Source organism: Fulmarus glacialis, unplaced genomic scaffold, assembly GCF_000690835.1.
Source record: "Fulmarus glacialis isolate BGI_N327 unplaced genomic scaffold, ASM69083v1 scaffold18176, whole genome shotgun sequence".
NCBI classification, from domain to species: domain Eukaryota; kingdom Metazoa; phylum Chordata; class Aves; order Procellariiformes; family Procellariidae; genus Fulmarus; species Fulmarus glacialis.
Genome location: NW_009220235.1, coordinates 1 through 55,517, shown reverse-complemented (window position 1 = coordinate 55,517; position 55,517 = coordinate 1). Strand labels below are relative to the sequence as shown.

The following is a 55,517-nucleotide window of genomic DNA, read 5'->3' as shown; positions in this document are numbered from 1 at the left end:
AAATATGTGTAGATGTGGTGCTGAGGGACGTGGTTTGGTGGTGGACTGGGCAGTGTTAGGTTAACGGTTGGACTTGATGATCTTAAAGGTCTTTTCCAACCCAAATGATTCTTTGATTCTATGAAATCTTCATTGCAGGGATGAGGCAGTGGTGCCGCAGGTTAGCAGAACTGCCTGGCAGTCTGGACTGCTTTGGTTCCAGTAGGTAGTCACAAGTGTTTGAAAAGAAAACGCAATTATGAATCGAAATTTTTTAAAGAAATTCTAATAAACTTGGAAGTAAAATCCTTTACATTATTAAGACATACTTAAGAACAGAAGATCCTCAGAAGCCTCTAGTGTCTGTGTGATGTGATGCAGACAGCTAATGCTCAGCAGGCACCCATACTGGGTAGCACATGATATTTTGAGGCAAAAAGGACATACAAACTCCAGAAGGTACACTGTCTGCTTTATGCAGCAGTACCACGGGTTTTCAGCTTACCAGTATGAAAAAGGGACTGGTCCCTCATTATTTGCACATTTCATATGAATGAAATACCAGGCTTAATTTTGTCATTGCCCTGAACTTTAGTTTATGATATATAAAATGCACTTTGAGGGATGCCACAGGTCACTGGATTAGATCACCTGCAATCCTTTAAAATCTAGGCTTGAAGAGGGAATCAGATGAGATTTCTGGATATTTATCTTGCACCCCAGTAAATCTGAAAAAAGACAAGTAAAAATCCAAATATTTGACAGTCTCCATAGGAAGTAATCCTTTAAGTACTGATCATGTCAGTTTGAATAAGTTTTTCTTTCCCTTTTCGCAGAAAAAAACTGCTACTGTGTACAGACCAGAGGAGGGACTTGGTACAGGAATACACCCTGAACTTCAGCGAAGTAACTGTAATTTAAATGCAGAAATCAGATCAAAAGGGAGAAAGGAGCAACTGTAACTACTTTCACCTGCTTAAGCAATGAGCCTACAGATGCCAGTCTCACCTCCTTAACTTAAAACTTCTGAGCAGAAGCACTCCTTAAGCCCGCACTGGAAGGTTTCCTGATTTATGCTTTTTACTGTATCAAAAGTGCAAAATACCTCCCCTCCAAAGATTAACTATACCCACATGCAGCACGGAGCAGGAGTTGATTCTCATGAGGACTGTACAGGGGAAACTCGAAGGTATACAAAGCTGTGCAGATTTCGTGATGGGTGTAAAGCATCATCTGTACAGGCACCAAGGGAAGACGACACGGGGAAGTTTTCTGCCTTTGCGCATACCTCCCACAGCAAAAGCCTCAGCACAAGGTCAGAGAAATGCCTTGACAATGCTGCAGCAGTGAGAGAGCACTGTATCCCTCTGTGCCATTTAAGGAGGCATGCAGTAAGAGGAGAACTGACTCTCAACCTCTTAGAAGTTGAAGAAAATTGCCAAGTGAACAAAAACCTAATGCATGTAGATCCGTAAGAAAAGGTGATAACGTGGTGTGGAACTGGACACCAGAGGAAAATGACTTCTACCCGAGCATGCCAGTCAGTAGGAAATCCTAACTGCAAGGCAATATGAGCTGGCTTGATACAGTTTTCTTTAAGTATAAACTGGTTTTTTTTTGGTTTTTCATTTCTCTATCTGATTACTTGGATTTCAATTAACTTAGATGCCTCAAAAAATCAAATTACATTCTAGGAGTCTAAAAAACATACCAGGGAGATTTGTGCTTCACCTGCTGTAAGTTCCTGTTGTTCATGTCTTTTGCACAAGTAAGTGAGGGGAAGAAATGACAGGTCTAGGAGACTGGAGAATCACTTCCCAGAAACAGATCTTCTGGGAATGGGTGCAAGGATGTACACAGTCACATGAAACCCACAGCAGTTCTTGGTGCTTGGTTTCTCAGGACCCTAACTTGAAGCAGCAGAACACACCCACAGCAGAAGGACATCATTGTCTACAACAACAATTCTATACAAGACTTTGCCTTAAGCTATGAAAAATCAAACTTCTGTTTTAATATTTTGTCTGAAAAATAACTGAAGTAACTCAGTGGGGAAAGAAGCAACCATAGTTATAAATGGCACTTCTTAACAGTTAAATAATATTTACAAAAGCCAAGAAATTCAAAACTCCTGTTCCAAATGTTCTGTAACACAGCTAAATATTGACTTACAGCAATTTGAACTAGAAACTCTCAAGTGTGGCTACTGAGGATTTTATGCAGGGATAATATGCAAAATGCATTATTATTCAGATGCATGTTTTCTGATGCATGGGAGTAACTGCTGTGGTCACGTGCCGAAAAAGCAAACGAAAACTCTTTGAGAACTGATGTTCTAAACCACTTGGAGGACCTAAAAGCTAATGACTACTTACAGAAAAGACAGAGTTTCTGTGGGAAACGCAGCTTTGCATTTCATGACTTGCCCGAATGTAAAATATATTAACTGAATTATGTCAATGAGCCATCTGATAGCACAGGGAGGTAACTATATAGGAAAACCAGAATCAAAATAGACAGAAATAAGAGTTCTGAAGAAGTACTGAAAAACTTACATAAACCTCTAAGAGGACATTTGCTTGAAAAATGCCATAATTATAGCTAATTGATTTCATGACTTCAATTTCCAAGATCTTCTCTCAGAAATTAGTCAAAAGGAGCAATGTAGGCTATGCAAACTATTCCTACCTCTCAGTGGTACTGTCTACAGCGTGAAAGAATAGCTCCGTTTTGCTTCACTAGCTGCTATTTTCAGGGTGGTATGGACAGTCTTTAGCAAAAGCCTTTCGTGAAATTGAGTCCAAAAAAAGAAACAGCAGGATATTAAGGAGAAAGTAAACTTTCAGTAGAATAGTTGTTAAGAGTTTGACCAAAACAGTTCCAGTTCCAAGAAAAAAATAAAGACCTTTAGCCTTATCCTAATCTTCTTCCTTCCTTGAAACATCTGTTAGAGATTTGCCTCATGCCACAATAGTTTTAAGAAAAAATAACCCAAAACCTAACTGAGAGCAATGTCTGGCTGAAGAAGAGAGGCAAAGAAGTATTTAGTTATACCCATATTTTCAATACTACAGTTTTCAATACAGCATAATGTCAATGTTAACACAGAACTAGTCCATCTTCAATACCGAACAGGGACTCTGGAAGCTTTATTTTTTATACAGATTGTTTTAAGGGCTTCTTGCCCTCTTATTCATTTATTGCTCAGATCATCTCCTCCCACAAGCAATTGTGCAATCTCTCTGTGGCAACAAAGCCAATTGCTTAGTGTCCCAATATTACTTTCCCATGTGCTTATGGCTGCCTGAATATAATTCACTAGCTGGAGATAAAAAGGAATTACTATCATGAAGTTGTGCTCTCTAGGTCACATTTTGACAGTCTGTGCTGTAGAAAAATAATTAAGTGAAGATACATCTACCTCTTGGTTCTGAGCTGCTCATATTAAAGTTTAAAAATGCTCTGCAGTCAAGCATTGCCACCTGTTCTTTCATTTTAATTTAAAAATTCTGAATCATGTTAATGTAAGCCTGAAAATGCTTGTATTCTGGAAATATGTGCATTCACCAACCACAACAATTATTATCATATTAAATTTATGAAGATTTATGAAAGAATGGTACAAAGATTAAAGGGTATTATAAAGCCCAAAATATATATGCATGTATATTATATACTACAAATATATGTTTTCAAACCACTGACTCCGCTATGTCTAGAGAAGGCACACATTTCAATTAATAATACATTCAGGCTTTATTTTCAGTTGTAACTTTCAGGAGACATTACCCTTTCAGGCATGATATTGTAACAGTCCTACTGAACTTCAACTTTCATTAGAAGACATCAATCAACTTACTTTTCAGTAAAAACACATGTTCACTGTAGACCACAAAAATTTTTTAAACAACAAAAGAAAGCTCTATCACATATATACTTATGACCATAGACAAAAGATTAATCAAATCTTGTCATGTATTTATCAATTGAATAAAAAAAAGGTTTTTTTACATCCAACTCAGTCCAAAACAATTTCCCTTTTCTCCCAACATCCTGAATTCACACTTCATTTCAGGGCTCCAGATTTTCTAAGCTCTAATACCAATACAACCCCTTACTCTCTAAACTCTGAAAAAATACCTAAATAGTCCTGCCTCTGAAATGCTTCTCCATTTTCAGGCAAGTACTCATTGTCCCTTGCTATCTCGGTAAAGGCAACTGTTTGACATGAAGTTTTTATAAACAGGGTGCTTTGAACTTAAAGTAACAGATGTGCTTAATTTTAAAATGTTGTATTTCCTTAAACCCATGTATACTTATCATGTTGCAAGTTTTCATTTTTCTTTCAAATGGTTCTTATTAATTTTTACCCTCAACTTTTTGACTGATTAAGTTTGCTGTGGTGAAGCTTATAGAGACAAGACCTTCTGGTTAAAACTGACAGACAGTTGTTTCCATTTGCAAATCCTCTAGATTTTTATTGGCTCATTAAATATGTATACTTTGAATGAGATTTAAATTATCCTGGTATATAAATAATCTTTTTTTTTGTTCCTCTCAAAGAAAATTGACTACTGCCATCTCGTGGTCAAACATTTTCATCTGACACACAGTATTACAGTATTATGACCTTGTATTACAGTAGAGGTAAGGGGTTTTTTTAAAGATAAATATTCCAGAAAACAAGAGATTTAATAAAAAATATTCTACTCCATTTCCAGCCCTCTCTAACACCCTACTCAGTGTTACAGGCTGGAAGTGCTGTCGTTTTAACACTTTGAGACAAAGTTGAGGTGTAAAAGCATGAAGTACAGTGTTAGGAAGACTATCCCCCCTTTCCTCCTTCTCTCTGATGCTTAATAGCAAGTGTTGGGAAGAAGAAGAAACGGAAGATTCCTATAACCGCTATGAAGGAAAACTGCTTTTAAAGTTGGGAGCGGGTCAATCCCACAAGGCAGACCTGCCACATAATTTCCTTTTTAACGATTTAGAGGTCATGCTCAACTTACTGGAAATTCACTTTCCTTAGGCAATTTGGATTTTCTGAACACCAGAGGAAAAATACAGTTCTTCCTGTTAGAAAAAGTCATTGCAATATTTTCCACCAATGCTAATAATAATAATGGTAATAAATTAAGTCTTTATTTACCCACTTTAAAAATGTGTGTTGATAAATGTCCCTACAACAAAACATATACATGCACTACGGTGTGCCACTTCAGTTCTGTAAGCTTTTCCACTAATCGTCTATAGAAGCTAAGTTTTACATTATTCATAACTTTCTTCATATGTAAACCATGATTTTGAAGTTAGGTTCCAAGTCCCATGACCAATAACACTGGCCTAGGGCTTTTCTTACCACTTATAAATATTTGAAGCAAAATAATTCCATCAGAATTATAATTCGATTAGATGTTTTAAAAAAATTAAGTGGAAGAAGTTCAAAGAACTATTTTAAAAACGGCTTGAAGGAAGAATTTGTCTATAATAGGGTGGAGCACTTATAATTGCATATATTGTAGATATGCAGGTTTTTAGATTCCTGTTCTTAGCACGTAAGATTAAAACTGCTACATATCTCACTCTACCACCTCTAGAAACTTATTATCTGCTAAAACAATTACATATGGCAGTAATATGCACAGTTTATGTTATTACAACACTGGCTTGAACTACAATAAACAAAATATATTCTCCCCCTCTCATGCAACATCCTTAACGCTTTTAACAAACGCTGTTAAGTAATCTCCAAAAATAGCATGGTTATGCATAGATAATACGTAGCGTCCTTCACAAAAGAAAAGCACTATCTGTTACACACTAGCTTGAAGTCCATCTCAAACCAGGCCATTTTTTTTTCACATTTGCATGATCTTAACTTTGTATTATCTTTCAGTTCTCCTCTTGTACCCCTGCATTTTTTTATGCATATGAACCACTGCCATCTATCACAACATCATGAATATTTTGTTTGCTGAACAGCATTCTGTAAAGCAATTAAGATTCAGCTGACTACATAATATGTACATTGTAATGCTCTTGGCAAATAAAAATTTAAATAAATACTTAATTGCAAGGATTCTGACGACTTACATACAGATATATTTCCAATCCTTTCAGTGCAATATCGTAACTATGTACACAGATTTATACACACTATATTTGGAAATTTTGGGAATTTGGTAATGAAAACCAAATTTTTAAAAATCAGAACTTTAATATACATCAGTTTACAACAACATTTAAAAGTGATGTGCTTAACTGAAAGAACTATGTTTGCTTACTGATACTGATTTACCTTCTTGTTGCATCTCTTCAGACTTCCTTCTCACATGAATAACTCGGGGTCTCACAGTCTCAAATTGTGCAGCTCCTCGGCTTTCCTCCTATGTATCATACATTAAAATCATATTACAAATTATGACTTTTGATGTAAAAGCACAGTGAAATTATGTGGAGCTTCAAGAAACATCCAAAGAGTTTTTTAAAGACTCATTAAAGGATATGCATTTGTTCTCCTTCCTTTCGACTTCAAAAGAATTCAGATCTGAATTAGCCTATTGCAATGCTAGTTCCTCTAGACGAACATCCTGGGAGCAGTAGGTGGCAAAGTGCCATTTAGACCTGAAGACACAGGAAGGCCTCAGTTTCTACTCAAAGCATGTGGCGGAAAGAGCCTAAGATTTCTCTGGCTTTTTTCAATACCCAGGACTTCTCCCTAGGTATTACCACCCTGAGTAAAAAGAGGAAGTTGAAAGGGAAAAGAAAAATAAAAATTTCAGCACACAGGTTGGAAAACCCAGGCCAAGTATAAAATTTATTTCCTTGACCATGTTTTTAAAACCTTTTTCTGCTCTTGCTGAAATGCTCTCCAAGATCTAGGTCTGCAACAATGCCTATAGGAAAACAGTTTCTTAGAAGCAACAAACGCTCTGTGTGTTAAAATGGGAGACATCATATTTGTCAAGTACGCTTGTTATCTTATGTGTTAACTGGAACAGGAATTGTGGCCCAAGGACATTCCACTACATGTAGACAGGAAACATGAGAAGTGCAAAAGTCATGGAGTCCTAGAAGACTTAAGCATTCTCTAAGACAGACGAATTTGATTTCATCATTATTCTGTTGATTCCATAGGTGAATATAAGGTTTTTTTAACAAAGATTCTAAAAGAAGGAGGAACACAAGAAATATCATAAATGTTTGCATATCACACAGCATTTGGAGCCTAAAGACAGAATTGCTGTATGACTTCTGGGAAAACTATATGCCCTGAGAAGCAATGGCACAGGTATTCTCTTGAAGACATGATGACAAACTACCAATGGTATTTTGCTCCCCAAAAGCTAAAAAGGAAAAAAAGGAAAGTATGCGTCAGTTCTGTAAGAGAAACCCTCCACTACTGTAGAGGCCACAAGTGAAACAAAGAGCCAAAAATATAGACAAAAAGAAAATTGTTATGTCTGGCAAACAATGAGCATGGTGCCAACTACGCAATCAGGGCTTCCCATTTCTTTCGGCTAACAACTGCCTCCTACAATAACAGGAATCTCAATAGTAAACATACTGCTTCTCATGTACTTAACATGTACTGGCATCACTTAAGCCAGTGTTGCAAAAATCAGGAGGAGCAAAAAGATAAGCCATTCAGTCACTGTCTTTTCCTCAATGGCTGCATGGACTTGTTTACACTCCCCAGTAAACAAAGCGTAGAGGGGGCTACACCACTGGATAGCATGTCACCTCTAACAAGCACCAACACAACTTCACCAGCACAGTGATAAGCATAAGCTTACAAAAGTGAATATACATGCACCTGAGATAAAGCTAGCATCTCCACAAGGCACTATGTGCATGGAGAGACCAGTTAGGACACCTCTACACACCACGATGTTGACCAACTCTGTCCATCATTTAAAGCTGACAAGATAAGAAAGAGTTGAGATGATTTTCTGAAAGCAGGAAGGTCTCATGGAAATGTGATCGAAGGCCACCAATGTTAAAGAACATTAAATGTAAGCAGCGTAACAGTATACTCATGAGTCCATTTGAAGTGTTCTTTTATTTTGTTTTGGATTTTTAATACGACAAACCAAAAACCAGTTTAAACTGAACTGAGGTGCAAACAGAAGTTGAGAGATAACACATAGATTAATAACCTACAATTATGCATTCCTGAAGGTTAAAAAAACATGTCTTTTGAAATACTAAAAATGAAAGCTAATGAGAATACCAAAGTGACAATCCCACTTAAAAAATGTTGATTGTATAAAAACATTCTACTTATATAAGAACATTAGGAAAATATTTTGCAACTAACTGATTTTCTAAGATTTTAACAATGCATTTGAGACTTCAAATGATTTAGATTTACCATCTTTGAAATGTTTAGCCACACAAATATGACTTCAATGTTCATGTCCCTCCCAAGATCAAAATGATTCATCTAGAATAGGAAGAGCTCAGCTTCTGCCTAGTCATTCTCTTGCTTCTCAGAACTAAGAGCACAGGGGCAAAGCGGCCACAAATAACAGTCAATTCCTGTACCATTGCACAAGAATGGACAGAAGGGGTCAAACCAAGGATGCATTTAGCCTGGCATTCTGCCTAACAGTGGCTGAAAGCATATATAAATCTCAAAAAAATCCAATGCCAGAAATGGAGGAGCAGCCAAGAAATTTGGGTAGATAAGAAAATTCCTGTATGGCTTAAGCCATTTGCTTTGGAGTGAGTGACCATACAGACTTCACTTTTCATGACTAAAAGGCATTTGCTCCTGCCCTACATGAAAAGACAATGCTCTTTCTGTTGGTCAAAATCTGATCTACACACCGGTGCCAGGGAGCAAACAAGTGGTAAGTATATGGCAGCTCCACAGCACTGCCCACAACCTCCCTGAAATGAGGATCCTGTTCAGACAGATTATAGAAACCACCCAAGCTCTGCCATAACAAACCCTAACATCCAGGAGGATCGTTCCCAGTTAAATCAGGACAAAGCTCTACCAAACCCAAGGCCCAGCTGGACACCATCTGAAATACATTGTATTTTCTCAGGTTTCTCAGTAAACATCATGAAAAGCCTAGTTTTGCTGCTTGCTTCGTATGTAGCTGATACAGTTTCATTTCAATGAAGACAAACACTGCCTGAAGATGAAAAACAAGATGTGAAACAACTGATGTGAGAGTCAGTGACTAACTTGGGAGGAAATCTTTTAAGAAGTTTAAAGTGACTATCGCCTTAAACATTGCATAGAATGAATCATTTCTGAAAGCCTGAATATCTCTTGCTCTCTTAGCTGGTATTATGTTACCGGAAAATCTGTCTCCTACAGGCAGGTGACAAAGCAGATCCTGCTGTAGATCTGAATACAGATGCCATCCCTAATTGAAACTAGGGGAAAGGTTCATCATTGCTACATGGTAGATAGATGCTGTCAAAACAAGCTTTCAAATCATCTGGTACAGGGATTTTTTTTTTTTTCAGAGAAGGATGTACAGATCTAGTAGAGGATCTTATGGAGCATGGCTTTGGCACATCCTGGACAGATATTTACAAGGTACAAGGATATCACTTATAGGCATGGTCACGTCATAGAAAAGCAAAAAATTTAGCCCGTGAGAAACAGTGATTTAGAGCCTTATGTCGGGAACACCCATATACAGGAAGAGATCATTTTGTTTGGGGGGAAAAAACCAAACCAAACAAAACCACACACATAAAGTTTGGGGGTTTGTTGGTTTGGTTTGGAGGGAGGGTGAGTTTTATATGTCAGCAGGCAAAAAAACCCACACTAAGTGTTCAGATGCAAGAAAAAGTTTCTAAAGATAACATAATATGTAACTATCTGTGTATTTTCTATGAAAGACACTATGTCAGATCACCTTACATTTCTTGCATAGGTAAGACTATGTACATGGGTAATCTTACACATGGTACATTATCATTTGTTTGTACCCAGGCAAACAAAAATCAATCCTAATCCCATCAGCTAATTCTCCAGAGCATGAGATGCAGGTATCACCGGGTTCTTTATCACAGCTAATGGTGCTAAAAGAAGGAAACATATTTTACCCTCTCTGCCCCTTTTACTTTTGGCTGGTGAAACGATAACAAGGATATGAGATTCACCCCAACAGACACAGCGGTTTAGCAGAATCCAGTCTTGCCTGTGAACAATCATTCCAAGAAATAATATGTTCCGGTGATCTCAAAGTGAAAAAGGTGTAACATTTGAAATCCTCTTTGAAGATGCAACACATCGCATTAAGAACTGTTCAGACACCAATGGCATGATACACATCAAGGCTCAAAAACATAAAACCAAAGACAGGTCAATGTAAGATACTTCACGTTATTTTTAATATAGAACATCAGGGAAGGACAGAATGTATCCAGGAACATAGCAACCATGGCAAGTATATTATTACTTTCAAACACACTGTGAAGCTTAACATATTAAAGAGCAATCTGCCACCTCATTTTTAGCTTTTGCCACTCGCTATTTGAATTTATCTTCAGTTAGTGAGTAAATCATCATCTCTAGGTAACAGCACATACTAATAAAGTAGCAATGGATTAACTCTATAGGTTTCAAGCAGAGATCAATAGGATCTTCCTCTACCTTCAAGTGTTCTGTGGTACATCAACCTTACCGCCTTTCCAATCCTGCCCCTATAAGGACAACTGAAGCTCCTGAAATGCTGAATCAGTGAGTTACAATTGGTGAGGCCAAACCTCTGTTGTTGCTTCCTCTCCCATATATCCATCATGTTATTCTTCTGTATTTGAAGCACTGTGCCCCTAAAATATTGGAAGGCCCCCTCTGAGCTGAGTATGTATAGTATTGGACCCTGTGACACCAGTGAAGTTGAGAGGAAGTGCAGAAAAGGTAGAAGAGAAGGTCTGAGCCTAACAGAAAGCATATTGCAAGGATTCCGTAACAGTAAACACAATCATTTTTATTACACACGTGTATTTTTTACTTCAGTTTCTCAGCTGAACGTGTCACTTTAAATGCACCAGTTCTGTGATGTCAGTGACCACAGCGAAACAGGAAAATTTATTTTCCTAGTTTCAGTTTGCACTTTCTGACTAGTCATAGAAAAGATCCTTTGAGTTTACCTGGGACAGATCCTCTGAGAGAGATGTCACTCTGCAGCTTGGTTGGGCTGCTTGCAGAACAGGATTTGAAACTGGTTGCAATTCCAGTTCAGCCATAAGCATTGGACCACGACTTGTATCTACATCTCCAAGAATTTCTGCTGAGAGAGAAAAATAAAGAGAAAAAAATTCCTTGATGAGCTGGAGCAATAATCTCCTGGTCAACTCATGTGGCAGGATGTGGAGCCTTTCAAGATTCAACAATGGCACATGCAATGTTAAAGAGAATTATTTCCTCCTTACATGGCTCACTGTATATCCCTTAAATTGTTCTGGTGGGGAAAAAAGAAATAAGAAATACATGTCTGTGGAAATTGAAAAAAATAAATCAGTTTTATCATCTGTAGATTTCTAACATGGTAAGCATTTATGATAGCTTCAAAGCTGTATAGTTCATCATACCATTATATGCTTAATGAGTTTTATCAGACGTAATGGAAAGAGATTGGAAAGGCTTTTTCATCAAAATGTTTCACTGTTGTGTGAATGAAAAGAAAGCTGTATATAGCCTTTTTTAAAGGGATAATTTGCTATATAATCCAGCATTTATCGTGCTTTTGCAGCCTGCAAGTGTGTAAAGCATCTTTATGAAAAATGTACTGACAGCTCATGAACTAACTTTAGCCTTCTGCTACCATACAGAGCCAAAGAATGAATTTTAAGCCTAATTAACTACAATTATTGCTTAATTAACTGTAATTATCATTCACTTTAAGACTACATGTGCCACATTTCATTTGCATGTTGGTTTTTATATCCATGACTTTAAGCACTGAAAACAAGGATTTATAAATGAAAGACTGATCATCAAGGTGCTGTTATATACCTACATAAGCAATACCTTCTCCATCCTACAAACACATCATGTTTCCATAATACAAATAAAAACTGGTGACAAAACTGAAGATACCCGTAGACACACAATCCCCAGAATTCTTACAGATATATCTGTGAGTGACTCATTCTGACAGAGAAACTGAGTATCCACTGCAAGGTTATATGGACAGAGATATACACCCTGAAATACATCAACTTTTACACCCCTTAGTGTAACAATTATTTAATTGTACCCCTAAAAATAATTCTGAAATAAAATGATGGACCTGCATTGTAATTGTTGTGGCTGTCAGGAAATAGCACTTCGTCCTGACTTGCAATAGACTGAAGGACATGCAATCTCACATACCAGTGGAGGGATACAAAAGATTTGGAAGAAAAATGGAAACAATCACAGATCATTCCTTCCCTCCTTCCACCTCCCCCCAAGAACAGATTGCTTGCTATTCAGCGTTGACTTCGCTATCAAAAGAACTTGGAAAAAAGATTTTGTGTTCCTCCCTGATATGAATACACTCTTGAAAGTAGATCCTAGCTGTTATATAATGTTGCTTCCTTAGCAATGTCAATGAATACCGTGCCGTGTGTTCAGAGGTGGGGAAGGAGGGAAACTAAATTAAAAATCATCAGAATGCAACAAAACTCAGTCTGGGATTATTACAGATTATGTAAAAGCACAGGGCATTCCCCTTCGGTAGTATGTTCAGGTCCCTTGCCTCCTCTAAGAAAATACTACAACAGAAACAATACTACAAGATTTAGAGAGATGAATATAAAAATTTACTAGAGAAACACACTGCTTCTAGATTACCATCACATGCAGAAGCTGGTTTTGAAAAGTGTTAGATATTTACAGGACAGACAAAGGGCATCCTAAATGAAATTAAATAGATTTTAAAAATATATAGAGAGGAGATACAAACATGTTATGCCAGATACAGCTATGGACTATCTGGGTAAGAAAGAAATATCACTAGTAGACAGGTCCTCCCATTAACTTGCATCTTCTAACTCTCTATATGGTCCTGAGCACTATCAGAGACTTAAAGCAGATTGATCTAGATCACTAATTTATTCCCACATCACAGTGTTCTTAATGCTGACTGTACTCTAACAACACAGTGTTAAACAGGTGACTTGGAGAAAGGGATAACAGCATTACCTAGTCCTTTGCCAGGAAGCCTAATGTAACAAACCTCCAAACAACATTCAACAAACTACTTCCAAGTAAAAGTTTGATAATATATAATGTACCAAAATGTATTTTCAAGGCTGACACTGGTGTAGCTGGTCCAAAACATTAGGTAACAACTAACTTAAAAAGCTTACTCTCTGTATAACCAGTTCAAATGTGAATCAGTTCAAAATTAACAAATACTCTTATTTCTCTGAGATAATTTTTGCCACATGTTGAACACATTCAGTTTCAATCCACTTCCTACTGGTCAAGAGCTGATAATGTGAGATATGCTTCTCTTGTCAAATTCAAAAATGTGAAAATTCAAAGGACAGGAAAAACAGCTGTTTGATCACTTTAGTTTACACAACTTTTGATGAATCAGTGCAACCACATTAGTGTTGTAACAGCTTAATAATTATTTCAGTTCAGTGTACTCATATTTAAAACTACACTCAACAAAAGTAAGAGTTTCTACAAGCTTGCAGCAGTTTAATTAAGCAAGTACAGAAGTACATTTTCAGATAACAATAGAGAAACTGGGATAAAAAGATAAGGAAGAGGAAGGATGGGCCAGTGGTTACAGCACTAGTTTCAACTGAAAAGAAAGAAATTAATTACCCTGCCTTACCACAGCAACATATTCCTGCACTACTTTGTACAAGCCATTATGTGTGCGCCTCAGCTACCCATTTGGGAAAAAAAGAATTTCCATATTGTTACAGGAATATATGAAGCTAAAATATATTACCAATTATGAGACACTGCAGTATCACCTTGACGGAGTGATAAAAACAATGAGGAGTGCTGTGTAAGGGGACAGAGAGAAGTAGCTTGAACTGCTGGTGTTAATACCTGTCCTGTGGAAACTGACTTCAAGAATGGTCAAACTAAGTGTTTTTGAGAACTGAATTTGACTTAAAAGAATAAAATACGTACTTTACAACCAACTTTTCTACAGGCAAGTGGGTACTTGGCACGATTTTTGTTCAAATTGTAGAATATTACAAAGAAAAGTGAAGACATAGCTTGAATTAAATCCAGTTCTCAGAATAGGAATGCTAATCATTTCATTGCAGCAATTGCCTGTAAATTTTTAATACTGGATTTTCAACATACTGTCTGAAATTATTTTAGATACTGTTACAGAAAAAACTCAGAATTCACATAAATATCACAGAGAAGAAGTAACAGTCTAATTGTACCTCCAATTTGGGCAAGTTGCCCTGGCGACGGAGAACGGAAACCCTGGTGTGATCCGTTCTCAGAAATCCGAGCAGTTGGATGGTCCATATAAACTGAATGTCCCATTAAGATTCTCTCTGCTGCTCTGGTCAGCCTCGGTCTTTGACCTTCACTGAGCTCCCCAACACTATCATCGGAATCCTACATAGAACAGCAACATTAGAAGAGCAAAAAACCCCAATGTATTTCTTCCAAAACCAGGCATTTTTATCTAATTACATTAACCCTTACAGCATACATAAACTTAAGTCTATACTATTAGCATTGAATAAATAAAACTGAAACTGAAGAGGTATCATCTAACTGGATTTGAAAGCAAGACCTACATTTATCAGTACTGGACAGAAAAGAATTACTTACAGCCAAAGAACATCACTTATTTTGTTAGTGGTATCCCAACATGATCAGAACCTAAGTTATATTTTTAGCACATGAAGTCTTTAATGTTACACATATGGCCATTGTTGACTGCCTGACCTTGTAACATTGGAAGCATCTAAAAGCTATTGACTCTCTGTTGTATAGCATGTCAGATAAAAAGTTCAATTTTTAAATAGGTTTGGATGGCACTCTGTGGTTCTCTGGATTCTGACTTTCAAAGCTGCAGAGAAAAAAACAACTCGCTTCTATGCAGGAGAACAGGTTGAATACACATGCGCACATGTGCACAGTGTCATACTAAGGCAATACTAGTAACATCTAGGAGAATATTCTTTCCCTTATAAATGAGAAGGTATGCTGGCACACACCTTGCCAGAATCTGGGCGGGGGGGGAGGGGAAAGTTTCTTAGTGTCTTGTATGGACAGACTGAGCAGTCCGTGACTATGGGAAAGGAAAAAAGCAAATTAGAGATGCATTTGTAATTGGCAGTGCTGATGAGAAAATGTCACTACAATTACAGTCAGACTCAGAGCTGACACTGTAGAAAGCTTTTCACTAAGTCCATCCACCTGAGCTCATTAAGTAAAATAAAGACAGACAAAGGAACAGTTAAGGAGGTGAGTGAAGTTAGTAATTATTTAGACTAAACTGACCAAGACAGAAGGAAGAAACTGCATATGCATCAATAAAATCACAAAAAGCAAGACCTGCTGTAAATAAAGGTGTTCATGAACCATATTGCAGTATTCACAGTTCACTTTCTTTAAACATTCCTCCAGCTATGTCAGTTAGAAGAGATGCCCAGTCCAAACACCTATTTTCTACATAGAAAATACTTAGATGTGTGACAAAAAACTACTCTTGTCCTTTGTGATGCAGATAGTTATATTTTTCTGTTAGTCTGCTTTTTCTGCCAACGGAATACAAGTATCTTGAGGTTTTGTTCCAAGATCAGTATCAACAGCATGTGCAAAAGTGCATGTAAACATTTGCTGAGTTATTCTTCGTATCTCCCTAAAACACTTATATGGCTGTTAAGTGCAGTGAACTTGTACTGCTAAACATACCACCTATATTGCTGAAGTGACAGAAAACTTCCCTGGTGTTTAAAATGACAGGACAAATCTGGTACACTGGAACAGTCACATACACACCTTGAAAAGTAGGTACGTGTGATACTACGTACAGCTAACTTGTTTATAACAACACTTAACCTTCAGTGTTTTTAAAAAGTTTTACACGAGAACATAGCCAACAGAAGTGGGATCACTTCCAGCAGGGAATGAAGTGTATGAACCAACAGGAAGGATAAGCTTGAAATATCTTATCTACTTTTGAGTAAAAAAGTATCACTTCAAAAGTACTGTACTGGAAGGAAAAGGACTGTAAGTTACCTCCAAATGGTACATTCCTTCTTGTGCAGCAACAGGTCCTTGATTTAACTTGGCTAAAAGAGTCAGGACAGGATCCCTGTGATAGCCTTTATCCGGTCTTCTCACCACTTGCCCTTCACTGGGAGGATCATAATCCTAAAACAAAGAAACAAAACCCACATGATCCAAAACTGTTTTTTGTAGGAACTTGAATAATTTTTACTTTAGTTCACAATTAACCTTTTTTCTTTTATAGTAAGTTGTTACAGTTTCCACACTGAGAACTTGTGTCATGAAAATCTAGGGACTTAAAAATAAGCAAACTGACGACACACTGCCTTCTCCTTTTACCCACAGACATGCACAGTCTTTATTTGATACTTAAGACTGCAACACTTAGAGAAGAACAAGGTCCTTTAGGTCTCCAAAGTTCAAGGAAACAGTTAAATCCTCACACATACTGGTTGCTAGCAATGATCTGGCTGCAGAGCTGCTCTCACCAGCAAAGATTTAGCCTCCTCAACCAGAGAGCCTAGTTTGAGGATGGAGAACTATTGGAAGGAGTTACAATCCAGCTGAAATAAGAGAGGGAAGAACATCTTAGCAAGCAAGCTTTCTAACCTGATAAAGAGAACTTTAATTTAGGTTCACCTGATAACAGAGTCTTAATCCCAGAGTTTAAGAGAGGAAGTGTGGCAGACAGAGGAGGCATCTAAAGAGAAGCCCACAAAACGAACTTCTACAATCTTGATCAAGAGGGCGGGCATTCTCCTCAGGTGTCTATACACTCACATGGCAAAGTCTAGACAACAGATGGAAAGATCTGCAAGTTCAGGGCACAGTCTCACAACTATGACAGTTTGGCTCTGTGTTCCTTACTTCTTTCCACCAGGTATTTATAGACATTGGTAAGATCCCCCCAGACCTTTCTCTTCTCCAGGCTAAACAATCCAAGCTCTCTCAGCATGACACCAATCCCTTAATCATTTTTCTAGTCCTTTGCTGGACTCACTCCACTAAATCCTTATCTTTCTTGTACTGGAGAGCCCATAACTGGACACAAGACTCACCAGTACTGATTAAAGGGGAAGGACCACCTCCCTTGACCTGCTGGCAATGCTCTTCCCAGTGCAGCAAAGGATGACGGTGGCCTTCTTTGCCACAAGGGCATATTGCTGGTCCATGTTCAACTTGTCCACCAGGATGCCCAGGTTGTTTTCTGCAATGCTGCTTTCCAACTGGTCAGCCCCGAGCATGTACTGGTGCATGGAGTTGCTCCTCCTTGGGTGCAGGACATGGCATTTCCCCTTGTTGAACTTAATGAGATTCCTGTCAGCCCATTTCTCCAGGTCCCTCTGAATGGTGGCACAACCCTCTGGTGTATCAACCAGTTTTGTATCATCTACAAACTTGCTGATAATGCAGTCTGTCCCATCATCTAGGTCATTACTGAATATGTTAAACAGCACTGGCGCTAGTATTGACCCATGACATACACCACTAGCGACTGGTCTCCAGCTGGACTTTGTGCCACCGACCACAATCCTTTCAGCCAGTTTTCAATCCCAGGTCAAATAATTCCTTGAATTCACAGACCTCCATGTGCCTACAGATGGTCTGAGTCAGGATGAGAGGGGAAAGAAACACTGGGGATGTTGTGGGCACAGTCTGCTTCAGAGCACCTGACCCACAGAAAGTAAGAGGAGGCTTTCTACAAAACATTAACAGGGGTCTGATGATTGCAGGTCTTCATCCTCATGGCAGATTTCAACTATCTATACATCTTCCAGAAGAGTCATACAGCATTGTGGAGGTAGTCCAAGAAGATTTTAGAAATCCCTCTGGAGGTCCCTTCCAACCAATACTATTACAATTCAACTATCTTTTTTTTTATTCTTCATAAAGAAAACAGTTTGGTTTAAGCATAGTATTACTCTACCTGATACTATCATTTATATGACAGCTATGTCCTACCAAGAGGCATTACACAAAGTCAGAGAGGGAAAGTCCAGGCATTTGAGGAAAACTGTTAAAAGAGAAAGAGAATGGAGAATACCTTGACTTGGGAGGTTTCCAGGACAACGGACTAAAGTAGACTTCAGATAAAAAACTATACTGAAGTTTTAAGCAACTTTAACTAACTCCAGCCTCAGCTAACCTACTTTAATAATTTAAGCACACAAGCAATTAAAAGATGGCTCAAAGCTGAAACAGCTCAGAGCATAACAATGTTCTATTCTGTTTAAGATGTCTTAAAACTAAAAACAATAAAAGATGAAAATGCGTATTAGCTATCTCTCACCTACAGAAGTATATAAATCATTCAACTTTTTTTTTTAATACAAATTAGTTTGTATAATGTGGTTTTTTTCTTTGGAGCTCTGAAAATCTAACATTCTTTGTAAGCGTACAGTTTAAAAGCGTAAATTTGAAAAATTTATAAGTGAAAATGCTTAAAGCACATCCAATTTATCCAACATTTCCTCACCATTTCATTGGCGTCTCGTAAAGTACTCGTTAAGCTCTCAGAGAGGTTTGGAAGAGACAGTCCTCCTTCTGCTAATGCTGAAAAATATTTTAAGTTACAAATACTGAAACCCATGCAAGTTATATGAAAGAAAGCCAAGGCCACATTCTTTAATAATTGTAACACAGTGCTTTAGTAAAGTTGGAAATTCCTGCTACCGGATGTGTATTATAAAGACATATTTTCAGCTTCCAAGAAAATCGCTCTTATACTTTGCTTTCAATAAAAACTTAGTACTTTGTACCACATGGTACGTGTGCAAGACAGTCCCAATGATATTAGGACAAAAGAGCAGATTTAATCTTTTTCCATTAGTAAGCAGAAGCATTTTGTTCAGAAACAAGAAAAAGAACAATGAGGTCTCTTAAATCCAAAACCATGAACTGAAAGTTAGAGACCAGGTTAATGCTTGCAGTTCTATCAGAAAATGCATGAAATGTAACTTCAGTCGACTGGAAGAATATTTTACAAAGAAAAAAAAAATTAATCCAAATTCTAATTTCCACAAATTTGTCTAGTTAGTTACCTCTTGCAGCCAGCATCTGTCCATAGCTGAAGAGTACCTCCCCTTCTGAGATGGGTCTGTCTGCAGTTTCTGTTTCTGTTTCTGTGAGGGTAAGGCTGCTTTCCTGCGTGGACTGCCCAGAACTGACTGTAGACACAGGGGAGGGAACCTGTGGATTGCAAGGAAGCGATTCGAAGGGCCTCGCTGACGGCTGCTGAGATGGTAAAATCAAGGCCTCTGGTTCCTCATCATTAGCCACTGACATCTCACTAAAATGTAAGAATATGCATTGTGAATACAACAAAATGCATTGAACAATATAGGCTGAAGTCTTAAATCAATACTGAAAAGAAATTAATTTGCAAATATTTTTTCAAATGAAAGAGCACACCATTTTACAAAATAGTCCAAGAATCAACATGGTTAAATAACATTACTAATGAATTTCTGGTTATAACTAAAAATTACCATCTGTATTCCCACTGAGCTAATAGAAAAAATAAAATGCTAATAATACAGTATTTCATTGTCGCTAGCTTTATTATTGGCAGGTGTAACAATACCAGTTTACTAACTACAGTGTTCAACAGGACAATGAATAAGGACCAACACATTCTGAAAAAGGTCCTGATTTCACATTTTTCTCCAAAATATAAGTCAAGCAATTAAAAAAAAGAATCCTGGCTTATCTCAATGCCTCCTGATATATACATTAATAATTTCTCTACTGACTTTTTGAGGATATATGTAGAAATAATATATTCTTTTTTTTTTAAGAAATGAGAAAACCATGCAGCCTGTTCAACTCACACAGCCTTGGGAGGGAATGGTTCTTCAGTTAAAGGACTGGGTTTCTCTTCTTCCAGAGGAAGTTCTGCATCATCCCATGGGTTTGGAGGCTTTGGACTTTCCATTTTTGCAGCTTCGGAGACACCTTCTGAGGCAGGAGGGCTTGGTGTGGCTGTTCTAGGAGGCGTATTGACAGGGGTAACCACAGGTGTGCCAACACGACTAGTGGCAGCTGGAATCTCAACTCCTGCGTGTGTGAAGCCAAATTTCAGATCAGAAAGGAAAGCAGGAAGTAAATCTCAGACAGAGAGTTAGTCAGTTCCACTAAGCCCTTGTAATGTTTGTTACACCTTTTGATAGTTATGGAGACAAGACTAGATTAAGACTAGTTTCTTTTAAGTATAGTGTTGGCATCTGAAGGAGTTGGAATAAAACCTCAATTGCTTATTTCCTTTAATAAGGGAGACTGCTTTGCATTTTAAAAACTAAGGTGCTTTACTTGGAGAGTGTGAATTTGGCTTAATTAACATTATAAACACAGGAAGGTGCAAAAGAGCTATTTTTCTGAGGTAAAAAAGTGGGGGGGGTTGGGAGGGGTAGAAATCACACAGATCATAAAAACGTGCATTAAGTTTGAAAATAGAACTGTTACGAAAGAGAAGATGTTTGCTTTTTATATGAATTAGCCCGTAATTTTTGTACTACATGAGTTCCCACTTGAATTATAGCCTCAAGAATATTTATCCTGAGAGATAACGTGTCTTTGAAGAAGAAAATTAAAGGCAGTAGATTAAAGCATATTTGCTACTTCTAAACTTCAATTATTATTTTCACTACCTGTTTCTTTAATTTTTTCATGTTCACGAACATCCCCACTCATTTCTGTAAGAGACAGAGAAGACTCTGGAGTTTTGACTGGAGGCAATTCTTTTTCTGAAGGTGGTGTTTGTGGTGGTGTGGCCTGGGGTGTTGGCAATGGAGTAGGCACGAGAGACTCCTGAGGGAAAAAAAATTGTAACCACAGTTATTATCTCAATGCAAAATTCCTATCTTCCAAGTATCCCCAGAGTTAGCTGAGGAAGAGAGAGAAAGGCAGGTTATCACAAAACAGTAACAGTTGTTGCTTAGATACATGCTTCATGGATCTAACGCCTCCATCTAAATGTAAAGTTGCACCAGGCTAAATAGTATGCCTGGACAAAATGAATTAAAAACCAGTAAATTATGCATTAGAATGATTACATTTGGAAATCATTATGTATAGAATAGACTAGTCTATTTCAGTTGGAAGGGACCTACAATGATCACCTAGTCCAACTGCCTGACCAATTCAGGACTGACCAAAAGTTAAAGCATGTTGTTAAGGGCATTGTCCAAATGCCTCTTAAACACTGACAGGCATGGGACATCAACCACCTCTCTAGGAAGCCTGTTCCAGTCTTTGACCACCCTCTTGGTAAAGAAATGCTTCCTAATGCCCAGTCTAAATATGAATTAAATGATTATATGAATTTTAATAAAGCATTTAATACAATGTTAAGCAAGAAAATAGTTCGTGACATGGATAAAATTGAGTCAGTATGATAATTTCATGGTAAGAGCATCAGTGAAAGAGAAGATTACAAAGCAATCGCCTAGACACTAAAGCACTAAAATAAGCACACAATTGTGATGTTCCTTAAAAAATGACAGTGATGGAGATAAATCTGACAGGCAAGTATGATGGTTGTCATTCAGCCTGCTATAGAGGAATATGATGGACCTTTCCAGGTGTTTTCCAGCCCTGTTCTCTGACACTTATAAAGAAAACAAGATAATGGGGCTAAAGGAAGGCTTCCAGGCTAGTTTCTGAAGAATAAATCCTCAGACTGATGATTTTTATTAACAGCTCTTAGCGCAAGTGGAACACCCTAACGAATTTGGCAGTCCACATACAACTGTGTGACATCATGAACACCAAAGAACATGGTAACTGGGCAGATGAAGTTCTAGATAGGAAACTTCACAGTAAGAAGGGGTAGATCAAGAACGCATAAACTACATATTCAAGAACTTCCGCTATAAGCTGAGCAGAAAAGGAAAAAGAGGAAGAAAAAAAAATGAATGTACAAGTTATCTAAAGAATAACTATCAGCCACAAATGTGGAAAGACTTTAAAAAAAACAATTGGCTGCCTGAGATTCCAATAAAGGCTGGAGAGTATCACTACTATAGCACAAGGCACTGAGGAAACCTCATTTATATACTACATTATTATTAAAAATGTGTGTTAGCATATTAGTGTTAGCTGTGGCCAAGACCAATCTAAATTGGAAAACATAAAAGCACTGCCCATCAGTAAGAGTCGAAAAATGGTACACATACAGATGATTGCTTTATTTAGCCTAATCAAACAAAGGCCGAAAAGGACAAAACTAATCTCTAGAAGTGCGCAGATGAATATATATAGTAAGGAGAAAACAACCATTTCCGCATAAGGACACTTCAGTTTAAGTTGGTATAGAAACAAGAAGACTTAGGAGGGCCATTAGTAAATGTAGAATGGTTATTAGAAGAGGTTTCTAAGTATCAGAAGAACAAGCTACAAAGAATAGTCATACCCTCCTTAATCTGTAATGGAGTGGGGAAGAGCTCTTTAGATGCAGGATGGCTGTATTTAAGCCCACAGCAGTGAAATGACTACTTTTGACTATAGAATAATCTGTTGGTCACTTACAGCAGGCACTAGCTGGTATTTCAGTCTATACGCACTGTAGCAAAATAGAATAATTGATCTCACTTTCAACAAAGCTTTGTATAGTTCGATTTCTAAGCACAGCCATTTCCACAGTCATCCCAAAGACATTATACAACACCAGACTGTCGCACAACCATGTTGTTATCAAAAAAAGAGCCAGATGTCATTTGATTATCAAAGGGAACAGAGAAAATTATCCTGTATTACAGGAAGCTCTACTAACCATTTAAGCATTTACTGAAAACTACTGAACTCAAAACTTAGAAAGAATTAATACTCATTTTTACGGATATTAAAGAATGGCTGCAAGCCCACAAGACTAAAAATAATATCACTTTCAGTTTGTATTTCTTCTTATATGAAGAAATTAGTTTCTTCGTATTTCATTTATTCGCAAGAAAATAGCATAGCTATTTTTGTTGAAAATAACATGAGCTATCTTTTGACAACATGAAATTAAGTATCAAGTCTTTCCCTTAGAAATCAGTTTTGTGATCAGACTTAAAGTAAGTAAATAAATATAGTATGTTGCATGTTTTCGAATATTTTTTAAGTGAAATAGGTTTAATCTTGTGGCTTGCTGCAGTATAATAAGGAACAGTCAAAAAATGCAAATCATGCACATTCAGTTCATCAGGCTTCTTCTGTCATCTTTGTCTTGCACATAGTTGAACTATCATGCCACCATAAGAAATCATCCCTTAGAACTTCAGTAGGAAAGCTTAAATCAAACAGACGCTTACCATCATAATCGTTGTACTTGGAAGAACATTTGTAGCAGGAACTGCTTCCTGAGCTTGCTTGTTACCCAGCACGGTTGCAATTGTCTCACTGAGAGCTTCATTTACAAAATGACTTATCATTTCCGAGTCCACAGGCACGCCAGCATTGACAAAGAGCTGAAATCCTCCACCACCTGCAACTTCAACTGAAAATGAAGAAACATAAAGCACGCATCCAGGTCTCACTTCTTAAAACGCATGTACTGTACTGCAGCCACTCATTTTATTCTCCATGAACTTTTAAACATTTCTTTGCAAAAAGTGATTTTTTTATTTTACAAATAAAGAAACAACAGTAGAGAAGCAATTCAGAATCATAAAAGAAGACAGCAGTGAAGGGCAGTGACATCACAGAAGAAATGCATTTGTCTCCCATTCTCACACATTTACAAGGGAGGTAATTTTTGACAATTAACAAAAGAAAGGCAAACAAACATTACAGGCTTAGCAAAATGCCAAATCTGATTTAGATGGCCAATAATAGAAGTTGATTTGTACAGTGGTATGTTTTATGTGTTCTTTTTCTTTTTTTAGATAATTTATTTCAGTGGCCTTATAATGCTTGCTCTGTCTCAACATAAATTAAAGCATGCACTTTTGCATTTTACAGTTTCACTGGTTCAGCATTATTCACTCTTAGTCTCAGGCAACAGCTACCTACACAGCTTGTTAAAATTAGCCAAGAATTGAGATAATCTATCTGCTGAGAACAATAACTCCTACTTACCAATGTCAGAGGTTACAGTCTCACTGTCTTCACTCCCTGAGGTGCTAACACTGGGCACTGTTTCTTCCTGAATTGGGTACATCCCACTGATAATTTTTGCCATTATTTCTTGTTCCACCCTAGGAGAATAAAACCCGTTTAAATATCAGCAAACAGCAAGACACCTAAGAGTACACAAAAGAGCATTCTTGACATAAAATGCAAGGCAGCTCAAAGGAGAGAGGTGAAGGGAAGGGAGGGGAGGAGAAGAAAGGGAAGGTATTATTATGGAATCATTCCTTCTTCCATATATATTCTCTCGCACTTTGTTATATTGCAACTCACCAATTTATCAACCTGTTTTCTACAGTCTCTCTCCTTTGAATCAGTTCATCCAAAACATCAGAAGACTGCTGAGGAGCAGAAGCCACTGGAGGAAACAAAGGACCGTTGTATTTTGGTGAGGCAACTTTAAACTGTCCATTAAGCTCCAGAAGAGGCTCAAAGAATTCTGGAATTTCATCTTTCTCCTCTTCCTGATCCTAATAAATAAGTAGTAAATTAAGTTGTGGTGCGTTTTTGGAAGGTAATGTCATCGAGGTAACTGTCAGATTTTTTTCTTTGAGAAACATTTGTAGATGTGTCACAGCACACAAACCACATTCTCCCTTCTTAGTATGCTGTAGTTAATTGATACAATTCTAAACTTAGCAAATCATAAATCTGTATACTTATAAGGCATTAGGAACTGCTAAGTAAAACATGATTTGGCTCATATTTCCTGCCTGTGCTGCACAGGGCAGGGAGCCAATGGTAATGCTAATCCTTGAGAAATTTACTTGTGACATAAGTCAGGTTTCTTTAATATATACTGCAGAAATGCTCCTCCTTTAAACAAAAAAGTTTAGGAAACTTTCTACAGTCACTTGTTGGGTTAGGTTTTTTGTTTGGTTTTTGTTTGGTTTTATTTTAGAAATTAAACTTTTACTTTAAAGTCTTCTGTCTGAAAAGACATATTCCCTAAAGTTAATGAGCATGCAGTCAGTCAAAACTCTAATAAGGTTGCCAGCACTGAGGACTAGACATGAATAGTTTACACATATGTTACATGTATGCTTATACTTTCACTAACCTCAGCTGCTGGGTAATCAATTCACAAGATCCTCACAGACACTTTGAATTTAACCTTAATATGCTATTTCTAAAAGTTATGAAAGTTACTCAGTGTGCGTTATAATGTTTGACTGTTTCCAAAGATGCCACCCTCCTTTGCCCCCCTGAGCACATACACAGCATTAAGTCCCAAAAAGCAGTCACCAACCCATCATATCGTAATGTAACACTTTAGAAATGTCTTCTGATGGATGAGAACCTGCATCCTTCACTCATAATATTAAAAACAAATGTCTCCAATAGTAATATGATTCTCTAAGAAGAAAATCTGGCATGCCAGAATGAGATGAAGAGCTGAGCCCTAAATTACCAGAGAGAAGTATGTGATATTGCATAAAAGAGCTCACTGTAAATTTGCATTTACAAAGATTAATCTCCAACACAGTGAAAGGAGAAAAAAGCCTTCATTTCCCTTATAGAAAATAAATTTACTTTTAACCCATAAAATAAAAAAACCCACTATATATTTTCTATGAATAGAAGAACAAATCACTAAAAACAGAAAGAACAGAGAAGGGGAAAAAAAAAAAGAGTAACATTTTCCTGTCTCCTTCCCCAACCCAGCATTAATACTTCTCTACCTTAATATACTTTAAAACTGAAAAGTCAGATAGGTCCATGATGGGTATTACAACAAATAGCTATTGGGGAGCAGGAGCTTCCTGGATCTTTAAATAGTAATAATTCTTCAAAGAAAAGCTGTAACTTACAAAGCAGGCAAAACGGAATATGTATATTTGGGTGACAAACAAAGATCTCTAAACCATTCTAGGCATAGAAATAAGACAGTGAAGTTAAATTCAGAATGGCATTGGATGCCTTGCAAGCTGATAAGCAGTTCATTCTGTTAGCATATATGTGTTCATAACCATAATTCATTCTGACAGCAAATGTAAAGACATCTTTGTCCAGTGTTTCATTATGCATTTTCTTCTGACTGCATTACTTCATACATTTTCTTTGATGTCGCCTACTTAATATAATCTTTTCTGAAAGTATGCAAAATACAAACATCTGGATTAAATAAACCAATTTTACAATAAATCTTACATATATTTAGTAACTTCTGACAAACTTTTGCAGTTCTCCTGCTTTTCTAAACTATGTGCAAAATTATTTTATATTTAATAGTGCACAAATCCAAAAGAATATTATATTCATTTGGGGGTGATATATTATCTCTGCTGAAATAAAAAAATAACATAATAGTCAGTATTTAATTATACAGATTGAACTTGCACATATATCACCTTGTAGACCAATCCTGAATAATCTGCACTCAATTCTGCATTTTACCTCCCTGGAGACTGCTGAAAATATCTATCATGACTCTCAATCAAAATACAGCATAAATTAGAAAGTCTTTCAGATATGATTGGAATATTAATCACTGTACTTTATTATAAAATATCAAGCCGAAATTCTATTTCCCAAATTACATTCAGATAATTAAAAAAATGTTTGAAATGATTAGGTGGTATAGATTAATTTTGTTCCATTACCAAACATGTATGTGCATAGTCTTCTATTAAAGCCATCCAAAACTTAGTCATGGATTTCTTCTTGACAGATTTCTAAAGCAATTTTCACAAGCAAGGTCAGGCTGCATTGAAGGTGCCACCTGTGATCTTTTGTCTGAAGAGTTATACATGTAAAAAAAATCACTGCCCCAAAGAGCATCTACAGGAAACCAGGGTTGAGGAAAATACATTAACTCTGATCTCTGCAGGTTATATATTTTGCAGTGGTATTCAAAATGGAAGCAAAAATTCTGAGAAACAAGTCCTCACCTTGCAATTAGGGCATATTCAAAGAGAGCAAAGAGTGTCTCTAATCTTAAATCCTAGTAAGTTTGCTAAAGGTACTGCAGGATGTGGCTGCTATAACAGCTTTTTCTGCTTTATTCCACATGTGAATTTTCTTATTCTGAAATAACAGCACCTAATTCAACTATTTTGGAAGATGGAGCTCTGCCTCTTTAAACTCTAGACAGCAAGGTTGCAATGGGAGAACAAGGCACATCACCTCTTCCTGTGGCAGGGCTTGCGTTTTACAAGTTGGGACATGTTGCATTAGTCCACAAAACCGTTAAATTATTCTTAGGTTATGTAATAAAAGGTTTGTCTCCACTCACACAAAGGAGCACAGAGGAGAGACGGGAGAACAGGCGGGAGAACCCAGACAACCTAATATGACAACTGAGCACCCCAAGCCAGCTACTCCCAGGGCTATCAGAGGAGAGGGCTCAACCTCAGCGTCCAGGAGTGAAACCCAGCAAGACGAGCCCATGGAAAGACTCTCCATAGCACCTTTCTTAAGGTTGGGCAGGTGCATTTGGATGAAGTGATGACACGATGACTTATTATGGCATGCAGGGAAGTGTATTTTGGGATGGTACAACACTTTTTAAGTGGTGTTTACAGGGAGGAATCAGAGGTGTGGAAAGGGAAGGACCAAGGTGGTTTGGAGAGGTACAGGTGTGAGAAAATAGAGGGATAAGGGGAAAAAAGTGGCTGGTCAGCGTGCTTGCCTGGCCTTGCCCTGTGCCTGATCAGCGCAGTCTGTCCGGTCTCCTCATTAAATGCCGTTTCCAGCGATTTTCCTGAGCAAGGCGCTTTCAGGGGATCGCACGTCCAGGTGCCAGAGCTGGGGAGAGCAAGGACCCAGGGCCAGCTACTGGGTAGGCTGAGTGTCTAACGCCAGATACTGGAGGCATCCACACTGTGTGTGTATATGCCTATGTACATACATGTATACACACACACATATATATATGTACATATACACAAACGTGTATCTGTCGTGGTTTAACCTGGCAGGCAGCCAAATACCATGCAGCTGCTCACTCACTCCCCCCCGCCCCCCGCAACCCCCAAGTGGGACGGGGAGAGAATCGGAAGGGTAAGAGTGAGAAAAACTCGTGAGTTGAGATAAAGACAGTTTAATAGAACAGAAAAGGGAGAATAATAATAATAATGATAGAATATACAAAATGAGTGAGGCACAATGCAACTGCTCACTACCCGCGCTGACCGATAACCAGGTAGCAATCGGTACTTCCTGGATCACGCCTACCATTCATATACTGAGCATGACGTCACATAGTATGGAATACCCCATTAGCCAGCTGGGCTGGCTGTCCTGATTATGTTCCCTCCCATCTTGTGCACCTAGCTCAGTCGGTAGGCATGGGAGCTGTCCTTGGACTAGGAGGGTACTTAGCAACAACTGAAAACATCAGTGTGTTATCAACATTCTCCTCATACTAAACCCAAAACACAGCACTAGCAAGAAATTTAACCCTATCCCAGCCGAAACCAGGACAATATCCCACACCTCCATCCTGAAGTACCAGAGAAGGGAACAGGATCAGCACGTTGGTGCTGTTTGAGTGCTGATCTGTGCAGCCACTTGTGTACACGTATGTATATGTGTATTGCATATGTGTGTGTGTCTGTGTATGTGTGTGCCTATTGGCAATACATGCTCGGCCTCACTGCTGGCAGCTATGGCAGCCTTGCCTCTATTAGGCTATTAATGCTAACAACTAGCATTTCAACTCCTAAGCATCTCTTAAATAAGGAGCTTCTAGTAGAAAAGGTAAAACAAATCCTAGGAAAAGGAAATACCTTTTCTCAGGGTCCTGAGGCCTTTTTGCAATATCCACCAGGGAAGAAAAAAAACAAAAAAAAACCAAACAAAAAAAGCATATTTCACACAAATACTTATCCTCTTCAGTTCTAACAGAATTAAGTTTTCATAATAGAAGGGTATGGGGGGAAGACACCAATAAGCTATTTTTCTATACAGCATTTTATGCACATTTTTTCACGAATCTGAAGCCTCTTTTATAACAAGAACTTTGTTTTCTTTTCATGTCTTAAATACCCCTGCCACTCCAGAGGTTGATTTTATGTTTCCACATTGTGTTTGCCTTGCACATTTTTAAGAACATTGTCTGTGTGGTCATAGGCCAAACATATGTTTCACTTAGAACATTTTTTGGTACTGTGGTTAAAATATATCCCATAGCCAAAAATAAAAGATAAAAGCAATCCAGGAGAAAAATGAAAAAAGAAAAGATGAATAACTATTATTCACATCTAAAAAATTTAACATTGCGGCATTTTTTTGTTAGTTCATAAACTGATTTCTTAAATAGCTTTCCTATTTATTTTTATAAAATAAGGCCTTTTTGTGCAAGAAGAAAGTTGTCCAAATAGATTTAACTCCTCCCCTCCAATAACATAAGGTAATTCTGAAACTAAAAATGATAGGTAAACCACCCCTTTAGGACTGTTTTAACTAACTGATAATGTTAAATGATGAATTCATTTTAAAAATAAATCTACCATACTGACCTGTAAGCTATAGAGTTAATATTTGACGTACACTCTAATCCTGGGATCAGGAGCACACAGAACAGGTAAAAAGAATTCATTTTTGGCTAGATTTTGATATGCACACAGCAAGTCTAGCTCACTGGAAAGAAGCTTGAGGAAAAAGCGCTTCAAGAGAAATACTAGCCAGCAACAGCAATTTCAAGCTCCTGGTATTTACTGAGTCCTAAATGCAGGAGGAGGTGGAAGCTGCCATCTTCCACAGAGGCAAGATACTCCACAACAGCTGGGTGGCAGCACCTTGCTTCCTTCAGAGGCAGCCTTTCCCAGCTACCATTGAGTTTCTGCTTCTGCTCTTTATCTGGAGAAGTGACACACAGGCTGGTTCACCAACCTTGAGCATTTGTCAGCCCCCACTCTGACTGACAAGAGGTCAGCTAACTAAAAAAAGGATTTGCTACCTAAAAAAATTAAACTGTAAGAGTATCTCAAATAAACGCATGTTATAATCCAGAAACAACGTTGTTAAACATGCACAGACACTAACAAGGCATCCAGTAAAATAAAAATTTTGTAAACTCTTAATGGGATCCATGAGATGAGTAGTACATGTTGTACGTATATACTCACATACACTGCTTGTCTTTTTTTTTTTAAATTACATAATGTTTGACTGAAATGAGATGCTAAAGCATTTTAGGACCTCAAAAGCATATGCAAATTGCTCTACACCGAAATTTTCTAAAAGGGAACCCTCAGAAAATACTTTCATGTTTTAAAATATAGGTCACCTTATTTAAAATCTGTAAAAGCATCTTATATATGCATTACATTTAGAGTTTGAAATTGTGAAATCTAAGTGCTATGATCACCTCTGATTTTAGAGGACTACTTTTATTTCTGGTGGATTCTAACACATCCAAATAAAACCTAATTTTAGTTTTTTATTGTAATTCTTCAAAGGTGCTTTACTTACTAACTACTTAGTAATTTCTAATATTGTTTATAGCACTGACAGTACCGAACAGTAAACAGTAAACAGTTCAGTATTGCTCACAATGTGTATTTTTAAAGTTGCTAGTAAAGCATTAAAGATTTGCTACATGGTGTTTTCAGTTATGACGGAATAATGTAAAACAAATATAAAAATGTTTAAAAGGAAAGGACACCTTTGCAATAAAATTACCTGCATGACATCAGTAACATCAATGAAATTAGTTCCCGGAAACTTTGTGTCTTCCTCCTCACTATGTATATCTTCTGGAGTCTTATAAAGACAGATTGAAATTGTTAGGTATTTCATATATAAATGGGAAAAAATGCATTAACAGAAAAACTTCATGACAAGAATGCAATTAAATCACCACTCACTGTCAATCCAGAAAAAATGCTTTACCCACCTTAAAAGTCAGGAGGAATTTTTTTGCATAGCATAAAGAGAGATTATTAGAACTTTTTCTTGTACGCTGACAACTAAAACCTGCTGTTACCAAATCTAATGGAATATCTCAACATCAAAAGTTCCAGGGCAATACCTGTGTGCTGGTTTTGGCTGGGATAGAGTTAACTCTTATTAAAAAAAACAGTAAGACAAAATATTATAAAACTTATCACACAAGATTCTAGAAGTGTCTTAAGCAATTTACTTATGTGTGATTTCTACAGTGTTACTTAATAACATAATTTTTAAATAATAATCACTATTTTAGCCCACGGTCTCTGTCTTATTCAGTGAATACCTTGACCACAGGACTCTGGAGGACCTAAATCTTTAAGTCAGAACAGCAGCTAACACACAGGGAAAATAGAAGGTACAATAACTATACAAAATAATCACTGCATCACTGTGTCTTCACACTGTCCAGTCTGTGCAATGCACAAGACAGAAGTCCATTGGAAGAAACAATATGCTATCCTGTAAACATGTGCCCTAGTTTACAACCTTATCATTCAGCATGCAGCAGTTAACCTTTTAGTTGCACAAAAACCTTCATTACTGCTTAGATTAGATTAAAAACACTTCTGAAAAGTTATATGGAAAGAGAATAGAGTAGACCCGCCAGAGAATAGAGTACACCCGCCAGCTCCACACACAACAGGCTGCCAGTGAACAGGCTACACATACATGCCACTAACCACTCAAATACAGCCAAGGAGCAGACGGAGGAATGAACAACACCCTCAGTCTTCATGCCAGAACACTGAAGCCAGTATAAATAAGACAGACATGGGCCAATAAGGGATTACAACTCTTAACAGGACAGAGAAACGCTGTTTTTCTTAAAGTTTTGCTATGGTGATTATTTAATCTTGGAAGAACAGTCTTGCTGCAATTTTTCATTTTCTTAAACAAATATCTCACGTTATAAATTCTTCAGAGTAATTACTCCATTTTTCCTAGAACTGTCTGATTTCTCTAACTAAAACAAGATAACGAGATAACTTTGTAGTAATTGAACATATTTTCTTTTTTAACGAATTTGAATTCGCAGACATTAAGACCAATCAATACCTGTATTACAGCATCGACAGGAGGAAGTGCAGGTTCGGAGCCTGGAAGAACGTGGTTTACACTCATACTGTCACTCGAAACACTGTCAATATCTACATTTGGTAACACCTAGGACAGAAAAAAGCACCAATCTGAAAATCTATGTATTAGCTTGGCTACTATTGTTGAACTTTTTAGATTCTTTCTTCCACTTGCTACTGCTCCACTAAACTTCAGTGACCTCCTTTTCTCATACCTGTATCTGATAATAACTTGGTTCTGAAAATCAAGATACTCTAACATACAAAAACTAACCCCAGAAATATTCACCTCTTTTCTTGCAGTACCTGATTCGTCCTGTTCTCTAATTCCCTTATACTTTGTCTTGCATGTGACAAAATGTGAGTATACCTATAACTATTTATATATAGCAGATGTATGTTTGACTTGCAATTCGTTTACACTATGTTGGCCTACAAGCCACTGTGTAGGCTGGTTATTGGCTTCACATTGTTATACATCTGGTATAATAAAATAAAGGGATAATTGCATTACATTATGGTTTGTAATAAAGACATGTCCATTACAGCATCAAAATATGTTGTGGTTTTTTTAAGAACAAAGATTTAAATGCTTGCTTAATTCTTTGGGGGGAAAAAAAAAATCACCTTAAACATTTAAGAACTGGGTGAAATAACAGCAAAATGCATGTGAGTGGAATACAGTGATACAGCAAGGGAACAAACCACATACTACTCTACCTGTATTTAACTTTGAGTTCCATGAATCATTTGCATCTGAAAGGTCTGTGTAGGAGTGTGTATATTCCCAACAATTTGAATCCAAAATAATGAACATGTAAGAAACATTAATTTCCTTGACAACAGACTCATGTAAAAAATTTTAAAAAAACAAAAAACCAAAAAAACAACAACCCACTAGGTAAGGACTGCAACAGTTGATTAATCAGGAGTGAAATCCTTGGGTTGACTATCATGCTTGAAACAGAAATCTCAAAGGCCAAAGCACTCATCCAAGAAAACTGACATTTTATTCCAAGTTGGTTCTGGCTCAAAAATCTCACTTTAAAAAAAAAAAAAGAAAACGTGACATAGAACTATTTTACAAACACCCTGCATAGGTGACTTACAGAAGAAATGGTTTTCTATTTTGGTCAAATAATAAAGATAATTGTTAAAATATGAATAAAAATATTAACATAGCTTCTTGGTCCCTCCATTCTATATGTTTCTAAAGCTTACTGAAAACTATCTACCGATGTCAAAGTAAGTTACTAATGGATAAGACTGTCTTTAGTTAGCATTTATTAAAATAAACAAATAATCATCACTCTTAACATGTACCTGCACAGACAGTTGAGGTGGATCCTTCTTCTCTGATCTCATCTCTATTACAGCTATGTTTGGGTTTTTTACCTCAACCGGTTGTTTTGGCGGCACTTGAGGAAGAGAGGTTGTAACTGTAACAGGGTGCGGTTTACCTATAACTAATCCAGCAGGCTGCAGTGAGATGTCGCTAATTTGGGTTTGACCTAAGGACAGTTTAAAAATAATTAAAGATATATATAAATCTCCAAAGTCAGTAAATTAAAAAAATAATTAAAATTAAATTCTAGTTGTCTGTGTTTCACATGAGACAGACTGAGATCTCGTGCGCAACTACAGACCAATTAAAAAGTTCCCTATTAATACTAGCTAAAGTATAGTGCTTCACCAGGTATTTTTAAGGCTTTCCCAGCAGAAACGGCCATTTTTAAAAATTATTCACTTTTCTTGACTACAGTGACACCTACTGCTGAAAACGAGAATAACTACATTGTGTTTGCCGTTCAAAAATTACGTATCATGCTTCCCGCACCTTACATTTTCTTAATCGTATTCAAAATACTATTACACTTAGTATAGCATCCCACAAATTTTTGAGACACCTTTTTTTTTTAATAATTATCTTCTTTAAATGCCAATATAATACTAACCCTGCCCAAAACAAGGCCTATTTGTTCTATTGAAGGTCCAAAAATACAGAAGCCATGACAATGAAATTAGTGTGTTTGGCACAATCCTACTGAAATTGTTGGACTGAAGTCATCGTAAATGTTGAATCCAAGGGCCAATGATTCAGATCCTGCTTACATGGATACCAAACTAAAAGCCACAACAAGAACCCTAGAAATGTAAAGTGTACCAAACAAGGTATGTAGAGCTAAGCAAATAATTGCTCTGTCAGGGTATCGCCAGACATCCAGCATGAAGAATGAGGAGAATCAGAACTTTTAAACTGTTCCCCCATTTAGATTTCCCATGAGAAGGGCAGCTGCAAATCTTATGGCCCAGGGCAAAGTTTTATTTCCATGAAGTAGCAGTAATTAACCTTTACACATCCCTTCTACAGGTTATTTGCTCCTACCTAGTGGAATAGCCATAGGAATTAGGTGACCTTCAAGTGGACCGCAGACTGCAGGTACATCTCGACTTGGACTAAAGAGATACTGATTTTCTTGGGTAAGTGCATATAAAGGGTGCTGTTTCCTAGGGCTGGTTACTACCTTCTGTGTGCGAGAAGTCTGTGTTCTTGCTGACTTTACCTTTGTACCTGAAACAAGAGCAGACAAACCGCGCGTCATCAATGCACGTACAAACAGAACAATACCACAGACTACTAATTTAAGCCCTTCAACTGGAACAAAATAAATTTTTGCTGTGGGATGGAGGGAGCAAGGGGCCGAGACATGAAGGGTGGAATCTGAAAGTGCTAAATTAGATGTCGCAGTATGGATAGCAACAAAGGAATTAAAATTACCATTTTTGAACATCTGCATCTAGTGAATAAAAGCACAGAAATATGAAGAAAAGGACACAAGGATGGTAGTAGGCTGGAATGAAACGTGCAATTTAGCAGGTAAGAAGAAACCCATGATTTAGGTTTGAAATACAGCATTAGAACGGAATGCAAGCCTGGCATAAAAAATAGACAGGATATAGAATATAGCCAAACTGATCTCTTGTTCATCTGATTAACTGCCTCAATTTTATAAACATGCAGTTTGCCTCCAGCCACAATATCAACAGGTTCTCAAAGGAACAGGTATAATCTACAAATTACTGGTTTAACAACTCACTGCTAGTGGAAAATAAAGCCATAACTAACACCCATAAGTCTTGACTTGCAACATCGAGGAAGCACTGATTTTTTGGTCCAGTTTTGAAAACGTATTGTTAAATAGCAAACCAGAAGTAAATAGCAAATCAGAAGTAATTTGTATGTAACAATGCCTAAGCATATAGCAGAGGAGAACGTTTACTGCAATGTTGCATTTCTCACTATACAGTCATGCAAGGTCTTACTCAACCTATATTCTTTGCAAACAATGGATATTATTAGGAAAATCATTAGCTTTAATCTATATGGATAAAAACTGCCTGAAACATCCCCAAAAAAGGAGTCAACAATCATGAATCAAACAGAAGTGCTTCTGCTGCTATTTTGTAGGCATTAGGAAAATGAACCTGGAAAGAATCACATTGGTAACCAACTCCGTATCTTCACTACAGCTGAAAAATGCCATCTTACTCCTCTGTTGTTTCTAATCATCACCCTTCCTGTATAAATGTCCATTTAACACATGGCAACAAGCACTTTTTAGCTCTGTTCACATTTAATAGCTTCCTAATTAATTGAAGAATAAGTCAATGATTATAAAATTTAGAGTTAATAAAGATTGATAATGTGACTTTTAACAAATGCAGACAAGCAAGTAAGCATACTCAAGAAGTGGTATTTTTGTACACACAAATTATGGGTTATAAGCCTAGAAACAAGAACGGCAAGTCATAATTCTTCAATGAGAAAATACAGATCAGAAAGAAGTGTCTCTGAAAAAGGCTTTAAGGTCATGTTGGATAAGCAATGCAATGAGAAATCACAATACAATGCTGTGGTCAAAGGGATAAATGTAATCCTCAGATGTCTCAACATGATGTCAGTGAGGTGGAACAGGAGAAGACGTCCATATATGATAATACTGCATTCAGTTCTAATTGTGTATCCCTGTAAATTTTAAAATAAATTGGACATTAAAAGGCCTTTTTCATTTTTTAAGGAAAATCACCCGGAAACTGAAGTAGCTGTAAACTGAAGCCAAAAACTCACTATAAATCAGATACTAGATTTGAAGTGTCCCATTTCCTTTTGAACCATAAGGTATCTAGCCATGGGAAGAAGTAATTAAGGGCAGAATTTCTGATGTCTTTAAATGATGAGCATATGCCTTTCTGCAAAGCATAGGTTAGCCAGAAAAATTGTTCTTTAGTCAAAGACAAATTACTGGACTCAGTAACATAAATAGATACAGTTCAGTGGCTTGTGATTTAGAAGAGGTCATACTATATGATCTAACAGTCCCCCCTGGCCTTCAACTTTTGAGTAAAAGCAGAAATTGGCAACATATCTGTAATACCGCCAACTTGTAAAAACAAGGTTCTCACAGTAACAATGATTAAGTACTGTATACACACAGCACCTCATTTTAATTGCTTTCAACTTTTTATTTCCCCCTGAAAAGTTTATTTGCACTGGGCAGAAATTAGACATTTAATTAAACTTAGCTTTAAAAATCTAGTGTTTTACATATATTTATCAGTTCAAATTATGCAAGAACTTTTTTTAGAAATGCTCTCTTACTCATAAAAGTGTTAGTTGGATTTTTTTCTTAATTTCCCACAAGAAGCCAAGCATTAGTCACTACAGTTTATTTGCAAAGAAAATGGTTGAGAGAGTTATAAAATGACTGAAAAGAGACTCTCCAGATGGCCATTTCAGTCTTAAATAAACATCCTTACTCTAACACTAATTTAAAACAAGCTCAGTGGACTGCTCTAACAAAATAGAGTCATTTAATAAGTCTGGATTTTCCAGCCAATCAAACCCAAGGCCAACGACTTCCAATAATTTTTAAGCCTTTATCACCTGGTACATCAAGGCCAGGAAGGGAATCTGTGGGTGCAGATCCGTGAAGGAAAGAACTAACCATGTCTAATGAGAGCAAGATTTCTTTCTTTTTCTTTTTTTAAGAACCTGGCGCTTTAAAGTGCTCATTGAACTTTGTTTCATTTTATTTACACACCTACTATGGAGGAGTACAGATCTGTTTCTAATTTTATTATTTATACTTTCCTGCCATAACAGCATCTTTCAGAATAGCAGCCCTCAAACATATTTAACTATTGTCTTCATGAGACCCATGTGAAACACAGAAGCATTACTTTTCCATTTTATTGGCAAGATAAAGAAAAGTACAAAAATTAAGCAGCTTAACCAACTGTCTTATACAAAAAGTCAAAGACAAGTAATGCCAGTATCAAACAAAGGCTGACCTCAGTCTAAAGCCATTAAAATCAGAAAACACGGAAATAGGACACATATTAGTTGGAGTGCTATTTTTGTAAGTGACATGCAAGAAATTCCATATTCTTCCTTTCTTCCCTTACATAAGAATACAAGGGGGTGTCTTATTTTACTTGCTGTCAAGTTAGAGACAAAAACATAACTTTCTGTAACTGCAGTCTGATGTGAAATAGAGAAATGAATTTTATGGCGGCTTTATTATTGCAAACACACATATTGCTGTACTGCTGTAGTATGACTTAATGACTTGGAAGAGAATCACTTTGGGTAAAGGCTATCCAGAGTTCATTCTGTTTTCAAGCAAATAGATTTTAAACTGTATTTGTCACATGCAGGAGTTCTGGAAGATTGAATACTGCATGGATCCAGTACAGAGTTTTCTCTTTCATTTCTATTCACCTCCAACAGAAAACAAGCAGCTTATTACAACTGCATGCAACCTGTACCTTTACATTTCACTGACACTACTGAATTAAACACGTTATCGGTAGAAAACAGTATCAAATGATCAAATGACCTACTTATTATAATTAGATTGCAGGGGCACTTTTTCTGCCTCTTTACAAGGCATTGTTTCTGGAATGATGAAATTGGCCTCCCTGGAAAGGTTGTGACCTTCTATAAAGGACAAGAGCCCAATAAATATAGAAGAAAAATGTCATTTAGGACTCGGCAAAAGCAGAACTGCTGATTAACTATTTTTAAAGAAGTGTCTGTTCTCAATCCAAATCTTAGACGTCACTGTATCATTGTTATTGCTACACTAAGTGCTTACTAGCACACATTTTATTCAAAAAAGTCTGTACAGAATAAACTAAATTACAGGTGTGCAGCATAGCCAGTAGTCTAAAAGAGTGATATATCATGCTGGTCCTTCAAATGAGTATACCAGCATTTTTCACAAAAAAAAAAGTGTTTCAAGAGAGGTCAAATAACATACATACACAACAAGACTAGCAGTTTTCATATACCAAGTTCTCACCTTTTAAAAAATAAAGTAAGTTTTGAAAAGTCATCTAGATTTTTGTCAGGAGTATAACCCACATTTTCTAGGAGGGTTATGAGAATTGCAAATACTTTCTACTGGTAACACTTTTTCTTCATGGATCACAACTGGGCTCCAGACCACAGGTAAGAAAAGTGCCAGGAAATGGCATAAAGACTACGCTAAGCTTAACAATAGATTCTTGTACTATTTTGAGGATTTGCCACTGTGGATGTACACAGTAATCTCAAAACCCCCCCCCCCAAAAAACCACAAACCAAAACCCAGCAGTGCTTGTCTTCAAAGACATATATATGTTTTATACCATACATCTTCACAGCCTAAAAACATGGTGTTATCAAGTGACTGCCTTCTCATGTTAATCTCTTATATTTCATACAGAATATAATATTTTGACAGTTATAATAAAAACTCGGGACACCATTTTTTAAACATGGCAGTTAAGATTGCATCAAGTGTATTTTCCCTGCATGGATAACAACAGCTTAAGTGCAAGTAGCATAGAGGGAAGCCATCTAATATTTTTCCATTGATGCTCATCCTATTAATTCGATTGTGCCCACTATTACTTTCACTGCCTCTTACACTTAACACATGCTGTCTCTCCATCATTATTCTTTATTGTGTAATTTGCTCACTCTCTCCCGCAGTGAGAAGATGATACACATTAGTTTTTCTGACATATCAGTTAAAGACTAATCTTAGTTTCTATATTAAGAATCAGTTAAGTTTTGAAAAAATAACTAGGAAATAAAATAGATCCAATTAAAACATTACTTTCTACTAACTCAAGATAAAGTTTATCTACACTTACCTATGTCAGATACCATATAGTTTCATTTTTTTATAATTTTTACACATTTTTAATAGGTTTGAAAATTAGAATCTTCTGATCCTAACACTTTGCCTACAAAACTAATGAATCGAATTCATTATTAATCAAATAATAACCTTTATCAATCAATTAAATAACCTTAACAAGCTAGTACAAAAGAGAGTTATACTCTACTTTTAATCCTGACTTGACTAACAAAAGAAGTTACTTGCATTTAGTGAACTTAACCAATGCTTCTGATTAACATGCCTTTCAATATTTTCAAGTTAATAGATGTTATCTTCACACCCATAAACTTAAATTTTCATATTTCAATTCATGTATTAGAAGCGGGAAATGGAATATCAGGCTTCCTTTATTTTTCAAATCTCAGCAGATTTCTTAACTCTGAATGAATCAATCATTTAAATGACATGAGTGGATAAACCTGACACAAAGAATACATCTCTCAGTAAGCTTTATCAAAAGCTGAGTTAGTTTTTCAACACACTCAGCTTTCAGGTGCATATGTCATTAATTTCTAGCAATTCAGCTGTTTAAGACTTGGGCAACAATAAATATATATTAATATGTTTATTAAATTTAGAAATAAGTATTAATTTGATAATCTAAAATAAGTGAGATCCACACTAAGCAAATCTGAAAACCTACTGGTATTTTTCAGTTTTGAAAGAGCATCTTTTAGAATAAAATAGTTCAGTTGGAAGGGACCTACAATGATCATCTAGTTCAACTGCCTGACCACTTCGGGGCTGACCAAAAGTTAAAGCATGGTATTAAGGGCGTTTTCCAAATGCCTCTTAAACACTGGCAAGCATGGGGCATCGACCACCTCTCTAGGAAGCCTACTGCAGTTGCTTAAGCTTTAAATTGAAGAGCAGGTGAACTACCATTGAATAGTTTCATTTATACAAGGAATTCCTAATAGAAAAACTGGGAAGGAACACCTTGTTCACATCAAGGAATTACTTACCTCTAACACACTCTATCACCTTGGGTCTTTGAAGTTTAGATTTGGGAGAGGGAGAGTTGAATCTCAGATACGGTGCTTTTTTAAGCGTGCTACGATGGCCCTGGTAAATTGGTTTCCCATAAACTTGACACAGATAGTCTTCATTTTGTACCACTGCACTTCCATTCACAGGTGCCTGACACACACACCAAAAAAAAAAAAAAAAGTAGTTTACAATTCCTCATGTATGAAAATTTGAACGCATCTGTAGTGTTGCAAAAGTCTAGAGGGGAAAAAAGTAAGAAGTTCTGCAACAAACAGTTGCAAGCACACATGAAAACTTATGTGTACAGAATACATAGAAGCAGCTTACTAACAGCTGAATAAAAGAGCAGGTGCTGGGTAGGACATATTGATAACATGACATTGTCATACATACTCAGCTTAGGCTTCTACAGAACATGAAAACAAGGACAATTCTGACAACAGAAATCCACAGGACAGGGCTATCACTTTCATTTAAAATTATTACAGTTACACATACGAACAATTTTTCACATGAATACTGCAATCTAAAGTATAGCAGTCGTTACCAAAAAAGAAACCAACTACTTGGGAACTCACAGCTGCCCTTTTTTCTTTCCTCTGCAAACTTTCAGAAGAAAAGTAAGTTCTAAACCTCTTTGTGGTTGTGTGTTTGCTTGTGTTATCTTCTGCTTGCTTCTGCAATGGCTTAGCTGCAGATAAAGGCTTCTCTGTCAAGCATCCTTGGATTTTTTGCGTTTTTCCTTTAATTTCTTTATTGGTCTTCATAGGCTTGATGTTTTGGGCTCTCCTGATCCATGAGATCTTTTTATCATATTTCACTTGTTCCAAATCATTTCTTGCCATTTCGGCCTGAAGATAAAACATGGACATAATAAAAGGAGATTTTATCTTCAAGGCTATCAGAAGAGTCTGTGGATAACTTTGAAGTTCCGAGAAATGGCCTGTTTTTCATGTTAGCCAGCAATTGTGACCAGTGATTTTCATTAAGCAATGAAAGTTTAAAAATAGAGGTAAATATTTTATTATAGCATACTACATCCTAGTAATAATAAGCAGTTTTCTCACGTTTTCAAATTGTGAGTGAATCATGTTTAACTGTTGCCATTGAAAGAACAATGTCATGTGGAAAAATATAATGCAAAAACCTGAACTCATTTTTTCCAGCCATACCTGGATTTCTACACTGATTGCCTTAATCCACTCATCCACAGTCTTTCTGATACGAATCTCTTCCAGTACATCTCTGAAACAGAAGAAGGAACTATTTTAAGTCAGTGCTTCTTAAATTGCATAGATTTGTTCCTGGGAAAGTAGTGACCTATAAACACCATAAAAAGAGAAACCCAGAACACAGAGAGAGTAAGATTATGTACCCCTACAGTCTCCAAAAGGCACTAAGCATACCCTATCCTGAGTTTCCCAAACCTAAATCTGTTCTTACATAATGCTACCTGCAAACCCCACCCCCGGCTTGTATATACTATCATTATTACAAACATCTATGAATAAGTGGCAGCCATGTGTCAGTTCCTATTTTGATCAAAAACTGAAAAAACAAGGCAACAAAATCATTCCAACTCAAAAGACAAAAAGCAGATGACAAAAATTACTACTTCCTCTAAAAGATAATGATAGCAGATACCATGCCTGAAAAAACGTTTACATGAAGAGAATAGTTACCTTCCTCAGGAAAACACAAGATTAAGGAGCATTTTAATAGGAAAACTTTCATTATGATTCCAACAGGAGTATTTAACACAACTAACTAAGCAAAAGTTCAAAAGCCAAAGATCTGCTGTAGGATGACTAATTCTGTAACATTTACAGATTAATGAAGCCTATTCTGTTTAGAGTTATGAAATTACTGCTTAATTTTCCTATTAATGCAAGTTTGTCTATAAAAAGCTAAAAGCACCGATGTCATGACAGCAGAGCAGTTTGTCCAGATGATAGTCTCAGAATTCAGATTTAAGTTCTGGAGCATAGATCATACCAAGAAGTAACAGGTATCCATCAAAAAATTCAATTCACATCAGGAGGGTCAAAAAACATTTGATGTTCAAGAGAATCACCTCATGATTCCAAAGAAGAATCAATAAATACTTTTTTCAGGGAACTGCACTAGTTCTTCAATGCACGGAATTAAAAAAATTGAAAGAGAGTTGATAAAAGGTGAGCACATACAATGAGCAGTCACACAAAGCACTGAATAATAGGGTCTAACCTGTTTGTAGTCAAGGCATTAATAAAAGTATACATGGCATCCCCATCTTTTGCGTGAGTAACAGCTTCCAAATTTTCTTCAAGAACTTTTTTATTGTTTTGAACTCCTCTCAAAATCCTTTCAGCATCCCTCAGTATAGATTTTGGCACTTTAACATTTTGAAGGATGGATGGTTTTTTGAGCTGATGATGTTCAGGAAGATCAGATGCAACAGTAGGGTTTTTTGACTAAAATTGAAGCAGAACCGCTAGCTTTTAATCAGAGATTGTAATTTCAATTTTCTACACACTGATCAGAATTCCTATTAATCTATCATCAAATCAATACACATCATATGAAATACCATCCATGTGTACTATCATCAACTTCAATTACTCAAGAACATTCAGTATGTTGCAAATATATTTAAAAGCTAAGCAAATGGAAAGACATCCAAAAGCTCTCAAATGCCAAATGGTATAATGTATGAGAAGCAATGCCAATGAAGCAAATAAGCGTGCGAAAAGATGCATTAGATACACGAAGTAAGACATGCAAATTTTTCCATGTAACAGTATTTAAGTATAATTAAAAGCATAATAAAACCCAAAGTCCTCTAAATATATGCACTCATTTGGCATCAATCTATCCCAAGAAACACCAGGCAATATACGTAAGTTTTAACAACAACATAATAAACCCCTCAACAGCACCACAATCCTCTCCCCCTTCACTGATTTTTACTTTTTATAAGACACAATAAAGCAACTATTAGCTTTTTACTTTGCAGAACCCTTTTACAGAGATAAAAATCGAGCATATATGAGCTGCTAAATATAAAAGGAAGGGACACAAGTACACGGGAAACAAGGAGTCATACAGCTATAGTTCTCACATTCCTGATGAAACCTAGAGGGCCCCAAATAGAGTGCTCCATTTTCCAGAAAGGAAGCAAAAAAATAAAAAAAGTGATACATGTACGTAAAGAAAAAGAAACCCCAAAACAAAAACAAAATACCCAAACTTGAGTAGACTCTGAAAGCATTAACTGAATGAACAGAAAAAAATCTCACAGATCAAAAATCAGTTTTGGCTTTAAGGCTGCTCCTTTGTCAAATCAGAATTAAACAGAAGTTTATGTTCTAACACATGTACTGCCAAAGCACATAACAAAATAGAAATCAACGCACTGATCCCATGATTTTGGTTTTGCCTGGTGAGAAAAAGACAATATACTGAATTATTTACCAATTTTATATAGGTTTGCGTTTTAAAATTAAACTTTTTGACAAAAACTAGCTCAATAAGACAGGTGAAATTTGTGAGAAAATGTAAGAAATACAGATACACATTCAACCGCAAAATGATGTAGGCTTGCCAATTAGACTCAGACCATGAAATGGTAATTGTATTAGCAGTCCACACCATGCCCGTTTTGAGGCAGCAGCTTTCTGCGAGGCATTTGTATTATTCCCTCAAGATAGCTCACTAAGATTGAATAAGACAAATCAAAGAACAAGTTAAAACTTACTTTGAGTAATGTAATCTGTACATAATAGCAACTTTTTCAAAAAAATACAGGTATGCAATAGTTACTGTAGTGTTATCTCATTGCAAGCATATTCAAAACCATTTCGGTATTACAGTATTTAAAAAAAAACCAAAACCATAAAAATTCAAGGTATACCTTAATAAGATCATTCATGTCTGATTTCCATGAATTTGCTTCCTAAAAAGGCAGAAGAAGAGCTGTTGAAACTTACCTAAAAAGTAAAATCTAGAGTAGATATTTGATCAATTTAAATGAGCACAATGAATTCCTTGTGAACTACTAAATCTCACTGCACGCTTCTTTGGGATTAGAGCACCACCTTCTGTTCCATCTCAACCTACCTCAGTTAATTCAGGCCTTTCATTTGCTTGCATGACAAAGCTAGTGGTCATTTATCCCAAGCATTTATTTTCTCACTTTACATATCTCTCAATGATGAGAAGTCAGTAGCTAAGTATCTAATTGACTCAACTCCATATTTGCTGAAATCATCTACCCTGTCTTCCTATTGCTTCCTATTCCTATTCCTTCTTTTTCATAAGAAAGAAGAAGATATTTGAATCCATTTATGTCAACCGTGTCTTTCTCACCTGCCATTCCTTCTCCCATCTTGTCCTGTTCTGTGCTGCCTATACTAAGGTGTGTTATTCAATGTAAGTTTTTAGCAATAGTGGCAAGCAAATATTTGCAATGTAAATGGGGCACATGGCATCAGTTCTCTTATTAGTAAGAACAGTTAAACGTGCAATCCACTAATATCTTACAAAATCTATGAAACAATGCATCAGCTACACTATAAGATATGACAGATGAAGCTATGTTTTCTAAAGACACAGTAACAAATAACTGGCACGTAATACACAGTATTTTTAGGGAAATATGCAAGCTGAAACCTTCAACCACAGAAACAAACCAATAGAATCAGAACTATTATGTTCCAAGCCAATTCACAAACCTGTGGATATTCAAGTCTTTCTTCTTTTCCCACCGCTTACATTTACAAGAACAGAAAGGACCACAGCAGGCAGGCTAAATGAGCAGGTATACCCTGCTTCCACGTGGCACCAGTTTAACAAACAGATAAAAACCTCAATTTTCAAAAGCCAGACACAAGTTACGTGTTGCCAGCACAGAACCATTCTAGCACCAAAGGTACAAAATCATTAGCATGAGAAACAATACAATGATGTATGCCAGGCAATTCTTTGGCAACAGCACTCTTTACAAAAAGAAATGGCAAAATGAGAAAGGAAGTAGCTTAAGTCATCCCTAAAGTTGACTGCAGATAAATAGAACATTGTTTTTTCCCAAATGGGAATGTTACATCAGCTCTGTAGCTCTAGTATCTCAGGAAGAGAGCAAACAGAAAACAGGCACTGAAAATATCTGAAACCTTAAAACAAACAAATAAATAAAACACTTTTTTTTTTAAATCTGTTTTGTGTTTGGTAGAATGGCAGTAAAAGCCTCTACAATCTAGTCCATTGCATATTCATTGAGACATTACTCAGGCTCAAAGCCCTTCTACATACAAAGACTGCAATATTTCAAGTAATTGTAAACAAATGTCAGTCTTTTTACAGAGGTAGAAGCAAGGGCAACTCTTTTACTGATACCAGACCTCTAAGTTTTTCTCCACATTTTTTATTCCCCTTATTCAAACTCTTGGTCATTCTGATAACGTGGACTTTACCTGTAGCATGTCATGCATTTCTCTTCTCAACTGGCCAAGATCTTGAAGTAAATCATCTGCTTTTTTCACCGTTTTCTCAATTGAACTGCAATTTTGGAAGGAGTTTTCAAAAGCAGGGAATGAGTCTGTACGCAAAGCAGTATGCCTGATGGGAGAAACACTCCTGATTAAGTCTCATGGCTCCTCATGTGGCCCAAGAAAATAGCCAACTTTGAAACTGAGCATGAATTTAAAGTGCAAGAATATCAAACCTTTATATAAAATGGAATTTGCTTTTTCACCTGAGGTTAGACAGGTTATTGGGTTTTCTCTGTTTACTACTTAACGCCTTGAGCTGTATCCTTGTATTTTGAACAGTGAAACTACATCTAAAATTCAGATCGAACAGAGCAACATTTAAACTTTGGATACCTTTCCATTTGAAGCAATATTTTTGTCTATACTATCATAAATAAGACAGTATCTATATAGCTGTTTCTCATTATATTAGTGAAATTATAACATCAAACTATTGCCTGGGAAAATGTGTTTCAGGATGGCTAAAAAAATTTCCTAACTCACTCTAAAACTTAGAAACTGGTAGGCTGATCTGCTCCCTCCCCAACAAAGTGTTGTCATACAGCTCCCATAAGCAGGCAGCTTGGAGTCTCACTGACAAGGGCAGTTCCACTTTAACACAATGCCTGTATAGCTGGCTTCCTGACACTGCTCTTCACAATAGAAGAAATATACTCAGAAGACAGAAAAGCACTCCAAGCGACACCCACTGACCTCTGAGAAAGGTGTTACGTATCCTTAGCAACGAGCTTTCATCTACCTTCAGTATGACAGAAATGCAGAAGTAGCATAGAAGTACCAGTGCTCCAGTTTTTACTTCAAGCACAGCTTTGTCAGACTCAAGGACCAGACCAGTGATTCTATTACACCATCAATATCTAATACACCTTTCCTGATTCCATTAAAACAATCAAAAAGTCTTCCTCAATTTTGGATTGTTACGTTTATTTACCTGTCTCTTTCAGAATGCCAGCTCATTTTATTACTGTTTAATGTTGCCTTCTCGGAAAACTCCGTTTGCCTCAGTGGCATTTCTTGAGAATTCAGAATATGCTCAAGAAGTCTCCCTTCACCTAAGGCAGAAAAAAAGAAAGTGACATTTACTGCTAAGTTTGTTCAATGTATTTAATACTTTCTTCTCCTTTCCAGATATTTCACCATTATATAATAATCACCACGGATAGCAAAAATAATATTTTAAATTTTAAAATACAGATTTACTTCAGATGATACAAGCCACATAAAACCACTCACACCAATCTATCTTACTATGCTTTACGTTAGCATGTATGAATGAATGAAACTGTGATGGCAATTAACTGAGTCACAAAGAAACATTCTGTCCATAATGTCACAGATATGTTTTTCTTCCTCTGTCTCGTTTCATTTATTCCTGGACCCACGAAACTATAGGAATACGTGACAGCTTTGTAAAAGAGAGGTAGAAGCAGCAGTCTGAGAAGGATCTGATAAAGACATAAACAGGCATTTTGTCCATGATGTTAAAGTACAATGGCTAGATCTTTTAAATGTTCTTCCTCAATCTTAGATCCTCAAACAATTCTAAACACAACCAACTAATAAAAGATGCTTTATTTTTTCAGGAAATGTTCAAAACTGAGTTTCGTGCCACTACACTGATCAAAAGCAGTAAAAGAAAATTACTTCATATTTGCTTTATACATGCTGTTTTTATTACGATAGCCCACAGACACTGTGGATCCATGGTTCTGGGAAAAAAAATTCCAATTCAACCAATGATAATGACAAAGTTATTGAGTAGCTCCAAAGTTTTACATTATTCTATATAATTTTCCTTAACCTGACAAAAATGGTCATTTGATTTTTCATCTGAGAAAATATTTCAGTGAGAAATTCTGTCCAGAAGCTATAGGTTAGATCAGTACTGTCATTAAGTCTTTAGTTAGTTAAGAGTGACTTATGCACAAAATTAACCTTCCCCAAACGTACTTTCAAATATTCTGAATATATGTATTTAAGTGCCAGCAACCCAACAGCTCAAAATAGGTGAGGACCACACAAAGTAAACCCCAGGCCATACTATTCCTGCCAGTGGAGGACAGGAGTGTCTTACTCACAATACCTTCACATGTGGATTTGTAAACATTTTCCTTTTGTGTTGCAGATGAGATTTTCACATTTTTTGAGACATTCACATTTTTTGATACAGGTTCTGGAGCATATCTCCGAGGAACTGGTGTCTTTAAAGGAGATTTTTGTGTATGAATGCCACAACTTTGAAATTGGCTTGAATATGCTACAGGGTAAAAAAAAAAATTAACGTTATTTCAATGTTAACAATTTTCTTCGCAGGAAAACAAATCTAGAGGAAACAAACATGCCAACATCATGAATTTTTCACAAAAATGCAAAACATTACAGAACTAGTTAAAAAAGTAAACAGGAAGAAAATTTCATACTTCCAAGTGCTATTATAAAGGGATCAAAAAAAAAAAGCCAACCATAGTATGAGTTAGTTCATTACAAACTTCCACATAGATTATTTTTCAGTAAAATTATGTTAGATTAAGTCTAGGCCTCTCTTGGTGCAGACTAAGCACTCAGTAAATACCAAACTCTCACTTTAATTCAAACTGGAACATTTTCAGAATAAATGGTATAAGTTGTTTAGTATACTACGCAATAAAATCAATTATACAAAAGAAATGTTTACTACTCATTACTGATGTCATGCACATTCCACTACTAATGGAAACAAAATTAATGAAAAACTAACACCAAAAGTAAGCTATTAAGAATTTGTCTTCACCTTGGGCAGGTAGACCACTGGTAGGAAATAAACCCCTCTGACATGAAGATACTTCGTTAGTAAGTAATCGCTGTTCTGGCTTCTCAGATTGTTTTGTCATGAGATTGGAGGAAGGTACATGAATTTGCTGTAAGCCAACCGTGTTGACTGCAGAGCTAATGAGATGAGACTAAGAGACAAAATTACAAAGTATTTCTGATATATGCATTAGTTTCCCAAGTAAAACTCTAAACATGAATACTTGCCATGTAATCATATTAAAGAGATTTTTGACATGCTATCTGAGAGAAAAGTCATTTACAACAATCTTGCAACACAGACGTGCTTGGACATGATTCTGCCTTTCAAAAAAGCATGGAGGACTCTCCGAAGAAACAATTTATAACTCTTCTTAGACTGGCTACTTACTAAATGAAAGTTTCTTCAATTAACAAAGGTCTAAACAATCTAGTGGGAACGAGAACATTTCACAATTTTTGCATTTACTTTCCACAGACACAAAAATTAGGGGGGGGAGGGGAGCAGATATCCGGGACAGAACCAGAAATAAAACTTTTTCCAAAAAACTCATGTGCTGGCCACTGGTTCTTTCTTTCTTTCTAATACTAAGATATAATCCAAATTATCATAACATTAACACTGAGATATAGAAGAAACGATTAAGCTAAGGCTTCTGCATTGTTACTTAGATACCTGAATATTCATTTGTTGCTCCTGTAACTTTTCCAAATGCTGAATCCGTTGCACCATGAAAGCATTCATTTGTTTTTCAAGCTCACTGACTCTTTCATGACAGCGGGGTTTCTCATGTTGAGTCCTTGTATTTGTTTGCTGTTCAGCAACACGCTGCAGTTGTCTGTCTGTCTCCTGTAGTTTCTGAAGTAATGCTGAAACTGAGTTAACTTTTGCTTCCAATTCATTTTGAACCTGGGAGGAAAAAAAAAAAGGAAAAAAACCTTACTGCAAAAGAGGTGCAAGCAAGAAGAGAACAAAACATCCTTCCCATCATCATGGAATGATTTGCTTCCCAAAAGAAACAAATAAAATCCCAATTAGCCCTAATGTTTAGTGATTTAGCAATACTATAAAATTCTTCTAAAAGATGAATCACATGGTCCCTGTCCATTTGCCCATTTAGCCAAATCCAAATTAGTTCTCTCTGATATATTGGTCAATAAGTCTGAGATCACTATCGCGAAGAAAACAGTAAGCAGACTCATTCAGTCTCTCTGGCTCTACTACCAACAATTTCAATATCTACTATTCTAAGTGGATAAAAAACTAATATTACCACAAGCTACTTACTCACTTTAAGAAGCGGACCTGTCGTAGCAATGGCAGCAGCAGTTGCTGCTGCAATCGTTGTTGCAGAATCAACTTCCTTGTGTGTTGACCTGGTGTCTTGACCAACACTTTCCTTTTTTTCTGTGGAGGCATTTCCTAAGAGCTGTACCTTCACCTCCTTAAGTACAGGAGTATTTTGAGTTCTATAAAAATAAACAAGTGCCTGTAAATAGCATTATTTTCTCCATATCCCCTCCAAGCAAATGATTTCCCACATGTAGCACTGATATCACTTCTTACAAAAGCATTTCTCCTTGAAGCTCTCGACACCTAAGAAACAATTTTATTCTCATCTTTTAGCATGACACAAGAAATTTCTCAGGGTTATGTAACAGATTCTAATATAAAAGGCATCTCCCTGTGATAACTGCAACCACAACAAAGAATATGTTTACAGGTTGTATTTTGCACAGTTCAATGTACTAGTAGCAAAGTCCAACTAAACTTCCAATCTTCAAGATTTCCAGCCTATGGATAAACAGCATGTGTCCTTACCTGTCTTTAAAAATATTATATGGTTTTGGCACGAAACGAATCATCTATCAGAGCAGATCTTGCCTGACTCTTGTATCATGAAATCATTAATTCAGATAGTCTAAAAGCGTTACCAAAAATATGCAAAATAAACAAGATACTCCAGTGAGCTCTGAATGATAAAATAAACTGAAAACACCTTCGTAGGCAGAAAAAGAATACTAACAGACAACAATAAAGAATACTTTTTCCTTACCAGCTATGCATTTTGGCAGAAACTGAAGGAGTAGTATAGTAGTATATCTGTACAGAAACAGAACAGCTGAGACACTGATAACAACATATACTTACTTTTGCTTTAACACAGCTCTCAAAGCCTCTTTCTGGCCAGTAGCATATTGAGAAATAAAAACATCATCTGTGGGGAAGACATAAAATGTACTTTGCCAGGTTAACTGACATGAAATGTCTATTTTAGAGGTAGACACAAAGCATTATTTCAACAACAATGTACAAATTTGCTGTGAAGAATCTGTTGCCTGCGCAAACCACTTTATCTATTGCAATAACAAACTGTTTCCCTTCACTAAGTAGCAGAATTAAATCATGATGAGAGTCAGCATAAGCTTCATTTAACAGAGTTTTATTTAGTATTGCATGTTAATATTAATAAAATCTATTTTGGTATGCTGTGAAAATGACAATACCTTACCTTCATAAAATTTGAGGAAAACTGCCATATAAATGGTAACTTGAGCTCAGACAACCCATTCAATAAAAGCCTGCAAATTCTAACTTGAAAAAAGTTTAATTAAAAAAAAATAGAACTGTGATATGAATATTTCCCCGCAGTCATCACAAATTACAACAAATTTTCTTAATAGCTTTAAATTACGCTAAAAGGATTGCAGGCTGTCCTTCATCCACTGTTTGCTGGGCAGAGGTAACTACCCAAGACGTGGCAGGTTCAGTGTTTCTCTACTGCTGACTACACACACCTAGTACATGCATGCTGATAAGCCAGCTAGCTGCTGCCTCTGTGAGCGTAAAAGACAAAACTAAAGTATTGATTTTTGGCCTTAAATGGGAGTATTTCTTTCCTCTACACAGCCACAGATATCCAAGAAACCTGCAGAAGTGTATTTTCTTTAAAAAGTCTTCACTTCCCCATATCTGATTGAAACTGACTGGCAGATTCAGAAGTTAAAGGAAAAGGCATCAACAATGTTATTTCTTAGATCCTTAAGGATTAAAAATATACTTTTTATGGGGAAAAATATGCATTTGTAGTACAATTACTCACAACAGGAAAATGCATCCAAACAAGGTCCCCCCCTAGTTCTCTATTCAGAGACATGAATAGTTCGATCAGCAAAAGGAATCTCAACATTCTGGTGCACTGGTAGAAGTCCCTGTGAGTTAATCACAAGAGCTACATAAGCTAGCATAATGCCAGCAAGACTGAAGTAAAAGTTGCAAAATTTAAGAATGTAAATTACAATTATCACCTTTTTATCAAAGAAACCTTTGAATATTTTCACTCAAAAGTTTCTATATTGAAGAAAAATACCTAAGATAAAATTAAAGCTCCCTTTTCCTCTAATTAATCAGTTTTCTTACAAAAAAGGGGCTGTAGGAGTACATCAGTGTATCTTACCTTTAGGTCGTCTGCTATCTTCCAGTAGCAGTGAAGGATCTTCTTGTACTGCAGCTTCTCTAGGACAATCCTAGAGAACACGAAGAGCAGAAAAGCATACATTAAAGCCTCTGGTATCAGCGGCCAAAATTTTAGAAGCAGATGGAATTGCTGAATACACGAATATAAGCATCTCCACATACTAACACAAGGTCTTGAAACAAAACATGTTAAGACCTTTACCGCAGAATCATCTGGACTTCGTAGTCAAGAACTCACATGACATTTTAGGGACAAAACCCCTAGAAACACAATTCAAATTAAAAGTATATATTCTATGTGCTGATTAAGTGTATTCTCCTAATTTATGGCCAAAGAAGTAGAAGTGAAACTACACGTGTTTAAGTTCATATAAGTTGCCAATCTCAAACAATTCAGGATTACAGAATTAAGCACTCATAACACTGACTGTGGAACTGAAGGGACAGAGCTGAATTTTCTTGAAGTGGAATCCATGAATAATCAAAGTCTATGACGAGTCATAAAGGCAAGTTAGGAAGGTAAAAATCTCTTACTTAACCCTACTTGATGGTGGAGTACTCCACCATACTTTTGAGACTTTTGTTCAGCTCACTAGGTCTACTTTGAGCCATGCAGAGACATTGCTGCCATCCTTTCACAGCATGGGTTAATTTTATCCTCATGCATGCTTATCACCATATGGATGCCCTAGAGACAAGTTTCCACTCTATGTAAGGCACAACAAACAAATCAAAAGGAAATATGCCTTTCAATTGTAAGTATTAAAGAGTTCCAAAATAAACTAATGTCCATTTCATTATCTATGATATGAAGAGAAAAAAAAAATCTACAAAAAGTTTTAGGGTTTTTAACAAATATTGTGCCATGTGTAACCGCCTTTTCAAAGGAAGAATTACACTAAAATTTAAAAACAAGCCTTGCTATTAATTATGCAACAGGTAGCAGCACATTAAACAAAGCCCCTCCAAACACTTCAGCATTAATATCATATTAGCAGCAACTCAAAGAGGAAAGCAGCTGCAAAGTTATTGTGCAGAAGCTGAGCCAAAGATTTGCTATGCTTTTACAGAAGCTACAACTTTTTGAGAAAAATGCTGTTCTCTTAGTTCAGGATTGCAGGAAGCAACAGTAACTTTTCTTACCATTTGTGATAAAAACATGGGCTCTCTAGAATTTTCTACTGAAAGCAGACATTCTGGATATCCTTTAGTACTTGGGACTCCTAAAATAAAAGCAGTTTTACTGTGATCATAAGGATTTGTTATGCATTTTCAGAATATCTTGACTAACCCAAATCTCAGCATTTCCTCTGCCCGTACCTTTGAATATCTAAACATAATGACTTTCATAACACAAATGATCACAGCCATCAAGCTGAAGCTTACAAACATTAATGAATTCTGTGAGCCTGGATTATAGACTTGGTTTACAATATATGAAAAAGTCTCTGAAAAACAGAGCATTAAAAAAATCGACAACGTCTAGCTCAAATTCAAGTCTAAAGATCATAGGAACATAGAAGGTTACTTGTCTAGACAGACAATTATAATTTTATGATAACATATCTTACAGAAGAAGGACACTGAGGACAGCACGTATTTTAGTTATGTCAGAGACTAATATGTCATCCTAACACTATAAAAATAACATCTTTTGAAGCTGTTTGAACGTTGACCCCAAAAAGACTAAAATCCCTTCCCCAAACTCCTAAGACTGTAATCGATATGTATTTTAAAGAAACAAAATGAATATTCTATCTGACAAGATAAGTAGCAGATTGTGTCAGTTTTGAATTTGAAGAGTACATGGTACATGACTACAGTCTCATTCTATTAAAAAAAGACTTTAAATTATTTACTTAACAGTACTACAGTTTTTAAAAAAAGTTACAGAAAAGGATGCCATTTATTTTTTTAATTTTGTTTACTCATCTATGTGAGCTTCATTGGTACAGGCAGTTGATCAGTGTATGTTCTTTGTGTCAAACAGGTGGGGTTTAGGAGGGGTAGGGTTGGTTGGTTTGTTTGTTTTCCAAGACTACAAGGGAAGAAAAACTATTTTAACAAGTACAATTCAAAGCTATGGTAGATAGCAGGGAAACTTGGTTTTTTTACTACAAGTTTTTTGAATAGTTGTTTAACTGACCAGCTCCGAAACTCACATTGTTCCATAAAACCTGCAAAATCTCTGCAAATTAAAAAAAGACTAGAGCTGAATTACTTTCTCAGAATGCCTCCTTCCAACATTTAATATTTATTACCTTTCAAGTGTCCAATAAACACTTCTTTAAAAAGGCAAGATTGTACAGCGATAGCTTGAATATCTACTAGCTCAAGCTCCCCAGAAAAAATCATCTTTAAAGAAGCAGAGAAAGAGGAGAAGTGTTTAAAAGACTTTTGACCCCTCTTCCAGTATAAAACCACAAAATAATTCACAAAATTCCATGAAAACCCAAAGGCAGCCCAAATATTGGGACTACTCAAAGCTGTCTGTCAGCAGGAGCAATATTCTGTTAAGCACAGATTTGCTTGCTGACTATACTTTGGGAATAAAAATAAAGAGATAGATATGGTGTCTAAAAAGAGCTACAAACTGGATTAAAAACTGTGACAGACTGGAAAGGCATCAATCTTCTTAACTTTCTTCTTTGGGTCCCTGCCCATGTATGCTGTTTCATCCTCTGATGCTGCCTAAAACCTTCCTGTCCAGTATATTTGTGAAATGTCACGATGACGGTCATAATTTTTCTGAAGATGATAATTGCCTAATTTAATCAGCCTAGGAATCTGGAGACAAGACTAGAGTTCTGTTAACGGAGCTCTGACTGATCACCTCACGCTGCACAAGTTGCTTTTTGTGTGTAAAACACAGTCTGGGAAAACAAACAAACAAACACAACTTTTGAAACAGTGCTGATCTTCGCAGTACCAGAATACAAAAAATTCCCTAATTATAAAACTACTACACGACTGAAAACTCTGCACAGTGATTTTTACCTCAAAGCTACGCTGAACACCCACAGCAAATCACGCACCTGGTGCCGCGCTGCGGGGGGTGCCGTGGGTTACTGCCCCGCACGGAGCCCTGCTGGCTAACAGGGCTGGAGGAACGCAGGGTGCTCCGTCTCCGGCCAAAGCCGCACCAGCTGCCTGGCAGGGAGAAACCGCTTCACGCAGCTTCTTGACAGCGATCGTCACTTTTTTCATACGGCCACCAGCTCCCGTCACACTTTCAATGGGCTTCTCCCTGTGGAC

At 36.6% G+C, this 55,517-nt stretch overlaps 1 protein-coding gene across 1 annotated transcript; it reads right to left on the bottom strand.

The window, feature by feature from the left end:
- Nucleotides 1-5,681: 5,681 nt before the first annotated feature.
- Nucleotides 5,682-53,423, bottom strand: KIAA0586 (KIAA0586 ortholog). Its single transcript, XM_009580694.1, has 30 exons — nt 53,406-53,423; nt 52,243-52,312; nt 50,937-51,003; nt 50,077-50,254; nt 49,461-49,694; nt 48,768-48,936; nt 48,081-48,254; nt 46,929-47,049; nt 45,920-46,064; nt 44,362-44,403; nt 42,696-42,922; nt 41,642-41,714; nt 41,048-41,320; nt 40,445-40,619; nt 34,634-34,819; nt 33,571-33,758; nt 32,228-32,335; nt 30,902-30,982; nt 24,548-24,744; nt 24,224-24,342; nt 23,458-23,642; nt 20,815-20,974; nt 19,999-20,224; nt 19,210-19,457; nt 18,645-18,721; nt 16,178-16,312; nt 14,362-14,542; nt 11,104-11,243; nt 6,278-6,365; nt 5,682-5,767 (listed from the first exon to the last, which is right to left on the bottom strand). The coding sequence occupies exons 1-30, from the start codon at nt 53,421-53,423 to the stop codon at nt 5,682-5,684; spliced, it is 4,371 nt and encodes a 1,456-aa protein (XP_009578989.1).
- Between the last annotated feature and the right edge of the window lie 2,094 nt (nt 53,424-55,517).

Bases quoted from the DNA above. Each gene is read 5' to 3' on its own strand.
- KIAA0586 (XM_009580694.1), bottom strand. The intron at 48,937-49,460 runs GTATCTAAGTAA...TTTGTCTCTTAG, and splicing joins AGCAACAAATGAATATTCAG to TCTCATCTCATTAGCTCTGC. The intron at 11,244-14,361 runs GTACAATTAGAC...TTTCTCTCTCAG, and splicing joins GCAACTTGCCCAAATTGGAG to CAGAAATTCTTGGAGATGTA.